The 72,089-nt window shown below is 47.5% G+C and overlaps 1 long non-coding RNA gene across 1 annotated transcript; it reads left to right on the top strand.

Moving 5' to 3' along the window:
• The first annotated feature begins 19,350 nt into the window (after positions 1-19,350).
• Positions 19,351-49,643, top strand: LOC147666112 (uncharacterized). Its single transcript, XR_015304881.1, has 2 exons — positions 19,351-19,418; positions 48,680-49,643. It is a non-coding gene; the product is annotated as an uncharacterized LOC147666112 (long non-coding RNA).
• The last annotated feature ends 22,446 nt before the right edge of the window (positions 49,644-72,089 follow it).

Here is a 72,089-nt window from a genome sequence, read left to right as displayed (position 1 = left end):
AGTGGGGCCCATTGAAGGGCTTTGCATCAAGGACCCAGAGGACACAGCACCCATCAGGGTGAGATTGCCGCACTACATGTCCCAGAATTCTAGAGTGGCATGTCAACCAATCACAATGGGGCTTATGAAGTGGCCTATCAGAAGGCAGTTTAAACAATAAATGTAGTGTGGGCTAAATTGCTGTTTCATCTGTGGGACTGAGCCTATGAGGAAGGAAGTTTTCGGAAACGCGTCAGGCTGCTCCTGCTGCGTGTGTGGTCTGCCGAGCACTGCTGCTGCCCGAGTGCTTCCTCAAGCTTGTGGGTAACTTTGGAGCTGAATATATATATATATATATATATATATATATATATATATATATATATATATATATATATATATATATATATATATATATATATATAATATTCTTGGTAAAAGATTAGTTTTTCAGTCTGCATGTAATGGCAATGCAGTTACTTAAGTGTTGTGTGATCCTGCCTCTTAAGTATGGAGGGGTTAACCATTACCCTTCCCAGCTTGTAACTCTTCCCTAAAAGCTATTGCCCACACTGTGATTGTATTGGCGTCCGTAAAGTTCCACCGTGTTTTATGGTCACTGAGCCACAGTATATGTGGATATTAATGAACATTTGCTGGTTATATGGGGCTATCTGGTGTGTTATGATGAACTGATCAGCATTGTTATGGGTTTTCCAGTCTGCAGGATGCAAAGAGTCTTGACATGTCCTCTCCCCACTAGGCTCCCTACTCATTCAATCTTGAGGAGGGGGCAGCTGTCTTTTCACTGGTTGAGCCGTTCATGGCGGCATCTCCTCATTCTGTCCGCTTTCCTTAAATGCTTGAACCAGCGCCTCCCAGTATTCAGCTTCAGAGTATTTGCGCAGGCCTATTACCTCTCCTCTACCCATCCCTCCCCCTCCCCCACGGTCCAGTGTTCTAAGTCCCTCTTCTATCAACCCAGTTAAAGAGGCAGTGGGCACTTCTGGTGTATAGTGATTACTCTCTTCGCTAGTAGGAGGGCTAGGTTAGTAAATTTAGTCGTAACTATGGCGGATTTTGAGAGTGTGGATACTTAGCAGGCAGGTCTCTAATGTGGTCAGCAGTGCTTAATTTGTAAAATATGAAGTCCAGGTACACACCTACTTACCCCCGGCTCCACCCACTTCCTCCACTTGCCCCATCCACTTACTCTATTGGCTCCACCCACATCCTCAACTGGCACTGTTAAAACTCAGATGTACTTTACACAGAAAGAAACATGCATAAAAAACATTCTTACTGACAGTCCAGTGAAAAAACAACTTGTGTCTGACAGTCTAGTACTAAAACAACGTTTACACAGGAAGGCCAGTGTAAAAACATTATTTGCACGGACAGTCCCATACAAAAACAACCTGAATATGATAGTCCAGTGCTAAAACAACATTTGCACTGACTGTACAGTGCAAAATCAACTGATGCGTTGACCGTCCACTACAAAAACGTTCAAACATGAAGACCAGAGTAAAAACATTGCACTTGTAGTCCATTGCAAAAACCACTTTAGTACTGACAGCCCGGTGTTAAAGCAACATTTTCAATTGCAGATCAGTTCTAAAACGACATTTACACAGAAATACCCGTGTAAAATCATTTATTTTCACTGCCAATCCAGTCCAAAAATAAAAGTTTGCATAGAAAGACCAGTGTAAAAACAACATTGTCACTGACAGTCCAGTGCAAAAGCAACATGTGCATTGACTGTACATTGCGGAAACAAACACCTGCAGTGGTCTAAGCGTGGCAGCGAAGGCATGATTGCTCAGGGCAGGTCTGGGACTCGTCAATCGGTGATTCACTCACTTCACAGTTCATGCGAATTAAGTGAACCGTGAAGTGAACAACAGAGTGACGAGTCCACGGCCTGCCCTCAGCAATAATGCCTCTGGCACAGGGCACCTGACCACTGCAATGCCACTGCCCAGCCCGGAGCACGACAGGAGAAGGCTGGAAGGAGGAGGCCAGGGGCCAGTGCCCTCAGGGCCGCGCGGCCCGCTTTAACTTACTTAACCACGGACTTCGTGTGGAACCGAAGCTACCACCTGATGATGGTGACAGTCATGTCACGCCACCCACAAGATCATGACCCTCCCCTCCCCCCCCCCCCCCCAACTCCCCCCCCCCCCCCCCCCACCAAAAAACAGCTTTGGTAATGTAATTTCTTATTATATTACTTAAGGCTGTTACTTACCGTTACTGCCCTGGTGGTGGAAGGCCGCGCATTGGCCTGCCTGCCTTTATATTCGATAGGCGGCCTAGGCCAGGCTGCTGCAGCTGCTGCCTGCACTACGATGTTGTTGGGGCAGGCGGGCTAACCACCTCAACCCCGAACTGCCTCAACCACTGATGACTCGTGGCGGGGACCGGTGCGTGTGAGGCATTTAAAAATAAATCTAGCACACTGCTGCCACACAACCTTACCTCCGCAGAACCAAATTCTGCCCCCTGTCTCTGCCCAATCAGTGTCCCGCCCACCAGAAAGGGCAGCCGCCGAACTAAAGAAAGCAATTTTAAAATGTGCATTGTGACCATCACTTCACTCACAATCTGATCTGCATATTTGATTCATTCATGCAGTAAGTAAATAATGAGTTGAACGGTCTGGGCCAGTATGTGAGTCACTGAGGTAATTTCATTTTATATACTGTCATTCACATTGCCATATGACTTGCAGAGTTGCAGATGCGTAGTGTTATGTAGACCCGTCCCTGATAAATAAGTGCTGGTGCTAAGCACCGGAAAGCACCTGCACAAATTAATCTCAGCTGTGTTCAAGTAGTCACCTTAGCTATCACCTCTGTGACCGCATCACAAAAGTCTTGTAGTTCACCACATGTCCAGAACATGTGTTGCAGTCATCCAGGTCCACTTGGCATCTAGAACAGTCAGGAGATGCCCCGGGAAGATCTGATGTAATTCACTTGGCGTACAGTTTGCTCTGTATTTAACTATATATATTTGAATTCTGCATTTATGGACACATCCAGAGGTACTCCAGGCCCATTCCGAGTCGTTGAATGATCCTATGGCAGTATTTTCCCATTGTTTCTGCAGGGGTTGAAAAGACACACCCGTATGTTCAAGGATAGCTTTGTATAGCCAAATGATCAGCATTTGTCCCTTGCACATGGTGTGTATGACCTGTATAACTGAGTGAGTGACAGGCTTACTGCGGGCTGCGTTCCATGGTCTTTTGTCTCGTGTATGATTTTTCAGTGCAACAAGAATTGGTTTAATTAATCAGCTAAGGTGGGAAAATCCATCAAGGCTTCTTCCGCAAATAAATCACCCATCTTGTGTATTCCCATCTGTAGAAAGCTGGCTCTTTATATGATATCACTAGGTGGTAATACTGTGCACGGAGTCCTGGGGTTCCCCAAAATTGTACAGGGCTGAAAGCAAAACCCAAAGTGGACTATTAGTAGTAGTGTAGGCGAGCGGCCTTAGGCCTAACACGGAGTGTAAGACCTTTATTGCACACACATGATCAATAAAGGGTGCACGACTCAAGAAGGAGATCCAGAACATTTTATAAAATTATACTTTGGTTGTAATTTATTTTAGCAAACCCAGGTCTTAGTAATATGGTAAGTAGGTTTTTAATTAGAAATACTTTTCACTTTCAAAAATCGACACTTGGAAACTTTTTCACAGTGTCTAGTGTTATCCTATTGGGAAAACAATATTGCAGTTAAACAGGTAAATATCGAACTTACAATTTCATTCTTTGGAGCCAAAAGTCAGCAAGGGCCAAAGGTCAGGTGGGTACTAAGGCTGCACCACCAGCGACACAGGGACGGCCAGGTGCGGAGGTCAAAATCAGAGTTCATCCCAATGCTTTCCAATTGAGACAGGGGGTGCCTAGAGTCACACTGCTTGCAGGTAAGTAAATCGGTTGCAGGGGGTTAGTTAAACCACAGGGGGGCCCACAAAGCATCGCCAAACATACACAACCAGCGGCATAGGGCCAGCAGGGTGCAACTTCGACATCGGCGCCCAATGCATTTCACTGAGTATCTTCTTGGTGGTAAGGAGGCTGCAGGCGTGGCACCAGAGGTAGCAGGAGGAAGACCAGCAACAGCAGTGTGAAGTTGGGGGTCATGGGGCACAGTCGGTTCAGCTCACCAAGGCCTAGGGGCTTCGGGTACAGGGCTGCCTATGGACGTCCGTCTTACCGGAGCCAGTCGAGGGAGCCTCTGGATTCACACTGTAGGTGCCGTTGTGGAGGGCAGGGGAGTTCAGCCAATGCTGGACATGTAGTCAGAATCGCCAGGGAGAATTCATTGCACAGGTGAGCCACTCAGACTCTGGTCGTGGGCTTCGGGTGCAGAGTGGTTTGGGTGACGGATACACCTGGATCCGGAGTCTTTTGAGTCTGTTTCTTCTGGACAGGTCCGCTGATTGGAGTCTTTATAGAAGGCAACAGTCCTCCCAGGGGTTTTGGAGGTTGTTTTTGCAAGACAGGTCGCAGGGACCTCGTAGCTCAAGACAGAACAGTAGGGCTGGGGCCAAGGCAGTTGTTGGCTTCTGCTGTAGGGTGTCTTCTTTCTTCTTAGGCTGCTGCAGATCTGCTGGTTGGGTCTGGGGGAGCCACCTAAATACCAAATTCAGGAGGCGTTTTAGGGGGGGCTAATGGGCACCTTACCTGGGGTGGCTACACCCTCTATTATGCCACCCTCCTATGAGAGGGGGCATAGACCTAGCCCTGATTGGAGGGGTCCACCCATCTAAAATATGATGCTTCACCTTGCTTGTCCTCCCCAAATTAGGGGTGGGATTGGCAGAGATGGGCACACCTCCTACATTTTCTAATTTCCCGTTGGTTATCCCACCCAAAGTGGGGTTGTAAACCGGGGCTGCCAACTGCTGCTAGCAGCAAAGGCTGGGGGTTGCATTACAAAGGCAACATTCCTTTGAAGCTTCTCTCTTCGAGCACTGGGGGAGGAGGCACGACCCCTCTGCCTAGGGTGTGCATTGTCTAGTCCCAGAGAGCAAGGGCTCCTCTACCCAGGGGTCCAGAAACATGTCTGGTGTTGGCTGACTGCCTACATCCGGACAGAGACAGAGACCACACCAGGGTTGATAGGAATTCGGGGGACACCTCTGAGGTTTCCTCTGGGTAAATGGTATAATAAATCCCATACAGGAATCAGTGTGGATTTATTGAAAGGACTAGTTTGGTACCAAACACTCCTATATTCAGTAAAGCCATCATGGAGCTGTAAAACTAGAGTTGTTAAGTTCCCAGTACATATAATCCGTATGGCTTCACTGGCACTTAAACAATATTGGGAAAATGGTGCCCAGTACTGTAAGGGCAGATCTGATCATGCAGATATGCCCCCACCTGGAATATAATGCACCTGCCTTAGGGCTGAGAGGCCTGCTCGAGGGAGTGACTTACCTATACTGTCAGGCAGTGCTAGCTGGATTGGCACCCAGGCAGGGTGTTCGGGGAGGGGAGGGCTACTCTGATCATGAGCCGCCAGGATACCATTCGGTGCAGGCCTGAGTTGCAGTTGCCCACTCAGAGGGCCGCTTGTACAGTACCGGCCGCGTGATAGAGACGGACCGTAAGCTGGGCCTACGTCATCGGGTGAGGCAGCCGTATGCCCCCAGTCGGTCTCCAAACTACGACTCCCAGCAGGAGTGGCTTCCTCAGTGGACTCCTGGCACAGCAGCTTTGACTGTTTCAGTCACTTGGCCTGTGGCTTTCGCTCTCGTCAAGCCGCCCGGCATAGCTTTAGCCATGCCACCTCTTTCTCCTACTGCTGCGCTGTTCAGTCTGCCCGCTCCAGTTCAGCTCTGGTCACAACAGTAGGGGCAGGCCGCTCCACTCACAGGCCCCAAGTGATCGCTGCTGTACCATCAAAGCACCATCTGTCCACCGTAGTTTTGTCCCTCGTCCCATGGAAATTTTGTTTTGTTTTATATTGTGGAAACATGACCATTTTGGGTATGTTGAAGGACCGGAGATTCGTGTGGAGGTGCAGGCCAAGGAGGTTAAAGTCCGGGACGGCTGCATCTTCAGTGGGGAAGGTATCTGTTTATTCGTTTATTTACTTTTCATTTGAGGGCAGTTGAGGTATTTGTTCTGGTCTCGGGAGGATTATAGTTCCAAATTGTGGGGGTACTTCCGTAGAAGGAATGCTTGTGGGTTTTCTTTTTTGTTTTTTAATTTCTAGGGCTTCAGTTGGAGGCAGGCAGTGCTTCTCAAAGTTCTGTTATTGCCTGATGGGATAAGTTTCTTGGCCAGGTAATTTGGAGTGTTGTGGTGAATAGTTTTGAGTCAAGCAGGCTATTTTTAGATGGATGTTTGCCTCATAGTGTAGCCAGTTTTGTGCTTTCAGGTCTGGGGTGATGTGATCGCTTTTCTTTTTAGAGCCTGTGATGTGTCGAGCCACTGCGTTATAGGTTGCCTTTGGAGTTGCCAGTTTTGCTTTAGGTAGTCCCCTGAGGGTGCTGTTCCTGTGACCAATTTTGGAGATGTATCCACAGTCTTCCTCCCCTGCTCCTTCTGCTCTTCAACTTGCAGGTGCAACAGAAGTTCTCTTGAAGGGGATTTTCATGTATATTCATAAGCACTTGAACAGTCCCGCCCAAGTGCGGGGACCCCGGAGCACTTCTTTTAGGTATATCTTCTTAAGTGGATAATATCAGCCATTCTTCAGGAAGGCCTGCAAAGACACTTAAGAGATAGAGACAATAATGCAGCCTAAATACATGGGCTACACTGGCCGCATTTTCATCTTGGTGTAAAAAGGGTGCCAGTACACTATATTTTGTGCATTTTTGTAGTGTTTAGCAGACAGAAGAATCCCCTTCACAAAGCTCCTCTTTTCATGAGAGATGAGGACATAATAGCCCCATAGGCTGCCATCATATGTCTTGAAAATAGAAGCTGTGCCTTTAAGAACCCAGAGACCTCCAGTATCCCATCATACACAGCCAGCGCCAGTTAGTTCAGAATTTTTGTTACGGCTCCTGCTAGCAGGACCCGAGAGCATTAAGCTCAACCAATTTTGTTTTTTTTCTTCAAAATTTTCCTCTGAATTTCCCAAATAACTACTTCACTCGATGTCTTTGGCCTTTCCCTACCCTTTTCTGTTTTTTTTCTGACCCGTATTTATACAGTTTGCACTTCAAAATGTCATCTCCTTTTGATAAGTGTCCAGACTGTGGTAGAAAGGACAAGACTGATCCTCACAGAGTGTGTATACTCGGTTTGCCTGAAAGTCATATTCCTGGCTCGTGTAAGATCTGTAACACTTTCTCAATGTGTATTCTGCATGACTGAGAGAATATTATCCTCCAAGGAGTAGATGAGAGGGAAAAACAGCAGGCACAGTCTTCAGGTGGGTCTTCAGGGCAAGAGAAGGTCAGTCCTCTACCAGGGCTCTGTCTTCAGCCTCTAAAGGGCTCTCCAGTAGAAAAAAAGCTGAAAAACGGCTCCGGTCCCGGACGAGGATGTCGAGAGGAGTTACAGTGCCAATCTGTTCGCCATTGACCCCGGGCTCGGTGTCGAAAAGACGTCTGCTCCACATCGAGAGGAAGAAATTTGACATTGATGACGAGGACACCCCGTTCAGTGTCAGGAAGCCCACTGCAGACTGTGACACCTCACAGGTGGCTATCAAGGTGTTTATCAGCATTAATGCATAACCGCCGATCAACGTTGACAACCCGTCAGTCGCTCGACATCGAGACACCAACGTCGATTGCTGACTCGCTGTCGGTCGACACCAAGACATCATCTATCATCATGATCGAGGTCTAGTAAATCAACTTTGAGGGGGACGGAAAGATCATCTTCAGTGACTATGCCAGCCTCTTCAAGGGTTCAGGAAGCATGCAAAAAAAAGAGTAGACTAATATATACATCGGATAATTCCCATACTTATTTTCCATCTTGGGATGTCCTCTCTTACACAAACGCTTCCTCCTCAGCATCCTTCCTCTCCTCTACCAGATGCAGAACCAAGACCACCTCAACCTTATCCTTGACCTTCTCCTCCTCCGCCGCCGCCACCAAGTTCTAGGTCTCATACTCTACATCGGTCACCCAGACGACGACGCTCTTCTACTCACTCAATACTCTCCCATCTTCGGCATCGAAGATAGATCTAATTCGAGACATACCAGGGATACCTCCTCAAGCACAAGGAGATACACTCCGACACTCTCGGACTCCCCTCACCCACGAATTTTACCAGTAGAGGACATCTTAACCTTTCAAGAGGTTATGGTGAGGGGTGCTTCGAAATTAGATATCTCGGTGTATTTCCCAATGCCGACAACTTCTGTAATATTTGAGACTTAACAGCAAAAATAAGCTTCACGCCTATTGTTGCCTCGTGTTCTGAGTCTCCTAAAGCCAGCTTTGTAGCATTTTCTGACAGCTTCTTCCATTAGGTCTGCTCCATCCAGGCTGCAAAAGCAGTACCGTCCTCCAGAGAGAGAACCCTCCTTTCCTGCGCACAGACCCGGGTCCGGATTCCATCATTGTGCCACCGAAGAAGCAACATGCCACAGCTCCAGCCTCGACTGTGCCACCTGACAAAGTGAGACAAAAAAAATCGACTTAGTAGGGAGGAAGGTTTGCAACACAGCAGAAACTACCATGAAAGCAGCTAATGCCACAGCCTTACAAGGCAGATATGACAGGGCACTGTGGGAAGCACTCCAACACTTTCTGGACTCCATCCCTAGAGACAAACGAGAGAACTTTAATAAAATCTTGACAGAAGGTTTTATAGTCTCTAATCAAATCATAAGTGCAGCAGTGGACACATCTCTTCTTGTTGCACATGAAAATTACCATGGCGTGGCTCTTCGGCGGCACTGCGCTGCGCCTAAACCTGATTCACAGCAGGGCATCCTGAATCTCCCGTTTTCGGGAACAACTCCTTTCAGCTCTCAAGCCGATGTAGAATGGCCAGGATGAAGGCAGAAATGAAGACGCTGAATGCTGTTGGCTTAGAAAGACCTAAGGAGTAGCGTAAATCTTTCAACGCTGCTATCCCACACAGAGGGTTCAAACCCTTCAGTGGTATCCGGGTTGACAGTCAGGTACACAACCATAGTACCAACGATCCTATCAGCCTTATCAGAAGAGGCAGGCCAGACAAAGATCAGGACAGCAACCTGCGCAAGGAGGAAAACTACCAGCAGAGTTGAAACCCTGAATCCTTTCTTCCCCCTCTTCCATTACCCGGTCTGATAGGGGGAAGCATTTAACATTACCTGGCTGAGCGGCAAAAAATCATGCAAGATAATTGTGTTCCGAATATTGTTCGCAATGGAGATGCTCTGATTCATCATTTCCCCACCGTCGATATCTCCGAAACAATCCAGGTTCCAACCGCACCAATTACCGTCAGAGGCCAACATTCTCTTACAGAAATGGGCACTGGAATCCGTGCCTCATCTGCAACGAGGCACAGGGCTATATTCTATATTTTTCATGTCAAAAAGAAAGATAAGAACAAGTTTAGACCCATTCTCAACCTCAGGACGGACAACAAGTGGATTCGCAGAGAAAGGTTCCAGATGCTGGCATTGCACCAAATTTACCCTCAGTTATACCAAGGAGATTGTCTATGCGCCATCGATCTCCAAGACACATACTTTCACATACCCATTACCAGAAAGCATCGCAAGTTCTTGAGGTTTGCAGTGGGACACAACCACTATTGTTACTGAGTACTTCCATTTGGCCTGAAGTCAGTGCATGGCGGTAGTTGCAGCCCATCTGAGAAAACAAAGTATTCATCTATCCCTATACAGAGGATTGTGTAATCAATGCATCCACGTCTCAGGAGGCTCAACTTTACTTCAAATGGACCTTTGATCTTCTTCTTCGGCTGCGCCTTCATGTCAACCATGCAATGTCAATCTCAATCCCAGTACAATTTCTACAATACTTGGGGGGCCTCCATCGATATTCTCAAGGCAAGTGTGTGTCCTTCGGAGGATAGACATTTATCGATCCTTCGAAAGGCTCAGGCTCTCATGGCAATCTTTCAGCCAACAGTAAGGAAGGTCTCCTCACTCCTGGGCTCGATGGCCTCCTGCATATTTCTCACAGAGATTACACGTCTCCAAATGAGGCCACTACAGGAATTAATAGAAGACCAATGGGACCAACAAACAGGAGATTTGGAAGACAGGATTTGATTGTCTCAACATGCCCTGCGGTTCATCAAATGGTGGTGCTATTCAACCAATCTCCTACGAGGGATCTCGTTTTACAAGGAGATAATTTCAGACCATAGTCACGGATGCCCTGCTCCAAAGATGGGGAGCCCACACAAGCCACCTTCAATTTCAAGGAAAATGGTCACGCAGAGAATCCATGTATCATATCCATCTACACGCGCTACGGGCAGTTCATCTGGCGCTGAAAGCCCTTCAGCCATCACTCCTTTCCAACTCCCTGCTTGATCCTCCTTGCTTATTGCTACCTCAATAAGCAAGGAGGATTGAAGTCCTGAGCTTATCTGTTTAAGCCCAGGCGATCTGTAAGTGGCTTCTGCCCAGAAATCTCATAATTACAGCAGCTCACCTCCCAGGTGCTAAGAGTGCTCAGGCCAACTCTCTCACCAGGCTACTCCAGGACCACAAGTGGGCCTTAAACGACAACGTGGGCCGTGATTTCCTCGGAAGATTGGGTACTGCGGAGGTGGACTTGTTTGCCACCACAGAAAACAGCAAATGGCAAAGCTTTGGATCAATTTACTACCAACTGGGAACCCAGGGGAATGCCCTATGGATCAACTGGTCCAGCAGATTTCTCTACTCCTTTCCACCAGTTCCCCTGATCCCAGCAGTCCTCATCAATTTGTCGCAATCACAGGCCAAGATGATCTTCATATCACCAGAGTGGCCATATCAATGGTGGTTCACAGACCTCCTTCCCCGGTCTATCCGTCCACATCTCAGGCTACCATGCAAGGCAGATCTGCTAATGAAGTTCGGTAGCCAGTTGGTGCACCCCAATCTCTCCTCTTTGAATTTGGCCACATAGCTCCTGAGCTAGTACAGTAGGGACACTTGAACTTACCTCAAGTCTGCCTACGTCCCTTAATTGAAGAGATTCTGTATTTGGTGCTCAGCGTAAAATGCGAATCCTACCTCTTGCCAGAATGAGGTCATCCTTCTATATTTACTCCATTTAGCGCAATCTGGCCTTTTTTTCTTCCATTAAGGTTCACCTGTAAATGCCCTTCACAAACTTCCTTTTTCAGAATTCCTGTCATCAGAGATTAACTGGAGGGTTTGAAGAAGGGTTTTCCTCCCATTAGACATCCGTCTCCTCCTTGGGATCTTAATGTGGTTCTCTCTCGCCTTATGCAAGAACCTTTTGAAACCATACATAAGGCGTCTCTTCAGTATCTGTCTTGGAAAACAGCTTTCCTTCTGGCTTTAACATCTTCCCACAGGGTTAGTGAAATCCAGGCACTTTGCTGTCAAGAGCTATACACAGTATGTCATGCATCCAAAGTAGTCATGAGAACTCATCCGACATTCCTCCCTAAGGGGTTTTGGATTTCCATGTTAACTTATCTCTTTACCTACTTTTTTTCAACACCCATCTACTCCAGCTGGGAGAGATCCCTTCATTCCCTGATGTTATACTGGTTCTTAAATTGTATTTGGATAAAACTAAGGATCTACAGAGAGCTGATCAAATATTTGTGGATTATGGCTCCTTCTGTACATGTCTAGCAACTTCTAAGCAGTCCATCTCCCACTGGATTGTTTCTTGCATCCTACTTTGTTATAAAAAAAGCTAACATCTCTAGCTGTAAGCCTAAAGCTCATTCTAGCAGAGGAAAGGCATCTACCGCAACTTTGCTCCTCAACATTCCCAGTCCAGAGATCTACAAAGCAGCAACCTAGAAAACAGTTCATATTTTCACTAAACATTACTGCCTGGACTTGGATGCCAAGGCAGATGCAAAAGTAGGACAGACTTCCCTTAGGAACCTATTTGCTGAAATATGTATATCATTATCCTCTGTCACTTCCACCGCATTCTGTAGAGATGGGCTTGCTAATCTGTTCAGGTGCTGATGACTATACATGGAAATCCCCTACGAGAGAAAGAACAGTTTCTTACCTATAACTCTTGTTCTCTCATAGGGGTATTTTCATGATAAGTGATAAGCAACCCTCCTGCGTTCCCAGTGGAATAGACTGAGGGATCCAGACATGAGGCAAATATTCACTTCTCATTGCCCTCCAAAAGAACTGACGTAACTGCCACTGGCTGTGCATGATGGGATACTGGCGGTCTCTGGGATCTTAAAGGCACAGCTTCTATTTTCAAGACTTATAATGACAGACTGTGGGGCTATTCTGTCCTCTCTTTTCTCTATCATGAAAAAAGGAGCTTTGTGAAGGGGATTCTTATGCGTGTTAAACACTACAAAATTGCACAAAATAGAGTGTACTGCAGGCGCGGATCGTCCATTGGGGCGTTGGGGCATAGCCCCCCCCGCCCGCAGCTCCCTCGGCGTCTCAGTTTACTTAGTTCAAAGTGTGTTGTGCTGCGGCCTGTTGCCAGTGGGGGGCAACAGGCAGCAGCACAACACAAGTGCGCATGAGTGGGGACGGAGGGCGAATTTTCATACCGTGCCCACTCATGCGCACTTGTGTTTTGACTTGTTTGCGCATGCCCATTAGGATCCCTTTGGGCTCCTAATGGGCATGTGGCGGGCGAAGAATAGCTGTGCCCTAAGACAGGCTGAGAGGGCCTGTAGGCGCCAACGGACTCGGGTGGCGCGGACCTCCTCAGGATCTCAGGTTGGATTTTAAAATGTTATTTTAAGAACCCCCCTCCCCCCGTGCGACCCCCTATTCCCGCCCACCCCCCCACCCCACCCCGAGCCGTGACTGAGGAATTGTGGTGCAGTTTCCGAAAAAAGTAATGGCGGAGGGTTGACACAAGGGACAGAGGGTGGGAGAGGGAGAAATGATTGTTAAAGGGAGGCGAATGATGAATGAAGAGGGGGATATCATGCGAAGGAAGGAAGAAGAAAGTCTGGCGAAGTGGAGAAGAAATTTAAAATACAGGAGAAGTAGGTAAAGAAAAACACGTCTGCTGAAACCCGGGCTCGAACCAGGGACCTTAGCCTTGGCGCTATCTGTGATACTTTTCAGGCCACAGTTTATAAAAACAGCAGTCAAAACATTTGGTCACGTTATGTACAGCTAGTGTGCTGGGTGACGTCACTGGTCATAGCCTGTCGCAACAGGGTCCGTCTGTGCAGTGACAGTCTATGAAATGACACAGCCTGTGGGGTGACAGCCTGAGACAAGACAGTCAATCACTGTAGCGGGGTGCTTATTTGCAGACATTACAGTGACTTGTCTGTGTGGTGACAGTCTGTGGCATTACAGCCAATGCAGTCAGCGTCCCTATTGGCTGACTTTTCCGTAACAGTGCGTGGGGTCATAGTCTGTGAAATGATTGTGTAGTGGCAGGCTCAGATGTCAGATAACAGCAGTGAGGAAGGCGTAGAGGTTACAGATCACAGCGAACTGTTCCTTTCAATCGAAGCTGAATTAAAGCAAACAGTAAAAGAAAGGAAGGAAATCGAGGGGTAGAGGTAGTTCGTGAGAGTGTTCATCCGGGAAAAAGGTCCCAGAGCGTGGAAAGGATCTGTCATGCTGTTGGCTCACAGGGCCCCTTTCGCCTGCCAGCACTGAAGTGTAAAGTAATCACTCTCAAAATGATGCTCATTTTCAATTTCTTAGTGCCACGTTCAGAAAGTGTCACCTTTCAACCTGTCAGCAGAATGACTCGCTTGCCTAGCCCTACTTTGTGGCAGGAGCCAAGAGAAGCATGCTGTGCGTGACACACAGTCTAAGTGAAATGCAGTGTATTGAACATGCAAAAATTTACTTACAGTGTTTCACACGACTATTGCTGATGCACGTGCTAATCAAGCACCCTACATTTAGCATCTCCCTTCTAGGAGCACTTTATTTGAGTGTATTTCGTGTGCTCATTCAGGATTTCAATGTGCTGGGCTGTATTTGTTTACTGCACAAGCTAAAGTCTGGTTGATGGAAAGTTACAAACTTCCAAATTGATATACAATGGACAACAGGGATATTGTACAATATAATATTTCCGTTTCTTTGAAGAAACTGTGTGTGCGCATGTGTTTGTGTATGTGTGTGTGTTCGTATGTGTGTGTTCGTATGTGTGAGTTGTGTATGTGTGTTTGTGTATGTGTGTGTTGTATGTGTGTGTGGGGTTGGCGGTGTATTAGAGGTGCATTAGATGGCTTTGCTGGCTTTGTCCGTGCTGTAGGTGTGATCGGTGAGTTTGGTAGGTGTTTTGACATTCAAGAGTAGGGGGTGAGGTTTGCCTTTCTGTGGATATGTGACCTGAAAACTTTCCTCAACAAAGCTGCCTTCTGATCTTCAAGGACAAAATGTCACTTGTGTAGGTAAGTAGGCCGTATCCTGTGCTCACTGTGGAAGCTCACACCATGTCTTTGTGGCTCACACCATGTCATTGTGGTGTGTCCCCTGGGTGATGGTGTTTGGGTCACAGAGTGTATGTGAGGGCTTAGTGAGTGAACTTCACAAGCACACCCGCCATTAGTGTATATTGCTCAGAGGTGCGTGGCACTGGCAGGGCCTTGCTTCAGAAACATTTCTATCTACATGTTTTTGTTATATGACATCCCTTTATTAATGTAATAACTGCACTTTCACAATTGCTTTAATAACCCTATTGCTTCTCGGATTTGCTTGAAAATGCACTATTTACCCACTCTTTTTTCAAAATGTTCTCGGTGAAAACCCCCCCGAACTCCCCTTAAGATGTTCAGACTCGCTTGCAGCACTCTCTCGCCACGGTGCAATCCAACAGAAAGTTTACGCCTCACCACTTTCAAATGTCACCAGCCACCACTGGTGTACTTGGCCCCCTTTTTCACTTCAAGATGAAGATGCAGCCAGTGTAACCTATTTATTTAGGCTGCATCATTGTCTCTCTATCTCTTAAGTATCTTCCTGTAGAATATATATCTAAAAGAAGTGGTCCGAGGTCCCCACACGTGGGCAGGACTATTCAAGTTCTTATGAACTGGTTAAATGATAGCTCTGGTCCTGATATTGCCATGGCTCTCCCCAATAATTACACCTTTGTTGGGCGAAACCGAGTACTCAAAGATGGTGGGGGAATTGCTATCATCTTCAAGAGAGATTTTTCCTGCACTTGGGAAGATCTTGACTTTCCCAATTGCGAAGCTGGTCTGTTTAAACTCACTCTCTCTCCTCAATTCACATTAACGGGCACCCTGATTTACCGTCCACCAGGCTCTGCTAGCAGCTGGGCTGCTTCATTTCCCGATCTTGTCGCACCGTTCTTAGTACAGTCTACCAATTTTACGATTCTTGGTGATTTAAATATTCATTTCAACTCGTCCTCTTGTGCTATTGCTAAACGTCTTCGACAGGATCTTGAAGCATTAGATTTACACCTTCACAACTCCGACCCTACCCATAAGGCCGGCAATCTTTTAGATCCCATTTTTTCTAATCTAACTGGCATCTCCTATCTTTCTTCTACTCCTGTGCTTTGGTCCGATCATTTTATTGTTAATTTTGCTGTCAAAACGTCTGTGGCTGGTTCCTTTAGGCCCGACCTTCCTCACAAAGCCAGTAGAAACTGGAAACGTCTTGATTTGAATAAATTAAACTCTCTTCTTGTCAGCTCCAAACCTACGGTCCCCAAGATTACTATCAAAGAGCTTCCCACTGTTACATCATGGCTAACCACCGCCCTGGATTCTTGTCTTCCGAATCAAAATAACAAAGCTCAAATTCATCATCCCCCTGCTCCCTGGTTTAACGATTCCCTCCGGGCTGAAAAATCCAACTGTAAAAAATTGGAGCGCATATGGCGTTCCAACTATCACCCTTCCCATAAAATTAAATACAAGTCCGCCCTCAAAACTTATCATGCGGCCTGTGATACTGCCAGAGCTGACTTTGCGAACAGCACCATTCTTACAGCACAAAATAGACCTAAAGCCCTGTTCAAAATAGTCAAGGAGCTCTCGGGTGCTTCCTCGGTTCCTAAGGATCCCTGTCTAGACACTGTTCAGTGTAATGCCTTAGCCAATTTTTTTCTTGCAAAAATTGACAAGATTTATGCCATTTTTAATTCTACTCCGGTCTCTCCCACCCACTCTGCTCAACACCCATGTAACTTTCCGCTTGATATCATCCCCGGTCCATTGCCCACCTTCTCCCCACTTCTTGTTTGGGATCCTATTTCCCCTGCGCTTCTTAATAAATATCTTCAAGACATCAAATCTGGCTCCCCCCTAGATCCCATGCCTCCGCAAGTTTTGCGCTCTCTGGACCCAGTATCCCTCCACATTATTTTAGATGTCTTGAACGCTTCCCTGACAGAAGCGGTGGTTCCAAACGAATGGAAACACGCAATGGTGGTCCCACTATTAAAAAAGGCAAATGCAGATCCAAACAACCCCTCCAATTTTCGCCCTATTTCTTTGCTCCCTTGCTTCTCCAAGATTTTGGAGAAACATGTTAATTCTTTGCTTAACTCTTTTGTTGAATCTTCCAATTTTCTTCATGGTTCTCAATCCGGGTTTCGTGCGGGTTTTTCCACGGAAACCACCCTCCTTGGCGTGTCAGAGACCATCAGACGCCAAGTGGATAATGGGGAGACGGTGGCACTCATTCTGCTTGATTTGATTTCCGCCTTCGACACCGTCTCCCATTCCATCTTATTGTCCACATTGGAGGAGGTTGGCGTTGGTGGTCCCGCCTTGGCCTGGATTGCTAATTTTCTTTCTGACCGCACGTTCCAAGTCTTTTCCTCTACTTCTGTCTCTTCTATTCTTCCCTCCACTCACGGTGTTCCCCAAGGGTCTATTCTTAGTCCTCTTTTCTTTAACCTGTATGTGAGGCCGCTTGCTTTTTTAGCGGAACAGGCGGGCCTCACAATCTACTCATATGCTGATGACACTCAAGTCATCTACTCCCTTTCCACCAACAAAAACCTCCCCTCGTCTTCTCTTCAATCAGGGCTGAAACTAATATCGGATTGGATGCTGAAGAACAAGCTAAAATTAAATGGGGACAAGACAGAGCTTCTCCTGTTTGGCCCAGATACTTCACTCTGGGGCCCACACCATTGGCCATCGGAGATGGGTCCTCTTCCCACTCCATCAGAGTCTGCCCGCAATCTTGGGGTTCTTTTTGATAACCAGCTAACCTTCAAGCAACACGTTGTTAAAGTCTCCGCCACCTGTACCACCATCATCAGGTGGCTGAGAAAAATCACGTGGATGCTGCCTGCGGACACCTTGAGGACCGTAGTCCAGGCTCTTGTCATCTCCCGCCTGGACTATGGGAACATCCTTCTCTTGGGCGCCACCAAGGAGGTTACCAGGAGGTACCAGGTGGTGCAGAATATGGCAGTTCGCCTTATCTGTCACCTTCCTGCTAGATCCTCGGTTACTCCCCATATGCGGAAATTGCACTGGTTGCGTATTGAGAACAGGGTTAAGTTTAAAGCACTCTGCTATATGCATAAAATCATGACTGGTAAGGCCCCTCACTATCTGTCCGCCCTAGTGCAGCAATATATTCCCTCTCGGACACTCAGGTCTTCCACGCAGAATAAGTTCATGATTCCGCGCACCAACAGAGCCAAAATGGGTGGACGCTCGTTCTCCCTGCTGGCCCCTTCCTTATGGAACGCCCTACCTCAACTGTTGCGCTCTGAATTTTGCTTTCTTACTTTCCGCAAGGGAATTAAAACCTGGCTTTTCAACACTTAACCCTATGGTTCATTACTTCTCTCACTTTTTCTGCCGTTTAGTTTGCCTTAGCGCCGGGAAACCTCCGGGTAGCTGCGCGCTTAATAAATGTAATTATAAATAAATAAATATGACTTATGGAAATACCCATACGAGAGAACTGGAGTTACAGGTAAGAAACTGTTCCTTTCCGTAAGTGAAAGGATTTCTCCCTGCCGCACATCGATGGGCAATATAACCTTTATTGTGAAAAGAGTATGCAAACGTTATGTATTTTTGTAAAGTGTACTCTTATCCGCAAGGGTATCCTGGTTCTGACGCCATTTGTTTCTCCTTGTTCAACCTTGTGTAGAAAAGTGTCACCTTCTAGACTTGCAGTGTGCGAACAATTGATCTGTTCTAGTGTTTTTGCCAATTTCTATTAACTATTCCCTGTTTTGGTGACAGCCTCTAGTGGGTGCAGCTGTTATAACCTTAAATCAATGGCTATTGACAACCCATTCATTCAGAAGGTAAAATTTGTGGCACATGGGAATAGGTTCTTGATTGTATACTTTCTCCTGAGAGGAGAAAGGACTGCCATTTTCCTTGAGACAGATATGGTATAGCCACCTTTCTCAAGGATGTAAAGATGTTGCTGGTGACCTCCTGGGAGAGAACCTGCAAATCTTCATCGGATGTGGCATGGCAGTTTCTGAGGTGAAAGCTCCCAGTGAAACGGCGGCTACTATACATTCCCAGCTTTCTGCCGATGTCCTTAGGGTTTCATTTGCCCCCTGCGACATAATATTATTGGTTCAGGGTCAAACAGGCCTTCTATAGGCACCTTGACAGTGTGACATGTATGAGATTGAGCAAAGTCAGCACGTCACCTGAATGCAAGTCTTCTGAACCATTCGGTGGGGAAGTTTGGGGAGGTCACATAGGCAACCACCCACACCCAATTGAGAGGGGATGAGAAGTGAAACTTATCACCGCCGGAATATAAGGTCGAATCAGCAGGTAATGAAAGATAGAACCGCGGTCGCAAACTGTGTCTGTCTTCTGCAGATGCGCTCCCCACAGCACCTGTGCGAACTGCAACAGCATATTTTTATCCCTGAATTGGGTGTTGTGTTTCGGTCTGCACACCCAACTAAAGGCACTCCACAGTACTTGCAAACTTCTAGCTTGTTTAAATGCCTTTGATGGCTACAAAATTATCAAAAGACTCACTAGGATTGGGAGTTTTTATATAAAAGGACCCATTCACCTGTAAACTCATCAAATAGATGCCTGACATTATGACTTATATATTATCCTATCCAAACATCAAAAGCTTAATGTAATCTAAGTTGAAGGAACAATCAATCAAGCTTAATGTGTACAGCTTTTTGAGAATAGGAAACCTGTGTAGTTTGGTGTCTGAGCCATACTTTTGGATGTTGATTGTCTCTTGATTCTTATTCTAAAAGCTTTTGTAAAGCTCCTTCTTTTTTGATTTGATTCCATAGATACAGGACCTTCTTTCCTCTCAAGAGCAAAAATCCACAGAGACCGACTGCAGCACAGCAGATACTGGTAAGCACAATTAGATGGCAGCTGCTTTCCAAATAACATATTATTTATTTTTTATTCTTGAGTCTAAAGTGCTTCACCCTTGTTTAAACTTTATTTGATGTCTGCATAGTTTGTGTTTTATCTTGTGCACTGCTACGCCATGCCTACCACAGAATGTTCTTCTCCGTCAAACTTCCATTCTTTCTATTGCTATTTGCCTTGTGTGCTTCCCATATGATGTGTGGTTAATCTAGTGTGCTCCCTGGCAGGTGCTTCACGCAATGTTCTCTGCTGGCATATCACTTGGCCAACATCCACCTAATTTCTGTGCTTGCGTAATGTCCGCTTTCCTGCTTGGCGTGTGCTTGAGCTAGTGAGTGTGATGTTCTGGAAAGAGTTTGGTCATCTTGACTGCTGTCAACTATGCCTTCAGCAGTATGAATTGACTTGTTATCAGTAAACCAGCGTTCAGCAAAATAAATAGTATGTGTGGTCAACCTTGAACTTTATACCTCCAGGAGCGCATTCCACGCGAAAAGTAGGAGCCTCTATGGCCTTTCTAGGTAAGATTACTACAGCTCACATCTGTAAGGCAGCAACATGGTCCACACCATGCATTTACCAAACACTATTGTGTGGATGTATTAGCACGTCAACAAGTCATTGTAGGCCAAGAAGTGCTATAAACACTTTTTCAAACAACTGCAACACCTACCGGTTAGCCACCGCTTTGGAACAATACTGCTATATAGTCTATGCAAAGCTTGTGTATCTACAGCACACATGCCTCGAACAGATATTACTTACCCAGTAAACATCTGTTCTTGGCATATAGAGCTGTAGATTAATTCATATGCGCCCTCCTACCTCCCTGGGCACCTGTAGTTGTTGCAGTTTTCATTCTTTACATTACATACACATGGACATCTATGTACTGCACTCACTCCATTCTCATCTTCTTGCGGGAAAACAATCTAACAATGGAGTCGATGCCCATGCGCACTATCACCGAAAGGAGGAGACACCTTACCTCATGACTTGGAAAGACTTCTTCAAAGAAAAACAACTTGCAAACATCCCAACCCAACACTAAATGGCAGGAGTATGCAAAGCATGCGAATCGACAGCTCTAGATGCCAAGGACAGATGCTTAAGGGGTAAGTAACATAATCCTTCTTAGTTGCGGTCACATCCTTTAGAAAAATTTGTGAAAAGCAAGCACTCAACAGTAAGGAGGACATACCCACTATCTATCTCAAATGTCACCTTACACACATGAAAAACAAAGTATAAATATAGAAAGCGGACTGCGTTTCGCTAAGTGAACAAGAATACATCGTTATTCGAAACGCGTCTGACCTGAAGCTGTAATCAAAATAAAAGACCTGCTTCACCACACAATTCTGGTGTCCGTTTCCAGTCTTTGAAGTGCTACCTGCTGGAGTGCATGAGAAGCTGTGGAAAATCTCTGTTGGATAGCTGATTGGCTGTCGGGTGTCTGTCAACATTCTAAGCAGTCCGGAGAGCCCGCCATCTTGTGTCTCAGTAGAATCGAGACACAAGAGGTGAAAATAAAAAGTGGGAAAAGTTTAAAAGGGCGCAGGGTAGACATCCCCTGACCCCCTAGGTTTTTTGAGGGGGGCCTACAAAAACCAATTTTTTGGGGGGGTTGGGGGGGGGGGGGGGGGAATTTTCGCGGGGTAAGCGCTGGGTACGTTCCCAGGTGCGCTCTCCGGTACGCGCACCATGAGCGCACCACAGGGTAAAACAGAGAAAGAAAATAGATAATACAGCTCTTTTTTGAGAATTGGAGGTAGTTCTAAAAACTGTTATTTTTTCTTCTTTTTTTATGTTTTTTCAGAACAAAAACAAAAACTGGGAATGCAAAACTGCTCAACAGGAGCAAAAAAAAGGGGAAAAATTAGGGCTGGGGAAGGCAGCGGTGTTCTTGCCTCTTGCGTGCAATGAGCTTGATGCTCTGCTCACCATAGCAAAGCATTTTATCGCATTACTTGCACTGTATAGTAATGTCACAAAAAACAGGTTGAATGTTCGGAATCATCTCCAATTCCGCTGCACGTCCTCTCCCTGATGTTGTGGCTCCTCCTGTAGATGTAGAGGCACCGTCCCTTGGCGATTACGTGCCAGAACTCGGACACTCTCCCGGGCATAGTTCTGGGGGTGCCTGCGTTGGACGTGGCGAATCATTGTTGAATTGCCAAAACTGTACTTCCTTCTTGGGTCTCCTCGGGAAAGCACAGTTTGGCAGATTTTGCATTCAACTTTGGGAGCATTCACCTTTTTTAATCCTTCAGGAATTGAAAAAAACTTCCACATAAAATGCTCCTTGACCTTGGGCTGAGGAGGCTCTTCCTTAATGAAGCCATCTGAGTCCTCACTACTGGTAGATTGTCTAGCTGCCATTCTTTGCACAAAATGGTAAGACAGAAAAAAACAGGTCTTGCTGTCTCCAAAGTGAAAGAAGAAATGAAGGAATTGGGTGGGGTTTTCATTAGTTGTAAAAAAAACTGTTACCAACCAATGAAAAGTTATTTTAAGGTCACATGACTTGATGCGCTTACGCTGCGCGTACCGGAGCGCTTCCGGGGGCGCTTACACGGCACGAACGTGAGCGCTTCCGGGGGCACTTACGCGGCACGAACGTAAGTGCTTCCGGGGGCGCTTACGCGGCACGAACGTAAGCGCTTCCGGGGGCGCTTATGCGGCACGAACGTAAGCGCTTCCGGGGGCGCTTATGCGGCACGTACGTAGGCGCTTCCGGGGGCGCTTACGCGGGCTTTGACGTGGTGCGTCTAAAAGACGTTTTGCTAACATTACGAAAATACGTTTAAAGTTGTAATACGGGTATTTACAATCAAAAATACTACTTTTATAAGTATGCTACTGAATGTCTTGCATTATTATTTAGTTAAATGCATACTTTTTTTTCCGCACGAAGAAATGGCGCTCACGCTGCGCTCTCGGGTGAGCTTACCGGTGCGCGCGCACCCAGAGGGCCCCAAGACAATATGATTAAAAAAAACTTAAACATACATTGAAAAAAATATTCTTGTGAAGAAAAAAAAATATTAGTTATATAAAACAGGTAATAAAAAAAAAATCAGTTAAAAAATCGTAGGTTACAAACTCGATATACAAAGGAATTAGCTTTTAAAAAACCTTTGAAATTCACTGAAAAAACCATAGGTTTAACACTCATTATAGTTAGGAATTGGCATTTAAAAAACCTTTGAAATTCACTGTTAAAACCAGAGGTTTAACACTCGTTATAGTTAGGAATAAGCATTTAAAAAACCTTCGAAATTCACTGAAAAAACCATAGGTTTAACACCAGTTATAGTTAGCTGGACATTTTACTCATACAAAACCATTGAAATTCCCAAGTTATAGTTAGTTGGACTCACTATAAATTGCGCGCCCGCAATCCACTGCTGATGATGTCACATATTACATCATTCATAACATGGTCAATGACATCACTAATGACATCACCGATGACATCGCAAATGACTTCACTGATGTAAATATGTATATCATGTGAACAAGGCTCCGTTGAGCCGAAACGTCTTTGACAGTACCTCTGCAATAAAAGGAAAAGCAAGAGCCCATTTGGTCCGTGTCCGAGTTTCTTTTGTCGGCTGGCGAGACTCGTTGCAGCGCAATTCGAAAGCGGCATTCCTGATATATATATATATATATATATATTAGTGTTTCCGGGGTCCCGCGCATGGGCGAGAATATTCTAATGCTTATGACTTTGATGAGGATACCCCTGGAAGAGAACTAGGATTACAGGTAAGTATCTAATCCTTATATGGCAGTAACATGGTCTTCCATACAGACATTCACAACACATTACTGCATGGATGTCCAACCAATCCGAGGCACAAGTGGGACACCTCAAACTCATGAACATCCCGGACAGGGGCCAGACTGCTATACAATCAATGCACAGCTTGTGAATCCAGAACAGGTGAATTCTGCAGAATGCATCTTGAAGAATTTTCTGGATTTACATGCTATCCTTCTACCTCTGCAGAAGTGAGGAGGCTGATAAATAGGAAGTTCAGACAGGAGTGAGTAATACGAGGAAGCCACAACAAGGATAAAGTCACCAAGCGAAAGGGGAAAAAAGAAACTAAAGATGGTAACCACACAAAGGAGCTTCCGTGGTGGGCTTCTGCTGTCACAGGAAGAGGTACCAAATGGCGACACTGCCCAAAGGGGGGTGGGGTGGAGGGGAGGAGGAGGAAAGAGACTAACTAGATAATTTCATACCCAGGCACTAGCTGATGTATAATGCGAGTCCAGAAAAGTCTTCACACTTAAAACGACTTTTAGGTAAGTAACCATTTTGGGCTACAACGGTCTTCAGCCGATGGAAAGATTAACTTTCTCAATGAAGTGCTTCAACTCTGACAATTCTCATCTGAACGTCTTCTGCCTTTTAACAACATACTAACGGTTAGTCTTATGAGCACTTAAACCAATCACTGCTTTTGTACACCAGTAAACTGACATTTGGCATATAGCCACAGACCCGCTCCTAGTGACCCTGCTTTTATCACACAACATACTACACCAGAGAAGAACCTGGAAGTACAGGCCTCCGCTAGCAGGGTTAACCCCAATTTATTTCCCCCAAGACCTGCTCCCTTTGATCCGAGTGTTTAAACCTCAGTCCTGAGTCTCAGTGAAGATGGCTCTGAGACTTCTTAGTCTACTGGTCACCAGCAACCTGTTTGCTGATCACAGAAGGTAGCATGTTTGGGTTGTGCAGCAAGATCTGAAGTCTGTGGGCCCAGCTCTAAGGGAACCTCTCGGATTACATCTAGGTTTTGAAGGACACTGGAAAAGATCCACAGTGGTGGCTGCTCTACATACATTGAACCAGCAGCAGACCCCTCTTCCTTCCCCACTCAGACATGACTTTGAGAGAAGTGGTGGTCAGAGGAATGTGTGTCCGGTGGAGACCCGCCTCAACATTAGTCTACTGGAGTTGCAGGCCATTCACTTGGTGTTGAAAGCTTCCTGCTGTCCATCAAGGGTAGGCTTGATCAGGTCCTTGCGGAAAACACCACCCTTGTGTGGTATTGAAACAATCTGGTTAGGATAGGGTCCTGGTTTCTGTGCCAGGAGGCCCTGCATCGTTGGACCTGTTTGAATAGTCCTGGCATTTCCTTCATAGTACACCTCCTGGTGGGATCTAAAACACCACCCTTGCGTGGTATTGAACAATCTAGTTAGGATAGGGTCCTGGTTTCTGTGCCAGGAGGCCCTGCATCGTTGGACCTGTTTGAATAGTCCTGGCATTTCCCTCATAGTACACCTCCTCCTGGTGGGATCTTTAAACTTCAGGGCAGACAAACTGAGGCGGCTTTGCTAGTTTGACTAGAAATAGTGTTACCGATGGTAAGTAACTTTTTCTCCAGTTGACAAATTGTGTGTACTGATGGTGGCATTGTGAATGATTACAAAGTAAACTGACTGCAGAAATATTTAAAGATGCAAATAGCAGTGATTTTGTGGAAAATAGCAAAACTGCTAGCTGGACATTTCACAGAAATGGTGTCATATGCTAGCTGTAAGAATTGTGATGCCTACTTTGGTAGCTAATTGTGCCATAATGAAAACATTTGGGTCGGTGGGAAGATTTCAGTAATATAGATTTGCTCTCTCCATTTATTTTTTCATTTTGTATCCCTGGAATTCTGATTTACTGTGGATGAAGGCCTGTTTGACAAGACTCTTGCACATGTTTCTTTATAATGTCCTATCTCAGTTCTCCAGGTGCACCTCATGCTGCTGTGGGATTACCCCATATGCCTATTGGGATCTCAGGTAGAGAATAGGAAATATTTTCTTATTAATAGTTGGCACATTAAGGGCAACAGTGGAACTGCAGTCCATCATGCCTCTTGTATTTGTATCATTCGTGGAATTGTCGAGCAGAATATTTTGTCCATAATTAAAATTGTATGCCATGCTACAGTTAAAGGTAATTGGGAAAGCTTACGGAGAAAAATTTACAAAATTATGCTTTTAGGAAACTTGCTAAGTGGGCTAACTGTGGCATCATGGACAAATTACAAGGTGTGCCAAGGCCCCAGCGTAACTTCGTTTTTGAGGCAAGTGTCGCTGTAGATACACCTGCAATCTGTTGTTGGGCCCATGTGTGTAAGTTGTTTTCTTCGAAAAAGTCTTTGGAGTCCCGAGGCACTGTGACTTCTCTTGCTGGTAATGCACACGGTTAGCAGCTCCATTCTTAAATTGTTTTCTTTTCGGCTGTTTGGTTCGGATGTATGCTACGGTTCAACACCGTTGTGCTCTTTTCGGTCCACACAGGTTGCTTCCTTCCGTAGGTTTTGTAATAGCTCGCATCTCCCATTCTTTCTCAGGTTGATGTTTGTGACTTTGCTCAAGCGGAGTTTGGGTCGACTGCCGTCCCTCCAGGTCCTCGCCCTTCGAGGCCCACTCCAGTCTCTCGGTTGCATCTCTCCACCATGCCTCGATGGTAATGGAATAGATACCATTCTGCTACTGCCAAGCAAAGTATCCTTGCACCGATCTCCACCAGGTCTGCAATTTGTGTCTTTTGCTTGAGATTAACAAGGCTGTTTGCGACACGTGCCGCTCCTTTGGCCCCAAAAAGACCCTAAGAGACCCCCAGGCTTGCCGTCTCAAGATGTTGCATAGGGGCAAACTCCTACCCCTGTTCTGACACAGGTGGTCATGAGGTGGGGGACACATTTGACAATCTTCCGCATAGGGACCTTTGGGACTTGTATGCAGACCCTGACTTATACCGTGCCTGCCCTACCGGAGATTCCACGTCCTATCAGGAAACGTTTGGTATGGCCCCCTTCTTCCATAAGGTGGATCTTCACACACAGCCTTTGGAGGAGGACTTTCAAACATTTTTCTCCACCCACCGCTCCACCCAATACCTTCTTATGCTCAAAGGCTGCTCCTCCATACAACGGACATATTTCAAGACCCCTTCTGCACTAGGGCCATAACTCCCTGGGTGGACAAAATTTACTCCCTACTGACCCCATTTACATTTGTGGAAATCTCCCACCTTACTTCCTGGTTGTCATCACAGCCTGTAAGACGTCCAACTCTCAGGCTGCTGGTGATGCCCCTCCACCAGACAAGGAGAGTAAACTTATAGACAATGTGGGAAGAGGGTAGTCCCGCAATCAAATCAAAGGAGCACTGGGAGAGAGGTTATGAAATTGTCTTAGAGGGGACCAGATCTCTAACACCACTATCCTGCACTGGCTGCCCGTTCATCAGAGGATCCGGTTCAAATCCCTGTGCACCGTCTTCAAGGCAGCGCATGGTTTGGGTCCTAAGCCCCTTCAGGCCAAATTCAAGTGGTATGAACCCACACGGACCCTCCGCTCCTCATCCACTAACCTCCTCAGTGTACCTAGGATTAGGAAAGCTACTCATGGTGGCAGAGCTTTTAGCATAGCTGCAGCTCATCTCTGGAATAGCCTTCCCTTGGCAATTAGGAAAACCAACGAACTGTTGCTTTTTCGCAAAAGGATAAAGACTTGGCTTTTCCCCAAAATCACACTTCCCTAGAGCTGTTCCACTCACTTGTCCCTTTGCTGTTCAGTTTTTTCTAGTTGCACTTTTTTCAGCGCCAGGATGCCCGTAGGGTTGCAGCGCGCTTTAGAAATGACATAAATAAATAAATAAATAAACTATGTGCATTAGATACCATGGACACAGCTGTTAGAAGAGTGAACTCAATTTCCTCCGGTGCAGGCACACCTGGCTCTGTATTTCAGTTTTCTAGCCACAGGTTCAGAAGAACTTGTTCCACATGACGTTTGATGGTCAGCATCTTTTCAGTACGCAAGTAGACCAAACGTAAGAAAAGATACAGAAACATCAAAGGCTATGGGCGCACTTCAAATACCGGCACCAAGCACATCCTTTAATTGCACACCCTACTGTGGAGACTCAAAAACAACCTCCCCTGATGCCTGCACGGTTTACTAACACCCAAAGGCCCATCAGCCCTCTTCCCAGAGGCTACTTCATGGGATCCTACAATTCTAAAGGTACAGGTAAAAGTGGCTCCTCCAAAGAAGTTGAGTGGCATCTTCAACTGTTCTTTCCTACTTGGCGGAATGTCACCTTCAACGAGTGGGTGTTGGACATTATCCAACATGGTTATTGAAGTAAGCTCATTTCTACCCCTCCCACCATTCCACCTCGCAAACTGTTCCTGTAACACGAAATGTTACTCAGGGAAGAGGTCCAAGCACTACTTTTCAAAGGGGCTACATGACCTGCCCTCGATCGTCTCCAGGGCATGGAGGTATACTCTCTGTACTTTGTAATTCCCAAAAAAGGACGGGTGCCTCGGGCCCATTCAAAAAATACATCCTCTCTGAGCACTTTCATATGGTCACTCTTCAGGGTGTTATTCCACTTCTGCAACAAGGCGACTTTATGACCGATTTTGATCTGAAGGATGCCTATTCCCATTGCATTGCTTAAGTACCCCATGCCAGACTACACATGCGTCCATTGCAAGCATGCCTAGCACCACAGTGGTCTAAAGTGGCGGGTCATTGAGACAATCTAGTGTTGATCGGCTGCCACACTTGTCGATCTCTGCAGTGGAACACCAACAACCTGTTACAGGGGCGGCCTTTACTCGAATCAGTTCTTCAGAGAACCATTAAAAGGGACTCCTCCCTTTCAGGCTGGGGTGCACACTTAAAGGATCTGACATCCAGGGCCAGTAGGAACCCAAATACCAGGGCCTCCACAATAACTACCTGAAACATCTAGCCATTGAAGGCTTTCGTACCTCACTTGATAGGCAAGGTTGTTCTTGTCTGGACGGACAACATGACAGCCATGTATTCTAAAAATTGGGGCACCCGCTCTCCGCAACTCTCGCAGTTAGCCCAGAGCATTTGCAGCAACAAGTCCAAAAGTGGAAACTCCAACCACAATTCCTCCATAAGTTCTTCCGACATTCAGGATTTACAGAAATAGAACTTGTCGCCACAGCAGAACATTTCAATGTCCAATCTTCACCTCCAGGTTCCCACACCCACAATCTAAAGGCACTGCACTATGGTTGAATTGGTCAAGGATATTTGCTTATCCTTTTTTTGCCTCTCCCACTACTTCCATTTGTGGTTTGGAGGCAAAAGCAGACATCTCTCACCCCTATGCTCGTGGCTTCCACATGGGTCCACCCGCCTTTGTGTACAACTATGCTCAAAGTCACTGGTTCCGCAAGTGAGCCTCCCCAACAGGCCAGACCTTCTCATGCAGAACCATAGAGATATCTGGCATCTGGGCCTCCGGTCTCTCAACCTTGAATTTTTGTTCCTGACGTCCTAGAATTTAGAAAGTTTAATCTTCCTCCTGAATGCATGAGCATTCTTAGATAAGCATGTAGACCTACTACCCGGGCATGCTATGCAGACAAGTGAAAAAAGTTTGTCTAATATTTTCACTCGAAACATATTGATTCTCTAAAGGCCACAGTGTAGGACATGGTCTGCTATCAGCTTAATTTGCAGATTTCCGGCCTCGCCTTCTCCTCCATATGGATACACCTAGTTGCTGTGGCTGTCTACCTTCAGAATAGACAAAAAGTCTCTCTCTTAAGAATTCCACCCATTAAAGCTTTAATGTAGGAGCTCAAGAGTCATCCTCCCTTAGGTTCCAAAAGCCCCGGCATGGAATCTCAGCATTGTACTGACTAGACTTATGAGTCCACTCCTGCCACCTTCAGTTCTTTCTTGGACGGTGGCATTGTTAGTTGCTATCACTTTCCTCAAGTATGTCAGTGAGCTATAGGCATTAATCATAGAAGAACCTTTCTTCCAAGTTCATAGGGATAGGGTTGTCCTTTGCACCAACCCCAAATTTCTCCCTACGGTAGTCTTGCAGATCCGCTTTACTCTTTTGAAATCCCATCACATCCCACCCCCCTCCCACAAAAGAACCTAGTTGCAGAATGGGCTCTCCATGCTTTGAATATGAGCCAAGCCCTCATGTACTACAATGATAGAAGTAAAGCATTTAGGAAAACACAACAACTCTTTGTTGCTTTCTCCAGCACCCATAAAGAGAAGGCTCTGTCTGAATTAGGCGTTGAAAGATGAATTGTGTGATGCTTCCAGACATGCTATACTAAAGCTAAGAGAACTCTGCCCATTCCTCCCAGAGCCATCTCCACTCAAAACAAGCATTTGCATTGCAATAAGTCTCTTATTTAAGCAAGTTTAAGCTATTGGCATTGTAAATGACAATGCTTATAGCTCCAACTCGCCTAAATGCAAGATCTATTTGTAAAAAAGTAGCTCTGTTTATACTGGACCAAAGTAAGGTACAGTGTGCACAGAGTCCACAGTCCCCAGAGGTATGGCAGAGGCTAAAGTTAGATATAACCTTACTCTCTGAAGTGTTAGCTTGGTCGAGCAATAAGGCAGTATCCGAGGACAGTGTAAAGCATTTGTTGTACACACTCAGTCAGCAAATGGTCTCACACACTCCAGAACTTAACTCTAGGCCAATTGTTTTGTATATAAAAATATATAGTTACTTTATTTTAGAACCACAGTAGGTATCGTAAATACTTTCTCAGAATGAGATGTTGCAATTGAATACTTTCAAATAGCAGTTGACTTTTAAATGCAATGGTTACAGTTGCAATATGCAACACAAGTTTAAACACAATTTATCATTGAGCTCAATGGACGTTTTTAAGTAAATACAATAAAATTACTTTACAGTACTTTTTCTTACTCGGGGCTGGATCCTGGATTCAGCCCTGTTGCATTTCCTGTAAGCAGTTGAAAGAAATCGTTTTTGTTATATAGGCGATTTTTAAGGAATATTTGTAAGTTTGAAAAATGGCACTTAGAAGATTTTCTGGTAAAAACCAGACAATGGATTGCTATGGAGGAAAATTGAGTTAACAGTAAACCACAGTTATAATTACTTTACAGGTTCAGTGCTGGGCTAAAAGATACAACACTGGGATCTCTCCCTAATAACAGGTGAGTAATTCGGAGTTCGTTGTTCGGCTGATTTTTAGTGAATATTTTAAAGTTGCAAAACTCCACACTTAGAAGAAATTCTGAGTGAAACCCAGACAATGTTACCCTATGGAGAAAATTAAGTTATCGGTCTTTGGGTAAGTACTCGGCTGGCAGAGTTAATGTTCTGGGGGTAGACTCTGGGATCTCCCAGGGTCAGGTAAGTACAATTGTTACACCCTCAGCGGCACAGGGGCAGCCTGGTGCAGAGTGAGTAGGCCCAATGTTATCCTATGGAGGATAGGGGACCTTCGGTTGGTGGCTGCTAGCAGGCAGACCACGTGGCTGTGGGAGCGGAGTTCCTGGTCACTTACACAGGGCAAGTGGGGAAGTAGAGTAGGGTAGTTGCTGCACTTCCAGCGGCACTCGGGCGGCTGGGTGCAGGGTGCTTTTGAGCCTTCGTGCGCCCAATGTTGTTCAATAGGAAACTTGGAAGTTGAACGAAGGCTGCAGGCTCGGGGACGGAGCTTCAGGTGCGAACACAACTTCGAGAGGTAAGTTGGGATCTTGGAGGATAGGTAGACACCCAGGAGTTGGGCACAGGGGGCCGTTGGGGCACCAGGTGCAGGGGTGTCTTTGGACGTTGGGAAATCTTACCCTCAGCTGGTCGTGGTTGGAGGGTTCCCTTGTTGTGAGGCTGCAGGCGTCAGGATCGTCGAGGAGGGTCTTTGGGCACTGGATTCCAGGTCGCAGTCGTGGGGAACGTCCTCTGGGTCTTTGTCCACTCAGGCACGGGCCGGGCTCGGCGGGTGCAGAGTGTGCTGGATTCACGTTCCTGGCTCGCACCAGGGGTTGTTGCTGTTTAAGCAGAACCACTGCTCATTGGAATCCCAGTCTTTAGATGAGCAAGGCAGGCAGGTCCTCCGGGGTTTTCGAGGTTGCTGTCTGCAGGAGACGCCAGGGTTTTAGCAGGAGCAGGTTCAAGGATGAACAGGCCGGTAGGGCTGGGGCCAAGTCAGTTGGTGTCGTCCTCTTGTTAGCAGCTGCACGGCAGGTCTTCTTGTTTCTTGTTCTTCGTCTTGTTTCAAAATCGGTATCTCAGGAAGGAAGGTTCAGGGTGCCCCTAAATACTAAATGTAGGGGCGTTACAGATAGGGCAAGGGCAGGGACCAATGGGTCTCTGTCCTGGGGTGAGTACACCCCCTATCCTGCCACTCTCTTGTGGGAGGGGGGCAGGAGCCTATCTCTGATTGGGCAGGGCTCCCCATCCTCAAGATGGCGGTAGCCTGGAGTTGTGCTTAACCTCGCCTCTCCCACCTGAGGGGTGGGGTTGGCAGAGGCTGGCACACCCCTTTCCTTGCTTTGTTTTTCCCGCCTGTCTTCCCGCCAGAGTTGGGGTCAGAACCGGTGGGGGCCAGTTGCTGAGTACAGCAAGTGCCTTGGAGAAGCTCACAAAGGCGGCATGCCTTTGAAGCTTCCCCTGCCCATCCTGGGGGAGGAGGTTTGACATCTCGTCGTATATATAATTTTTGTTACTTTTCTTCGAACCCATTGACCAAGTGTTAATAAAATATTATTCACAGAACTGGAAGCCCTCTGGGTTGGGAGGTATCGAATCAGGTTGTTAATTGTTATCTGTGCCCCTTTTTCATGCTGTGAAGATATTTTTAGATATGCATCCTATTCATGGAGAGGACAAAGATACCCACGACTTGTCATTCAAAATAAAAGTGCTTGAGGACTCGTGTGGTACGCAAGATCCATACTATTGTGGAAATTCTGAAATGAGATCGTCATGGACACGTTCTTTCACCGGTTTGGCATAGTGAACTGATAATTTAAAAAAAGTAAAACCATATGGGTATAAAATATCTACCTCAAACGTATGTTCTGCAGTCCACCCTTTCTGCAAACCGTAGTGTACATACAAAAGCAAAAAAATATAATATAAAAAATGCAATTGTTTTAATTAACAACGTTATGCTACAGGCAAAACCTCAGCTTAGCTACTGTGTTATAGGTCTATCTGAACAAAACCGGTTAGTATTAGATTCCTTACCTTAGAATATCCCCAGGCGTCAGACTGGATCCGGAAACTTTTGCGTAGCAGTACCCTTTCGCGTCGGTAGGCGTGGTCTGCGGCTCCGCGTCCGGCGTCGTTGGCGCCGGGATGATGTTGCCGGAGTACTTAGACACAGCCCTCGCGCGCTGACATCAGTTCTTCTTTTTTCCGCGCCAGCAAGCGCAGATCCGGGGAAAAAGTTGTACCCTTAGTCCATTTTTGACGAACTTTTTCGATCCTTTTGATCATCTTTCGAAGTCGCTGGACTCCGACGGTGCCGGTAGGGATGCCCGGGTTCAAACCCTGCGTCGACTGCAACCGACCGATGTCGGTTTTGCAGCGTGAATCTTTCTGGATTCACTATGCTGTGCATTATTCCGCGGTCTTGTGGTTGGGTCCGGAATCGTAGTCTTTTTTCTTTTGTAGCCCAGATTAGCGTCGACCTCCCACGCTTCCTGCAGAAGCTCCCACTCTTGGGCGCCATCTTCAGATTCTTTTTACCGCGGTTGGGTCTGGATCGCTCCCGAAAGGGCTCCATACATTTTGGAAAAATTAAAATACGCATTTTTGGACGAAAAGATATTGGGAAAGACTACAGGAGACTATATCATCGAAGAGGACGACGAAGGAAAAGAAGAACTTCAAGAACTTCGACGTCCATCGGGGAATGCACGCTCAGGGGGCCCCCTGAACGCATGAGATGGACAACACTCCTTTCAAATTCTGCCGTAACTGCCACCACAAGTACGCGCAGAAGGACCAGCACCCGGTTTGCAACCTTTGCCTAACGGTCGGCCACGAGAGCGAGGACTGCAACGCCTGCTCCGCCTTCACGCCAAAGACTCTTCGAGCTAGAGCGAGACACAGGGTAGCCATTGCCAACATGCAGGGCAAGGGCCAGCCACTGTCCCTTCGAGGCCTGGGGCTATCATCAGACGAAGAGGACAACGCCGCCGCCGAAGTCGACGGCTACACGGTCGTAGAGACCGATAATACGAAGACTCTGAAGAAGGTAGGAGACTCTACCGCACCTAGACCCCCGAGAGACCCTGAGTCTCGAAAAAACGAGGGCAAACCCGCGAATGCGCGGACGCCGAAGACTTCGGCGTCCGCGGCTACTCCCAGGCCCAGCGGATCCTCTGAGAAGGACTCCCTGGCGCCGAGAGCTGGAGAAGAGCAAAAGATGTCGAAAAACATCCCAGAAAAGGAGCATTCTACACCGAGGGAAAAAGACCCGAAGAGCACTTCAGAGCCGGCAAAGGACCCGAACGTCAGCTCGGCACCGAAACGTTCGGCGCCGACCTGTCCGCCGAAAAGACCGGCTGAACCATTCGGCGCAGACCACGCTGCCGAAATGGAGAAAAAGAAGAGACGGCTCGAGGCTGAGATGGAGAACATCCTGCAGCGAAAGAAAGAATTTGACGCCAGGATGAAAGACTTTATGATCCCGACAAAACCTAAGCCACAGGTGGTCGAGATAACGGAGGAGGAGGACTACGACGCCGAAGGACAGTCGGAGAGCGTTGAGGCCTTCGACGAACCAGAAGAAGAGGAGGCCTCCTACTACGACTATGAAGGGGATGACGACCGCAGGACGCTCCTCGGGTCTGCATCCCCGGAGACTCAGGAAATAGATTGGGAAGACGTCGACACCGAGAGCCTGGAAGAAAGCATCGACACGTATCCATCGAGGCCCTCGCCGCCTCATGACATTGGGATTTACAACACAGTCATCAGAAATGCAGATGCAGTTTTCAAGGTAAAACTCGACAAAGAGAAGCAGGCAGACTTCCTTCTAGAGACACTGCTCCCCACACAGACCAGGAGCCAGTACCTGCCCATGCTCGAAAGCTTCATGGCACAGGGGAAAGAGGCTTTCAAGGAGCCTGCAACCTGCAAAGCCGTCACTCCCAGGACGGAGAAAAAGTATAAACATTCCTCCAAGGACCCACCCTACATTCAGGGCTCGGTCTCGGCAGACTCCATCATCGCAGCCACGGCAATGAAGAGGTCCAATGTGCCTACTACTTCAGGGCCACCTCCAGACAAAGAAAGCAGGAGAATGGACCTCGAGGGGAGAAGAATTGAACGGAATGCCGCAATGCACTGGCGCATGGCAAATTCCAACACGCTGCTCAACAGGCACCAGTACCAGATCCTGGAAGAACTGGGCCAGTTAATAAAGAACATACCTCAGGAATTCAGGCAAAGAGCTGAAAACCTTGCCGAAGAGGGGAAGAATGTGGCAAATTCGTGCCTCAAAACTGCCCTGGACGGAGCAGACACCTCCAGCAGACTCATGATGATGGGCATCACGGAAAGGAGACAAGCCTGGCTCAAGATTTCAGGCTTCAAGCCAGAAGTGCAACACACCATCCTGAACACCCCATTCAACGGAGAGACGTTGTTCGGGCCCCAGTAGATGAGAAGCTCGGCCAACTGAAGAAGGATAACGAGACGGCAAGATCCATAGGAGCATTGCAGTTCAGAGGTACTAAGAGAGGCACCCCGTCACAAAGACCTAACGGGAGGGGAGGAAACCAGCCAGGAACATCGCACCAGGTGTTCCAACAAGCCCACCAGGCAGACACCCAGACACAGCAAGGGCAACAAAAGCAGTCCTGGCAGTACCAGCAAAGAGGCCAGTCCTTTCGCGGTAGAGGGAATGGATGTGGACAGAATAGGAGAGGGGGACAACAGCCCCCCTCTAAGTGACTTAATCAAGCTCCATGTGCCCACCCAAACAAAAACTCCCAGGGTGGAGCACAAGCACAACAGACAGGTGTTACGCGAATTAAACACCTGCGAGCATGTAAGACCAGTGGGAGGAAGACTAAAGCACTTCTTCCAGGAGTGGAAGAGAATAACTTCAGACAAATGGGCAATCAACATCATACAGTTCGGGTACTGCATAGAGTTGGAAGGGAAACCAACAAGAAGAAAGCCGAAAAGAAGGGCGCTAGCAAGGAAAGAGCTAGAGCTCCTTCAAGAGGAAGCAAAAGAGCTCCTGAAAAAGCAGACCATAGAACCGGTGCCTTACAGAGAAAGGAACAATCTTCCTGGGAGCACAGATCACACAGAAGCAAGGGGTCCCCGAGCGAGAAGAGAACGGTAGCACTGGTGAAGGAGACGCAGCTCTACCAGAAGGGGCAAGCTCGGACAGTGAGGAAAATCATGGGCATGATGGCATCATGCTTACACCTAGTGCCAAATGTGCGGCTACACATGAGACCCTTACAGGAATGGCTACAGGAGCAATGGTCACAAGCTACAGGTCGTTGGGAGGATCTAGTGGTTGTAACACACTCAGTGCAGAAAGAGATGGCTTGGTGGAACATGGGGAACATAACAAGGGGGAAGCCTCTGACGCCACCAACGCCAACAGTGACCATCACCACAGACGCATCCCAGAAAGGATGGGGAGCTCACATGGAGAAACTCAGTGTGAGGGGTCTGTGGACACCAGCAGATGCCGTCAGACACATCAATTACCTAGAGTTGTAGACAGTTTTCCTCGCTATAAAAGCCTTCCAGACAAATCTGTACAACCAGAGAGTGTTGATCCAGACAGACTACACAACAGCGATGTTCTACTTCAACAAGCAGGGTGTGACATAATCAGCCCCGGTTTCGTAGCTAGCGCAGGCGATATGGAGATAGGCCATCCCACTCAAGATAGACCTACTAGCCATACATCTACCAGGGAAGGACAATGTAGAAGCAGATTGGCTCAGCAGACAGACATCGGCATCCCACGAGTCGGAGCTCAATGCACAAGAAACAAGGAGGCTGTTCAACAGGTGGGGGACACCGTCGGTGGACCTATTTGCAACACGCCAAAATGCAAAATGCCGAAACTTCGCATCCAGGCTGCCAGAGGAGGGGCCCCTGGGGAATGCCCTATGGATAGACTGGTCGAGGACATTTGCTTACGCTTTTCCCCCCCGATACCGCTGATGCACAGGGTACTCAGCAAGTGCAGAACGAGCAACATGGCCCTGATACTGGTCGCACCGCACTGGGCCAGGCAGACATGGTACTCACAGATCATGGAGATGGCACCGAGTGCACCCCCACAGATTCGGGAGAAGAAAAGACCTACTCTCCATGCAAAACGGAGAGGTGCTGCACCCAGAGCCAGAGAGCCTGAGCCTAGTATCGTGGCTCCTGAGGACATAGAGTTTGCGCATCTGAAACTGCGAGAAAGCACCCTGAGGGTACTTTGGGAGGCACGAAGGGCCAGCACACGAAAGTGATACGTATCAAAATGGAAGAGATTTACACTGTGGTGCAGGAGGAAAAAGCTACACAATAAGATGCAGAAGGACTTAACGGTGCTAAAATACCTCACGCACCTGCTCGACAAAAACCTAAGCTCATCCTCATTAAGAGTTCACTTGGCAGCGATAGTCGCTTACACAAGAGGAGAAACATGCAAGAGTTTCTTCACATCACAGGTGGTTAATCGATTCCTGGAGGGAGCAAAGAGGATCGCGCCACCAAAGAGGGTGCCTCACCTGCATGGAACCTTAACCTAGTCCTAACGGAACTCCTGAAAGAACCTTTCGAGCCAATGCACAAGGCCTCTCTAGAAATGCTGACCATGAAAACAGCCTTTCTGGTAGCAATCACCTCACTGCGCAGGGTGAGCGAGCTACAGGCGCTAACGCATACAAGAACCCTACATTCAGATGCACAACGATAGGGTGGTGATGAGAAGGAACCCACACTTCATGCCAAAGGTGGTGTCAAGGTTCCACATGAACCAGACTATACAAATACCAAGTTTCTTCCAGAAACCGGCCACAAGCGCTGAACGGGCTCTACACACCCTAGACGCCAGAAGGGCAGTCATGCACTACATTGAGAGAACGAAGGAACACAGGAAAACAAAGCAGTTCTTTGTGTCCTTCGCTAACAGTTTCATGGGGAAACCAGTAACTAAAGGAACAAATGTGCGATGGATCGCCCAAACAATACAGTTCTGCCACAAGCGGGCAGGACAGGAACTAGCAGTGGGGACACGTGCCTACTCTACCAGGAGAAAGGGAGCTAACACACCCATTCAGGACATATGCCTGGCGGCAACATGGGCTTTGGTGCACACGTTCAAGAAGCACTACTGTGTGGATAAGCAGATGAACAAGGAAGCAGAAGTCGGACAGAAGGTGCTTCAACACATATTCAATGAACAACGCTCATCTTCCACCCAGCCGCCACAAACATGAGAAACCGCTGCAAAGTCTATGCCCAGCATAGTGAATCCAGAAAGATTCACGCTGCAAAACTAATAGTTTCGAGAAGCGTGGCTCAGTGGTTAGAGGCGGCAGACCCGGAAGCTGAGATCGACCGTGGACCAGGGTTCGATTCCCCGCCTCGGCGGGTCTCGGTCTCAAAATTCCACGGACTCGACAATTCTCGCTCTGGTGCCTACTCAACTCACGGGGTCACACTCTGCGACTCTGGGCAATAGCTTGCTTAATCTCCACTACGGCCCCTCGCGGCGGGATGCCTGGCTTTCACCTTGTGGACACCCTGCCGTGGTTTCTCACAGGGGAATACCAGGACGGGTTCCCTAAGCAAGCGCCGGGACGCTTACGGGCAGCTGTGCGCTTTACAAGTCCAGTCCAGTCCAATACCTGTCGGTGTAGTTTTGTAGCTTGAAGATCTTTCTGGATTCACTAGCGAACCCACCCACCTCCGCCAGACAGATGAGGCTGGAGAGAAAAGGGGGGTTGAAACAGAGACAATACTTGAAAAAGAAACCTTAGAGGTTAAAGCGGTGAATGACTTAGTTCAACATTGCCATAACTTCGGTAACAGAACAAACCCGAGAAAAAAGAATCTGAAGATGGCGCCCAAGAGTGGGGGCTTCCACAGGAAGCGTGCCGACGTCACCGGAATTGCACCAAAAGGTGGGACGTCGACGCCCACCTGAGCTACGAAAAAAAAAAAGACTACGATTCCGGACCCAACCACAAGACCGCAGAATAATGCACAGCATAGTGAATCCAGAAAGATCTTCAAGCTGCAAAACTACACCGACAAGTAAGAAACTTTTCGTTACTGACCCCCATCGCTGGTACCTTCACTTCTGGCCCCGATCAGGACGACAAGTCCTGCTCCGACTGCTGGGCCCTGACGTCCAAAGCTAGACAGGAGCGGTCCCAGAAGCGACTCGAGCTCCGGCAGTCGGCCCGCGCCGCTCGAGGTCCCGGTCCGCGAGGAGGTTGAGGGAACGGTCGTGGGGTCGGAGTCCTCATAGCTCCGAGAGTCGTCACCAGTCTTCGGGCTAGAAGTCAAAGAGGCGTCATCGCTCTTCCTACTCCCCCCAACGCTCGCGCGACCGGGGGTTCGGGCGACACCGCCCCCGCGGCTCCGCCAGAGCGGCCTGCTCCATACCCACCGGTCCCTGGGCAGAAAACGACTCCGGAGGAGATCTAGACATTCCTCACGGCCATGAGGCACTCACTCCTCTGTCGGGTTCCGCGGCGCCTTCGGGCCAAGCGGCCCCGACTGGGCCCCGACGCGGGCTGGAAGCTTCGGCCCCGGCGCCATCGGGTGTCCTCGGCCCCGGCGCCGTCGGCGACTTCGGTCCCGACGCCGCAGGGCTCCGCCGGATCCGGGTCGTCGCCGGTTGACCTCACGACCTCGTCGGCACCGGCCCCCAGGGTGTCGCCTCCGGGGCCGTTCCAGGACGACGTCGTCCCTGGTCCTACCCTCGATTCGGGTCCAGCGTCGGAGCGGCGCCGATAGGAGATTTCTATTTCTATGACCCGGCCCCATCCTTTGACCCAGAGTATCAGGAGATGGGTGGCGAGGAGGATTGGGAGGGGTCAGAGGACCCTCTGGCACGTGTGTAACAAGTCTTCTCAGGACTGGACAGGTGAGCTTGGGGAGGCCAGTGGTCTGGACACTTCGCCCGACACTGGTTTTGTCTCCCCTCCCACCCTGGCTACGGAGGAGGGGTCTGCCTATAGTGTGGTGCTGACGCGGGCTGCCAAGGCCTTGGGCCTTGAGCTCCCCGTCGCAGCCGTGAGGACTAACCTCCTCACTGAGGTCCTTAAACTGCAGGCAAGCTCGGCTGAGCTTCTGCTGCCGTTTAATGAGGCCTTGTCAGACGTTCTACTGGGCACTTGGTCCAAGCCCGCTACTGGTCCGCCTGTAGATGGGAACGTGGCCAGGCGCCGCCGCCCGGCTCCGAGCGACCCTTGCTTCCTTTCCACCCACCCCCGAGAGCCTGGTCATCCAGGCTTTTAAGTCCCAGACCGAATTCCCGACAGCTCCCCCCGATCGGGAATCCAAGAGGTATGAGCAATACGGGGAAAAAGGTATTCTCCTCCCTGAATTTGAGGTTGCGGTCAGTCAACACCGCGTGCCTCTTGGGCCGTTACACCCACTCTCTGTGGGACACGGTCGCGAACATGCTGCACAATGTCCGGAGGGGGTCCGGACTAAACTCGCCCAAGCCCTTGCGGAGGGTCGAGATGCGTCATGGTATTCCATCCGATGTGGGCTGGATCTCACTGGGAAGAGCGATGGCAACGACGGTGGCGATTCGTCGCCACGCTTGGTTGAGGTCCGCCAACTTTTCGGCTGATGTCCAAAATACCCTTATGGACATGCCGTTTAATGGCCGTCGCTTCTTTGGCGACAAGGCAGACTATGCGCTTGAGCGCTTTAAGGACTCCAGGGCTACGGCCAAATCCTTGGGCCTCTCAGCCCTGCACCAGCAAACGGTTGCCTTTCGCTCCTTTCGTAGCCAAGGAAGGGGCGCCCCCACACGTCCTGCCAGCCCCGGGCTGCAGACTACCATCCATCGCGGTGGTGGACGTGGGAACCGCTGTGTCGGCGGTCGGGGACAACAGCGAGGCCAGTCCACACCTGCCCCTGCAGCATCCGCCTCAAAACCCTCCTAGTCCGAGCTTTCAGGCCCATGTGACGCCAGTGGGGGGCAGGGCTCGCCATCACCACCTCCACTGGCGCACTGTCACATCGGACAGGTGGGTGCTGCAAATCGTCCGAAGGGGCTACTCCCTCCCCTTCGAGGCGTCCCCACCAGCCTTGCCACCGCAGTACCACCGCGTGTCGGGGGATCACTTGAAACTTCTACAAGAGGAAGTTACGGCCCTCTTGGCCAAGGGGGCCATCGAGCACGTTCCTGGGCCAGAAGTAGGGTGTGGTTCTTACTCCCACTACTTTCTGGTACCCAAGAAGGGCAAAGGGGGCCTACGCCCTATCTTGGACTGAGGAACGTCAACGGCTTCCTCCGGAAGGAGAAGTTCAAGATGCTGACACTGGCTCAGGTCTTAGCTGCCCTGGATCTGGGAGACTGGATGGTAGCGTTGGACTTGCAGGACGCTTATTTTCATATCCCCGTCCTGCAGGCCCACCGGCGGTACTTGCGGTTCACGGTAGGCCACGAGCACTTTCAGTTTATCGTGCTTCCCTTAGGCCATACCAGCGCCCCACGGTGTTCAGGAAAGTGATGGCAGTGGTCGCAGCTCATCTGCGCAGGTTAGGGGTTTCAGTCTTCCCCTACCTCGACGACTGGTTGTTGAAGGCGGGCTCTCCCCAAACAGTCGTCAGCCACCTCCAGACTACGGCCGACCTCCTGCACCTGCTGGGGTTCTCCATCAATGTCCCGAAGTCACACCTGTGTCCCTCTCAGAAGCTCCTCTTCATCGGAGCGGTTCTAGACTCTGCGCAGTTCCGGGTTTATCCTCCCGAACAGCGTGTTCGGGATATTCAGGCTCTGATTCCGATCTTTCAGCCGTTATCCCGAGTCTCGGTCAGGTTGACGCTGCAGCTACTGGGGCTGATGTCCTCCTGCATCCTTCTGGTGCATCACGCCAGGTGACGGATGCGGGCTCTGCAGTGGGACCTGAAGTTTCAGTGGGCCCAGCATCAGGGCAACTTGTCCGACCATGTCTTGACCTCGGAGGGCACTGCAAGACAGTTGCAGTGGTGGCACACGGACCGCGATTGGGTCAGCGGCAGATTCCTCTCCCTACCCCAACCGGAGCACGTAGTTGTGACGGACACGTCCCTCAAGGGCTGGGGGGGGCCACATGGGCGAGGCGGAGATCAGAGGCCTCTGGTCTCCGGATGAGTCCCGGCTCCACATCAACCTTCTGGAGCTGCGGGCGATTCGTCTTGCACTAAAGGCATTCCTCCCCTCTGTCCGGGGGAGCCTAGTGCAGGTGTTCACGGACAACACCACCGCCATACGGTACTCCAACAGACAGGGCGGGGTGGGGTCGTGGACCCTCTGTCAGGAGGCTCTGCGCCTCTGGCAGTGGCTGGAACATCAGGGCGGGACCCTGGTGGTTCACCACCTGGCAGGTTCCCTAAACGACAGGGCGGACGAACTCGGCCGTCGGTGCATGATGGATCACGAATGGCGTCTGAACTCTGACGTGGCGCAAGGCCTCTTTCAGCAGTGGGGAGAGCCTTGGTTAGATCTATTCGCCACAGAAGAGAACGCACAATGTCATCAGTTCTGCACGTTGGAATTTCCAAGGCGGCACTTGCTCGGAGACGCTTTTCGTCACGAGTGGAGCTGCGGTCTGTTGTACGCCTTTCCGCCTATACCACTTCTGCCCAGAGTGCTGAAGAAGATCGGGTGCGACCGAGCCCAAGTCATCCTTGTGGCTCCGGACTGGGCACGAAGATACTGGTATCTCGAGCTACTCTGCATGTCTGTCGATCCCCCGATTAGTCTGCCTCTTCAGGAGGACCTTCTGTCACAGCAGCAGGGGACGGTCCTCCACCTGAACTTGTCCAGTCTCCACCTCCATGCTTGGAGATTGAGCGGCGACAGTTGAGGCCATTTGACTCGCCTCCTGAAGTTTGTAATGTGATTCTGGCAGCCAGGCGTCCCTCCACAAAGTCAGAATACGCCTGCAGGTGGAACAGATTTGTGGCCTGGTGCACAGCAAAGGCTGTGGATCGACTCTCTGCCCCCCTTTCTGAGGTTCTCCTCTTCCTTCTTTCTCTTGCCCAGCAGGGCTCTGCTCTGGGCACTATCAAGGGCTACCTTTCTGCCCTTTCCGCATTCTTAAGGCTACCTGATCAGCCTTCTTTGTTCAAGTCCCCGATTGTAAATAGGTTCTTGAAGGGCATCACTCATATGTTTCCCCCTGTTTCTTTCGTGATGCCCCAGTGGGACTTGAACCTGGTTCTGACTTACCTGATGTGTGCTCCTTTTGAGCCGTTTCATAACTGTCCTCTCTGTCTTCTTACTCTTAAGACTGCTTTCTCGGTTGCCATCACCTCTGCCAGGAGAGTGAGTGAGCTCCAGGCTCTTTCCTCCAAACCTCCTTTCCTTTCTGTCCATTCGGACAAGGTTGTGTTGCGGACAAGACCCTCTTTCCTGCCCAAGGTAGTCACAGCCTTCCACATCGGGCAGTCCATCACTTTGCCCACCTTCATTCCGCCTCCGCATCCCTCTAAAGAGGAAGAGCGGCTCCACCGTCTGGACCCAAAACGTGCGCTCTCCTTCTATCTGGATTGCACACGCCAGTTCCGGGTGGATGAACAACTCTTTGTTGGTTACGTGGGTGCTAAGAAGGGACGGGCGGTGCACAAACGGACCATCTCACGGTGGGTCATGTTGTGTATCAAGGCAGGCTACTCTTTGGCTAAGAAGGAGCCTCCTGTTGGGCTGAGGGCCCATTCCACTTGGGCCACGGCGGCTACTACTGCCCTGGGCCGGGGAGTCCCCTTACAGGACATCTTTCATGCAGCTACCTGGGCCTCGCTGCACACGTTCGCAAGACACTACTGCCTGGACAGCCAAGTCTGGAGGGATGGCTTCTTTGGTCGTTCCATCCTCCAGGACTTTCTGGTGTGATTATTGGTTTGCAGACCCACCACCGGGGTTCGTATTGCTGGGGTATCTATTCTAAGGTAAGGAATCTAATACTAACCTGTTTCTTTCAGATGCACAAGTTACTTACCTTCGGTAACGATATATCTGTAAGAAACAGTAGTTAGTATTAGATTCCTTTCAGCCCCACCTATCCTCCCCGTTCTGCGAACCGATATCTAGGGTTAAGGTCATCCCCTTTCAGGGCCCTAGTTTCATGGCACCAGTGTTGGTTTTTATCATGGCTCTGCGTTTCTGGCGCGGGAAAGCTGTGTATAAGAACTGACGTCCGCGCATGAGGGCGGAGTCTATGTACTCGGGCGACGTCATCCCGGCGCCGACAGACGCAGAGCCGCGGACGACGCCTAACGACGCGCAAGGGTACTGCTACGCAAACGTTTCCGGATCCAGTCTGACGCCTGGGGATATTCTAAGGTAAGGAATCTAATACTGACTACTGTTTCTTACAGATATATCGTTACCGAAGGTAAGTAACTTGTGCGTCGGTGCACATCATAAATCAATTTAATAAACAGTGCTGTTTTTCCAGTATGGGGTAAAGGACATTTGGTTTGTATAAGTGCATTGTTTTATTTCAGTTTCCATCCATCATTACTACCAGACATTTCAACTACTCAGAGCTTCAACTCCACCCCATCTTACATTTCAGAAAGTGAGCTCCCATTGTACGTCGAACTATCCGCTTGAGCGTTCATCAATGTGTGTTGTTCAGTCAGGACATCAACTAACCCATTATTCATCTTGTGTTAGAGCTCCAAATATCGGTCTGCATGCTCATTCACCTCGCACAGTTGAAGTTCCACTGCCAAAGCCCATTCATGCTGGTTCGCCCTTCACGATTGGCATCTGAGGGAGCTGGGGAGAACCAATATATGGCTATTCGTCTCTTGCCAGGAGTAACCCCAGAGATGCAAACCCGTTTCAGAACATGGCCTTTTTTGGGCAAAGGTATCAATCCCAGCAAGCATTGTTTAACTGTCACCGTTCTCTGCGGTAACATCACCCCTTATAGATGCACTACCACCCCAGTCCAGTAATACATCAACTTAATACAAGTCCATGTCATGTGCAGAGAGGTCACAGATCTCATTCCACACCTTAAAGAAGTTGCGTATTTGGTAGGGAAAATTCTATGCATTCTATAGGGCACAAAATAGGTAGGATGTATAAGATAAAAATGGGCCAGTTTGAATATGGCGCTACTGGTCACAAGCTGTGTCCGTAAGTGGGTCCTGGAGGTAAGGTGCACAGTCAGTGGAAGGCTCAAGTGTCATGCTCTTGCTATCCTTTAACACGGTGTATAATCATGTCTCTACTTGATCCTGCATCGAGGACCAATTCCAACATGCAACTCCCTTTGCTCAGTTGGGAATAACGGTCCAAATCTCCCGCACAGTTCTAGACATTTTTGAAAGTTGAAGAAACTGCCCTGACTCTGGCTTAAAAATCTGCTGTGCCGCTTTGAGTTATGAATGTACCATCTGTGTACAAGTCCCCCAATGTCCGACATCACCCCTCAAACTACTGCCTTACACTCATGGCATTTTTAATCTGTCGGAAGGGAGTACACACACCTTGAGAGAGACAGATCCTACCATCACTGCCTCTAAAACCGACTTTACCCGAAAGAGAAACTTTGTCTTCCACCGGTTACGCAACCCCATAAAAGAATGTTAAAACTCTGATCTTATCGTGTACCCCAGTCAAGCAACTACTCTTTTGAAACAAGTCACGTAACCTGCCTCATCCAACCTCCCTCACAGACTCTACCTCCACAGTTCCGGTCATTCATACCCATATACTTTTGAGCATTACACACACTAAGCATTATCACCCCGTTCACACAGCCCTCACCTGTTCATTTAACTGGTGAGTTCTCATTCACCCAATTCTAATTCGCACTCGCCCAAGTTTAACACATTTTTTTCCACTGTATACCCACCACCTCACAAAACACTTTGGGCACAGTTTCTACGACTCACTATCCACTCAACTTGCTTCCCATTCAGTCATATAGCAGCCATTCCTTCCTTTCCAACTTACCCAGAGGCTAATGGCTCCCATTCACTAATGCAGCTTCTAGACCTCCATTCATCTAACTTCCTCTTCTGTCACTGATACAAACTTGTGCCCCTTCTCCCAGTCCACTCTGTTCCTACTCATCTAGTCTGTACACCACCCCCTAGCCTAATGCTGTCATCTACCCACTCCACAGAGCACCCATAATTTCTATATCTTGCATGGAACCTGCCATTATGCAGTCTAGTCTTTTTGTAATGCCACACATCCTGTTTTCACCGTCACCTTTTCGAGCATATTCACTTCAAGCTGAAATGTGCAAACCTGCCCCAACACTCTACCTTGCAAAATTGCCACTCAACAACACTTGTGCACCCTTGCCATTACCAAAAAGACATGGTTACTTTTTATGTAGGCCTGACCCACACCTTCTCATCCAGATTTTGCAACCAATTACTCAGCATGCCCCCTGCTCTTGTTTATTCAGTTCACACACACAACCTCCACACGACCCACACTGCACACATACGCCATACATATACACACACACACACACACACACACATATAACCACCAACCCTACAGATTCTAACTGCCTGCCAAAATAAAAGAGGGTGGGAATAAACTATTGTATGAAAAAATCCTACAATAATGGAGCAGTAAAAGCTTCTGAAAACATTAGGATGGGCAAGGGCTTTGGACACTAGTCTGAAGTAAATGAGGACCAGATATTCATCTACCCATGGATGAAGATAAAGTGGAGGCAACACACATTGCGGCAAGTCTGTCATAGAATACAAGGCCAGTAAAGCAGACTTGCTTATGGGTTCAGCAAGACTTTCGAAACTGCACAACACTTCTCAACGTGTCCATAAGGAGCACTGGTGACAATATTGCGAGGGAAAAAAAAGCCAGAGTTAAATAGTATAATGGAGCGCGAGGCGATAGACCTAAGGCCCAAGCACACTCTATAGTATTAAAATAGAAAGGGTGGTTGAGCCTAGGTGGGATTAGGTGTCTTAATCTGTTTCTTTGAGATGTCCTTGTGAAACATTTCTCCACTCTGAGCATATACCATTATTGCAGACAGCACAGCCCCCTTATTCAGCTACATAGTGTTCAGAACTTGCACTCAGCTATGCATCTGCGATCTCCCCTCGCTCAACCAGCCCAAGTGATCCGTTCACAGGACATGAAATATTAAACAAGCTTTTGAAATGCAATAGGATGCACATTTACACAAGACCTGTTGCATTGCACATTGGACAAGAGGGGGGGAGCACGGACAACTAGCGGGGGCAGGGGGAAAAGGGGGCAAGAAGGCACAGACAAAGTAACTAGTGCCCACAGTCTAAATAACACGTACTCTACCATGTAACACTCAAAGTAAAGGGGCCAGTAGCCATGGGAGGGTGCAACTGACTACATGGTCATAATAAGGAGGGATTAATAAGCCCCATAATCAATCAGAAGGCAGCATTTACGAAAGACAATGGCACGAGCCAATTAAAAACATGGGGCGTAGCTTCCACTGCATACTCCATTACTGCATGACTCGCTTGACCTAAAAAGGAGCCACTATGGCATTCCTGGGGAACATTCCAACAGTTGACATATTCAAGGCATCTACCTCGTCCACACCGCACAATTTTAAAAAACATTACTGTGTGGACGTCCAAGCACTCCCACAAGCCAATGTTGGCCAGGCAGTAATCTGTATACTTTTTCAATATACTGCAACATTCATAGGCTAGCCACTGTTTTGAGAGGATTACTTTGCAGTCTGTGCACATCATGTGTGGCTACTGACTCACATGCCTGTTACTTACCTGTAAGCATCTGTTTGTGGCATTTAGTGCTGTAGAGTTGCATGTGCCCACCCTCCTCCCTGGATCCCTATGTCAGGTGCAGTGTCTCTTACTATCTGTTTCCCCTCTTTTGTATGAGCATCCCTCTATACTACGCTTTGCTTCACATGCCATCCTCACCCGCTGTGCAGGAAAAGGTTCTTAATAATGGAATCTGTGACCATGCACATTACCAGCAATATGAGTCCCAGTACCTCATGACTCGAACAATTTCTTAGAAGAAAAACCTATTGCACACATCCTTGCCCAACACTGGATGGCAGGAGCATGCACAGCATGTGCGTCTGCAGCACTACATGCCAAGAACAGATTCTTACAGGGTAACCTACTCCTTTACAACCTACTAAGTTTTCAAAAAGTTACTAAACTGTTAGGGTACAAAACTACATTATTTGCCAAGCTACCTCCAAAACATCCTTGTGTAAAACATAATTCCCCCTCCCTGTAAAGTGGTCTTTATATCTTACCAGGTTTTGACTAGTGTTGCTGGCATAAATTTGCTTTTAATGTATTATTTGTCTCCAAGGCTTTGAATTAGCGCCTTGAGACCCTTGCGGGTGAGTAGTGTGCTATACAAGTATCAATTTACAATTTACAATACTAGTGCCTATCATTCTGGAAGCAATATTTTTCTCACTTTATAAAATCCAACACTGCTGTCTTTGGAATTTTATTGAGTGCGATAATTCTTGCCCGGGCAAAGGTGTGCCATCAAAAAATAGGAAATAATATTTAGCTCTTCAGAATTGGATCTTTCATTTGACCCATTAAAATTCATGTGGGTGATGCAGATTCTATTGCACTTAGAAATTACAGGGTACAATATTGCCAATCAAATCATAGTTCACGATATGTGCACTAATAGGAGTAATTTCTCATAGTAGAATTTACAGAGGCACTCCTATTTGAGACTTCATTGTTTAAAAAGGTCATAGTAGTCAGTTATCCCCTACTTCCTTGTTAAAAATATTTACATCTAAAAAATGCATAGGGAAGACCAGCTAGCGAGGCACTACGTGTGAACCACATTGGGAGCTGCTAAACAGGGGCTTAAAAGCTTCATGGGGAGTTTTAAACCCCTTCTGTCTTCCAGTACAATGTTAAAATTAGATTGTCCTTGTCCATCCTTCATCGGGCGAAATGTTCTAATAGCCTTGAAGGCAAAATGTTCTAATAGCCAGTATCTCCCACTAAAGCGAGCATGGGGCTATTGCATTCCTGCTTCATTGGTATAGGCTCTCATCTGTATCTCAGGCTTATGCTGCTGGGGCAGGTCTTTAGTGCCAGGCATAGACTGCTATGACACACTTTAAGGTTTTATTGGCATCCCTTTTAGAGTCTGTGTGGTTGCTGAAGCCCTACTTGATATCATCTTTCTGGGTTTCTCCCTCCAGGAAAGCAGTTGGTCCATTACACAGCCCAGCCCCTGTTTCTGGTGGACTCCAGCGTGGACGTGGGTAGCTCAGACTTACCCATCTTCTTTGAACTTGGAGAAGGGTCCTATTTTGCAGATGGAGAGGAGTATTCAGACGACCCAACTGTAGCTATGTTGTCTGCTGTTGACCAGCCAAAAGCCAAAGACCCTGCAGTCTCGTAAGATGCAGCTGAGCCAAGGGGACGGACAGAACAAAAAAAGGATCTAGCTGCAAAGGGAAATCGGAACATTTATTTATGCTCTGCAACAAACTGAAATCTAAATCGCCATTCGACTCATGCTGCCTGCTTCTTTCTGGACCAGGCCTCCTATTTATGTGTGTTTTTATGAGGTGTTTTGAAATTCGCTTTTTTAATTCTTATTTGCACTTTGTGCCCAGTTCAGCACAGGTCCTAGTGGCCAAGAGAGGATGTCTCAAATGTTTGTAATGTTTTACTGTTTGACAGAGAGTCTTGCTGTTATAGCTTGTTGTTTCGCCGCCACAGTTTTGACAGCCTAGAATTGGGAGGTCTGCCTGCACTGATCCTTGAACAGTCGAGCTGGTGATGGCCGGTACTTCCCATCACAGAACGCACTGGGAACTCAACCATTGGCTACACTTGGCAAAGTGGACAAACTTTGGATTAGACTGTTTTAGACTTGAGTGGTAACCACTGTTAATGCTGAGAGAGAGTTACAGAATTCATGTTTTAATGAAGGACTTTGGGAACATAAGAGGAGGAAGACTGTACAACATCCTAGGTGCCGATGGAATAAAATCTGTTGATTTAAGGTGGTACAGGTATGGTAATCCATGGTCCTGGCCGTCACTGTCTTGTTCCTGTCGTCGGCTCCTGGAGGATCTCCGCTGCTTTGAAGAGCTTCTCTGCAGTAAGACTTTTACCCTTCCAGTTATTCCTCTTTAAATGCAATGAGACACTAAACCAATGACGTCTTTGGTTGTTATTTTGCTTTGTGTGTTTCCTGTTCCTGCTTAGCAGTAAAGATTTGTACATTTACACTAAAATGGTTAATAGTGACAACTGTATTTTGAATTTTTACATATAAGACGCCCATCCACTTCTCAAGATCTGTATCAATTCCTCTCTAAAATATAAATATATATATATATACGTGTGTATATAAATATACAGAATAGTTTATAAAGTTATGATTTTCATTCCTGGAAACTTACTGTTTTTGTGCAGTGCATTGATAAAGTAAAAATGTTGGGATGCTGATGGGTTGAGAAGCTCCAGCGTGGGCTCATCCTACTTTCACTAATTCTCTGTCACTGTGAAGGGTAGCTGGATGAGTTGAAGTCTTTTGTGTGCATTTAGTTAAAAACATTCATTCACAATGTATCCCGTCACTTAGGAACAAACACCGATGATTTTCGTTATTCGCTCTACTTTCATCTGTTTGTGTGGGGAATTCAAACTTTCACTTTTTTTCTGACTGGAATTTCTTCCATTACTCCCTCTTCCCCCCCCCCCCCCCCCCTCCCCCAACACCCCTTCTCTAAATTCTCTGGGTGCTCTTGCTGCACTGTTCTTTTTGCAGGAAACGCTACTTTTGGAGACTGAATCTGTTATAGAATCCTATACTTTGTGGTATCAAGGCATTCCGCGTTTATCAATAATTGTACGTTTTTCCAATGGTTCTTTGCACCAGAACGAGCCGAGGAAACATTTGTTTCTTTAACCATGCAGCAGGGACGGAAAGGCACGCCGTCTCTTCTGGAAGTGACTTGTTTTGCTCTAAATAGGCAGGACCTATGCTTGTAACATGTTTCTTTTTCCAAGTCCCAGTAACATTTGAGGTCCGCTAAGTTTTTTCAGTTTCCCACCCATCCCTTTTAACGTTTTCTTGTGAGGTTCCATGCTGCCGTCTCTAAATACAAGAGGCAGATGTCTGAACCAGATGATGCCTCTGGCTATTTTATGTGGTGTATTAGTTTTGACCATGATTCAGGACGAAGATTTGTGCATCCAAGGGCTGTACCGGTATATTTTAGGACAAACGAGAGCTACCAATATGCCAGTAAGAAACTGGGTCTATGAATATCTAGAAAAACAGTGATTCACCCGGAACCAGTTTTGAATAATACCGTTTTTGACAGTAGAAATTAGTGAAAATCACTGCGTACAACACATGTGAAAAAATTCCAATATTTTGATTTATGCTTCTACCTGCAGATCCCACTCCAATAGAATAATCTCAAGTACCAGTCTGGATCTGGAAACTTCAAAGCTCTCATGTCACCGGCTTCATATTTATGCTAGAAGTGGCTTTAGAATATATCACAAATGTCACATAGCACCCACCCTGGCTCAACAAAGCCTTATTCTCATACCTTTGATGCAGATCCAGAGCTCGCTCTCCTATAGAGCTGTGGGCTTTTCCTCGTAGACATTCCTGTAGTCTCCTCCCACACAGTCAGGCTTAGTACCCTGTAGGGATTGTACGTGATAAATGTCCATCACGGACTGTCACTGTTTCTCTTGGTTTTCTTTGGTCCAACTACTATTCCCGCTTCAGTGAGTCATGCCTGAGCATGCACCTGCAGGCCAACATGGAAAGCAAGGACAAACTGTTCACGGCCTGGGATTGCAAATGCAGACAGCGCTGCTTAATGCTGTGCTCCGGATCATCATCATCCTCTCCTTCCTCAGATAAGCTGCAGAAACATAAAAAGCACAGTCGTTGTGGAGCTGGTTCAACCTTCTCTGAGCTCCACCTCTTTTGCCCTTCCCGGGCTTAACAGAGACGAGTACTTCATTTCGGGAACACCCGATGCCTTCATACCTGCACTTTCCGAAACCAGGCTCGGACATATCTGCGTTTTTATGTGCCATAATCAGCATCTTCCCCAGAGCCACAAAATCACCCTGTGCTCCTTCTGGCCCATCGCTCCACAGGAGCTTCCATTGTTTATGCCCTTGGGCCCAACTGCGGTGCCCTTTGGATTTGCCCCTCCAGGACAGATGCTGGCAGTCCATCACTCTCTCTGGTGCTCTGATACATTATGTCAAATCTGCCTGCATTGTCACTGGCTTTACTACCACTGATGCCACCACTTGTGGCACCAGACTGCTCCACTGGGACCACTACCACAAACTGCGGTGCAAAACAGAGAGCACAGAGAAACACAAGAGGGGGCTTACCTACCCAGAATTTACGGCCTGTTTGGATGTTAGTCTGATCTCTTAAACTTGTATGCCCAGAGTGATGATAGTGATGATGATCAGGCCTATCTTCGGCCAGTGAGTTGGGATACCTCCCTGGAAATGAAGATGAAGTGCACCTACCGCGGAAGTTGCTTTGTGTTCCTTTACTTGCGTTCACCTCACCTACCCCTCCTTCTCCATAAAAATACCCTTGATTCCCCGAGTTCTGAGGAAGATTCGTCAAGACTGCGCCCTGGTCATTCTGATTGGCCAAAGAGGCAGTGATATGCATTCCTTCAGCTCTTTTCCCTATGTCCTTTGCTCAAGCTGCCATTTAGACTGGACCCGTTCTTCCAGTAGGATGGAAGGGTGCTGCATACGTTGAACCTATGATTGGCTGTCCAGCTCTTCGTAGGGCACTTTGGTGCCAAAAAAGGAAACTGAATCTGTCCATATGGATCATTGTCTGCATCAATACCTGCTACACGTTTGAAAGAAAGAACCCCTGGAAGGTATTGGGGCTCGTTCCACCAGGGCCCAATCAAGGTCCTCTGCCTTTGCCATAGAGGTTCAGATTGCAAGTATCTACAAAGCAGCTATATGGGTGTGCCTCCACACTTTTGCAAAGAATTACAAATTCAGCAGATCCGACCTGCAGGATTACCTCGTCTAACCATCCAACAGCCCTCCTCATGGAAAGGTTCTTCTCTAGAATCTATTCTACTGGTGAGGGATCTGCAGGTAGAAGTATCAATCAGAAGAAAACGTTACCTGCGATAATCTTTCTAGTGGATGCTCTACCTGCAGATTCCTCACTGACACTCCTGCCTCCCCATTTGATGGATGTCTTTAGGGAAAGTTAATAAATTCCCCCGATATTTAATTTTTGTAACTCACTACTCAATGACCGTCCATCCACTTGCCTTGAAGGCTTGTAAAAAAAATGGATGGAGACTTGACGTTACACCAGGGTGAGCAATATGTGACTTTGGTTAAATCTTTGGATACCACTTCCTGTGTCAATACAAAGTCAGGGCCCCCTGCAAGTTAACTGAGAAATTTCCGGATACAGCCTGGTGTGTGGGATTATTCTATCGATTCGGAATTTTCTAGTAGATGAGAGCATTCAACAGACCGATTGTTATTGCAGGTTTGTATCTTTTTCTTTTTGCAGTGAAAATCAGTCTATGCATCAAATGTGGCCATTATAGACACCTTTGATGGTAACTTGATCCTCTATTTTTTTTCAGGAGGTTAGCTTAGCAATAAATATAATGTTCACATTTCTGAACAGAAAAGGATACATAGTGTCCCTAGTGAAAAGAAACCACGAGTGAGATGAATAAGTGATCAAAGAACTGTGTGCTCATAAAAAACACATAAATATAATCTAAATTGGAAGATTGTCTAACACTAAATATCAATGTTCTGCAAAGTGTATGTGCTGTTAATGAATGATGACTTTTCAGTCCCTTTTAAAATGTCGAGGTCTCACCAGGACAGCGAAATTTAAGGAACACCTGAGTTTGAAGCTATAATAACCAGATTTAATGAAAGTGCTATAAAATCTGCTGCTAGGCTGTACAAAAAGGTAGGGCATAAATACTTTTAGTTGTTTGATCGCCACTGGTTCAAGTCCTGTCCAGAGTTTTATTCTATAAAATGTATGGACACTATTGAGTAATTACCTAAATATCCCAAAATATCTCTGGTATTGGTAAATAAGTGACAAAAAGGTTAGTAGATTAAAACGTACATCTGCTAGATAATTTTAGCTGTGGATTCCTTACCTTAGAATATCCCCCAGGTGTTAGATCGGAAAAATCTTGAGCAGTTACCCCTATGGCTCCATGCCAGAGGTGACCTGTGCGGTGCCTATATTTATGCACTACCCCAGTTTGACATCAGTTCCTCTCATTCTCCGCCAACAACGTGGATCCGGACCAGCTACCCTAGTAAGTTTTTGACAATATGTTTGACATTCTTGTGAAAGCCAGTGGTTTTTAAACCCTGTTGGGCCTGTCACAAGCAAATGTCTGTGATGAACCCCCATCTGACTTGTCTGTAGTGCTTGAAGTTGAACACTGCCTCAAGGAAATGTCCTGAATGCCGTACCATGAATCTGATGTCAATTTTGGAGCAGGAAATGAAGCTCTTGGGAGCCCGACATTGGAAGACTCCAAACCTCCAGGTCTTGGGCCATGTGGATGGTTCCATGCCCCCTCTCTGATTCATTCCAATTGGTCATTGCTGCGGTTGAAGTAATCAGGTAAGTCCCACAAGCACAAAAAAATTAAGTTGTCGAAGTGCTCTTCCAACATACTGCACGGGTCCAAGTCATTGGTTGTGGTGCCGGAATGAGATCACAACAACTTTCAACAGCACCAGTACGTAGTAATTCCTGACTCCGACGCGGAGCCGACTGGTGTCATTCGACGTAGACACCGGGGAATGTCTAGGTCGAAGACATTGCCTCCTTTCCTTGGCAGACCTTGTTGGGATTTTGGCTGGAGTGGATCTGAGGATTCTTGCAGCTACACTGAATCCCATCAAGACTCTTTCGCACAATTGGATGACACCTGGTATGAGGAGCTCACCAGACACTGGCCTGATGTCTACTCCTAGTGTGGCTACAGCAGAAAGGGCCTCCGTTGCTATGACGAGTAAGGGCGACTGAGTTCCTTGACCTACATTTGTCCTCTGGAACTCAAGAGCAATGTTTTGAAGAAGTTTCTTCAGCCAGGGGTATCCCACAAAGAACCCCTTCAGTGAAGGCCTAAAGTGGCCTGCTCAGGGCCTGGGCGAAGCCCTGCACAGGAACTGACATGAACAGGACAATTGCATATCACCCGTCCCATTTTTTGTCATTACACAACAATCCACCCCTGAAAGCCTGGTGATGCAGGCCTCAATGTCTGAGGTTGATTATCTTCAAGAAGAGGATTTTATTTTCTGCCAGCCTTGCACTCAGGTTGGTTAATTCTGTGTGCCTTTTGAGCCAATGTAGCCACACTGTGCAGGACCTGGTAGCGCATGTACTTCCTATTGTGTCGGAGGAGGCCAGGGCCATCCTGTCTCCGGCCTCCTTCGACATCACTGATGGCAGGGAAGCAGCAAAGTACCCTCCGAGGCACTCTCGCCTTCAGACCATCAGGGCCATGCCCCAGCTACTGCAAAGTGACCCCTACCTAATCGCCTAATCAATATCAACTCCGAGCACTACATCTTTCTAGGAGATGTTAACTTCCACCTTGACGAACCCGGCTTCACCAACACAACCGACCACCTGGAAAACCTAATCGACTTCGGCCTCAAGAAAATCGTCACCGACACAACCCACATCGCAGGACACATGCTCGACCTCCATCTTCACATCCAGCAACAGAGTCCAGTGCAACCGCATTTCACAGTCTCAGTACCTACCTGACCTACCAACACAGGCACCATGTCCCCTAGCTCCACGCGTAGAAACTCCAAAAAGATACAGAAGACAAGTGGAACAATGTTCTTAACTCCCACCTCCCTGATGCAACGAGAACAGCCTGGGAAGAACTTGTCGACACAATCAGCCAGCTAAATCCAAAGAACCTGCCAGAAGAGCCAGCTGGTTCACTGCAAAACAGAAATGTACGAAACACAACTGCCAGCAACTAGAAATGAATTGGCGCACCAGGAAAGAGAGAGGGGGGGCCATACTGTTATCCTCTCAGTCCTCTGGATCAACGTGACGTTAAAATAGGCCACCTCCTGATCTAACCAAACCCAGAATGCCGTAATAGCCTTGGGTTAAGGAAGGATCCAGTGAGGGCAGAGAAAAAAGGCGGGGAAGGAAGGGAACAGCAGGGAGGGAGATCTGAAAGACAAATAACAATAGTGTTGGTACCAGTTACTATAATACCTGTCTCAAATAAACATAACAACAAAAAGCGGGCCCCTCTACCTGTGAAGAAAACTAAGATAACTGTAATGTAGAAGATACAACTCTTCACCTGCATCAGAGCCCTGGAAGGATACGAGGTGTGCCACTTCCCTCCTGTAGCACACAAAGAATAACAACCCTCATCAATAGTTCTACACTAGTCTAGCAGAAGGGTGAGATACCTATGAGATTGTCCCATGAGGATTAATCATGATGGGAAATACAAAAGAGTCTTGAGTAGTATCCTCTGGAGCCCCGTGTTCATAGTATATGTTACAAATAATATATTAAAAAATGGGTTACTTCACCCCGTAGAAATATAAGAAGTACAGTACCTGTGCCACCAAACAGTAAGTTTCGCTTGGTAACGTACTCTGAACTTAGCCCACCAAGTATTGATCGCCGTTGAATAAACGGGCCTGATGAGCAATGCTGTTATGTCGTAGTACCTCCAAGTATCTTCTGCACGAGCCGCAAGACGCTTGCTCTGCCAACTGAAAACCAACTTACCAAGCCTGGTAAGAGTTAGTGGTTTGCGACAAGATTTCGTCCTCCGCACAAGCCGAAGCAAATGGGCTCACCGACGGAGTGCAAATGTAGCAATAGTAAACATATGAGGAGAACGACTATTCACAAGCCAAAATTCTTCCTCCGCACGAGCCGTGGAAAATAGGCTCACCAACGGAGGGCAAAGTAATACTTGATAGCTCGCTCCTCTCTTTATGGGTGAATCAGTATTCCTCCGCATGAGCCGTGACAAGAGGCTCTCCAACAGAGAAACTAACGCGGCTCCACAATAATCGTCCGAAATGCCGATTCTTCAATCTTCGCGTATCCCACGGGATCCAAACAAATGCTTTCCTTCGGTTTTGGAATGGACATGGAATGCTCACTAAGGAAACCAAGAGCGCTGTCACCAGGTCGATAGATCCGAAATATCCGACAAGAGAAACAGGATGTTTCCTCCTATATAGAACCGCCCATCATTGTGCTCAAAGCATTCTGGGATATGTAGTTCCACATAGATGATGCCACACATAAATTGACGAATTCCAGAGGCGCTCATAGAATCATAACACATACCACCTTCAATACAGCACTCAACCAATACCACCACCTCCTGAAAGAAATAAAAAGGAATGCCCTAGCAGACTGAATAAAAGTCTGTGCAAACCGCAGCAAGGTGCTCTTCACCATTGTGAAGGAGTACTCCAAACCCACAGCTGCCAAGAACCACATCACCTTTTCCCAAGAACAGTGTGACACTCTGGCAGACCTCTTCCATGACAAGCCATCTACGAAAACTTCTAACCCAGTGCCACCAACAGCATCAACCTGCTGACTCTCATGAACACAAACCCTGAACACTTGCTTACCCACTAGGAGCTTCTCACTACTCCTTGCACTCGGGAGCACCCACGATTGGCGACGAGCTCAAGAAAGTCCTGAACATCCCCATCACCTCTGCCTTCTTCCCTGAGGACCGGAAACACAGGGAAGTGAGGGCCATCCTGAAGAAGCAATCCACCGACCCAGCAGAACTGAAGAATTAACGACCCATCTCCCTGCTCTCTTTTCCTGAGAAGGTTCTAGAGTAAGCAATCAACCAGCAACTGACCGAACACCTGGAAAACCACAACAACCTCCTGGTACCCTCTCAGTCCGGATTCTGAGCCTACCACAGCACCGAAACAGTCCTGATCGCAGCCACCGAAGACATCAGGGCCATCCTGGACTGCAGCATAACGGCAGCCCTCTTCCCTCTGGGCCATTCACCCATCACATCTTAATCAATAGACTCCATCACATCGGTATCCAGGGAGATACCCTCAAATGGATCGCCTCCTAACTCACTGGAAGAACCCAGAGAATCGGTCTCTTTGCATTCACCACAAAACCCAGGAAATCCCTCCTGGCGCACTGGAATACAAACTCCAAACCCAACTTCGTCTCACCCCTCCCTCTGCAAATGAACTCACTGAGCACTTTAATAAAACTGTCTTGGAGGTTTTAGAGCAACGTGCCCCTCTCAAAATTAAAACGCTAAAAAATGTCCCCTCAAAATCATGGTTTACTTTAGCCCTAAACAACGATAGATGCTCACTTAGACTTGCTGAAAGAACACGGAGACAACACCCTTCCCCCTCCCATCTCCCTCTCCTTAGAACCGCTAGTTCTTCCTACAAAAACATAGAGAACTGTTCAACATTATTAGAAACAAAAATTGCCCTGCACCCCCAACATGTTTGCCTCTACAAACAAATGTGAAGAAATTGCTAACTTTTTCTCCGAATAAATTGCCAAAATTGATCGATCCTTCCTTGGAACTCAACTCTCACTCACCCCTCAATAGCCTCTGGATACTACCTCCTCACCACCCCTCACCCTGATTCCACCCCTTACCTTCTCACTACTCCTTCCTTCATCTACCCCTCCTGAACCCTATATCACTAGCCCACTGCTTAAAAACAATGCCTCATGGTAGAATTTCCACTTCGTTTCTGAACTGGAAGTCTTCAACATCTTATCCAAACTTAAACCGTCCTCTCACACAAAAGACCCCCTCCCATCTACCCGAAGATCTAAAGCACGTCATTGTCCCTTATTGGACCAATATCATTAACGCCTCCCTCTCTACGGGATGCGTTCCAGTGACAGTTGAGGGTCTTCAACCTTTTCCTGTCTGTCGCATCATCTTGGAAGGCAGGCATCGTTCAACATAAACTGTATACACCTGCCATTGGGACAAGTTTGTGGGTTGGTGCACCAAGAAACACATTGACCAACTTTCTGCACCCCTGTCTACAGTGGTGGTGTTTGATTTGTCCTTAGCACGGCAAGGCCTTGTTCTCGGCACAGTTAAGGGCTATCTTTCAGCCATATCTGCATTTTTGTGGATACTGGACCAGCCCTCCCTGTGTAAGTCACCCAATGTGACAGATTTTCTGAAAAGATTTCAGCATATGTTGCCTCCCAAACCTTTTGTGATACCCCAATGGCATCTTAATTTGGTTTTAACCAATTTGATGTGTTCTCCCTTTAAATCCATGCATAGCTGTCCTCTCAGACTTTTGACAGTCAAGACAGTCTTCTTGACGGCTATCACATCAACCAGAAAGTTAGTGTTTAAGGCTATTTCTGTTCAACCTCCATGCTCCAGCTTCCTCTGAGGAAAACAGTTTTTCCAGTTTCCTCAGTCAAACCTACAAGGGGAAAGATATTCCATTGCCTCGATCCTAAGAGGGCACGGTCAGTCTATAGCAAACTTACTGAAGGACATTTTAAGAGAGTTTACCACTTTGAGTAACCCCACATCAACTCCTAATACTCAAGAATGGACAGATGCTCTCTCAGTATTCTTTTAGGAAAAAATAAATGCTATTCATTTTTCATTCCCTCCCCATCAAACTATAACGCAGCCTGAAGTGCTGGCACATCCGCCATGCGATCCTCCTCATATCCTGAGTGAATTTGAAACATTCCACAGTGATACGACCATGTCAGTTGAGCTGAAAATAAAGTCTGGGTCCCCTACCGACTAGGTCTCCCTAAACTATTCTCCATACTTGCCCCGGCCTTGGTGGAATGTTTGACCGGTCTCCTCAATAAATCTCTCTCTGAGGCTGACTTCCCCATAATATGGAAAGCAGCAAGAATTAGGCCAATACTGAAGAAACCATCGGCCGACCCTAACACCCTCTTAAATTATCGACCAATCTCATTGCTCCCGTACTTCGGGAAAATACTTGAATTTTTTGTCAACCAACAGCTTGTGAGCCATTTGGAAAACCAAGAGCTTTTAGACCCTTCTCAATCGGGTTTTCGCGCATCTCACAGCACAGAGACAGCGCTGGTTGAGGCTGTGGACAATATCAGGCTGGCCTTAGACCAACATCAATCAACTATTCTGGTCCTGTGGGGCGTGGCCAAGAGCATGACCGGGTAAGACGTGCCTGGTATCGGTTCCGGCGAGCATCTATAATCCTACCGATATCCTGGGTCTAATCAGGCCCAATTGACTCACAACGCTGCACAAGAGGTCTGAGACCCCCTTGACCGCACTGGACCTGAGAGGAAGGTGCCGTGACATATCCTGGGGCGGAAAGCGGTGACAGTGCGAGAGACCGTGGAGTCTCCCAAAATAGCGGCCTCCGTCTCCAGTTGAGGTCCGGAGCGGAGTGTTCTTTCGGGGTCTCAGGAGGCGACCGAGCTGTGGTGACGGTAGAGACATACCGCCACGCACGAAAACTGGCACAGTGCAGAGCCTCGGAATCGACCGGGTGAGCAGAGCCTCCCCGGCCGCATCGGCGACCTACCCGGGCTGCTCCGGGCGGAACGTGCAGGGGAAAATCCGTATTGGAGCTCCGGGAAGAGACAGCCATATGCGGAGGCCGAGGGACTGATACGGCCTGGATCGGGACGAAGGGGAAGACCCTGAAACGCACCTCCCCAGGAGTCGCGAAGGATTCATCGGCCATGGGCCCAGGCCTCTCGCCCTGGCGGTGAGTGGGGAGCTCAGAGTGAGATCGGGAGACCCGGGTGGCGCCGATGGCCGCGCACAGGTCCGCGCTTTGACGAGGACCCATTGCTGCGAGGGGGAGGCAGTAGTCCACCTAGCGGCTATCGAAGCCAGCCGCACAGGGCCGGAACGCCTGATTCGCCCTTACCTCTCCCCCCCTGCGGGGACGTGGCAGGTGAACGAGACTTGAGGTTTTGGCCACATCCTGGGCCTGAGTGTCCGCCGCGGTGGCCGACTTCCCCCTTTGACGTTGCAGCCAACAGGACTGACTATGGCTGAGCGCTGGGACCATGGAAGGGGTGGAGGACCCGGCTGCGCCGCGGAGGACACCCTATCTGTTAGACAGCACGCGGGGAGGCGTCCACTCGCCCCTCAGGCTGCCCACCCAGTTCCCGGGTACGTCTGACCGCCTGCGTGGGGGAGGAGTGCACCTGCAGCCGACGGACTGCCGCCTACTCACCATCCATCTTGCCATTGAGCATGGGGTCTCACTGGTAGACCCCTCGTGAGCGCTGCGCTCCGCCTGGCACTAGGTTACGGTGCCCTGGAATTGGTGGACGGACCGGCCTGGTCCCGGACACTTGCTGGAAGTACCACAGGCTCTGCCCCAGGGACATCTGGGTGAACCGTGGGTGGGCGATACTGCCTCTGAAGACCCGTGAGACCAAATATGATAAGAGATAGAGCGCCCAGGCCACCCAGTCAGAGTAAAATGGATTAATTTACCACACAACACCAACCACCGGCCCAGGATGTACCGCAGCGGAGTGTAGATACCAAGACCCTCCTGCACGCTATGAGACTCGAGACAGGCCCTGGAGGGGAAAATAGGTGAGGTCACTACGGAGGTCTCGCTCCTGCGGCAGGACATGAGAAACATGGCCGCTAGAGTGACGGAAGCAGAGACCCGAATAGGGGAGGCTGAGAATGGACTACGGAACTTACGAGGAGGCCTCTCGACACTCCAGGCCACCACCAAAGACTTACAATGGAGGGTGGATGACACCGAAAACAGGGCACAACGGACCAATCTCCGCTTCATGGGCTTTAGAGAGGGAATTGAAGGGACGAACATTGCGGCATTCCTATACAAATGGCTACGGGACACCTTCCCCGCGGATAAGTTCTCCACCTGTTTCGTGATTGAACGGGCACACAGGGCCCTACAGGCAAAACCCACCCAGGTGCGTCGCCCCGAACCATCATAGCCCGCTTCCTCAACTTCCTCGACAGAGACATGATCCTCCAAGAATCTAGGAAACTGGGAGATATTAAAATAGACTATGCACGTATTATGATCTTTCCGGATTACAGCCATGAAGTGCAAGCCAGTAGGAGATCATTCATATCCGTCAAAGATAAACTTCGTGAAAAGGGCATACAATACATGCTACTCTTCTCAGCGAAGCTAAAGGGGTGTTCAGAGAGAAAACTCACTTCTTCCAAACCCCGGAGGCGGCATGGGAATGGCTCGAGGAAAGGCCGATCCTCAAACGGACGGAAGACCAAGGACGGCGGAAGACCCCCCTGGGTACGCTCTTAGGACAACCAGAAGCGGAACGGAGCAGGGCGCTCTGACCCAGAGACTCCTCTGGGCAGTGGAGGAACCCACCCACTCTTTATCCGTCACAGCCTGCTGGCCGCCCAGCACTGACCAAGGACCAACCGCTGAACTCACAACCCCGATTGCGCTCCCGCGCTCTGCCGCTCCCACCAGACACTGATGATACTGCTGAATCGGACTCTCAATGAAGCACATCAGAGGACAAAAGAATTGCAGATGACGAGGGCCAAAGCACGACATCAACACATCCTTTGGTAGCGGAGATCGTAGCGATGGAGCAGGAGACCAACACGGAACATTCGCAAGAAGAACCACGGGACTCTCACTCGTGACTAAGTAACCATGCCCGATTGACACTGTTATCGACTTGCCCGTCGGGCCGACAAAAGATGGCTACACACCCCTCTTTTCTTTCTTTCTTTCTTTTCAAAGTCCACACTTCCTGTTACCTCCCTTCTCTTTCCTACCCTTCTCTTCTTCTACACTCTGCGGTCGTCTCTCCGACTGATACTGAACTGTTCCCCCACCTCGCGGGAGTTAGACGAAAGTTGGGGGACGCACTGCAGGGTGTTTCGTTGAACCTGTAGTGCGGAGGGTTATAACTATGGGTCGGCGACAGGCCACACCTGCCACTGCAAGGGACCGACACTGAATGGCGACAGAGTCTCAGCGGGGGAGGGATGGGGCCGGGATGGACCCGGCGTGGGTTATGGTCAGTTTGTTTCCACAAGTTGATATGTTATATGGGTTTACACAATGTAAGGTCACACTAGTAGCTGATGATACATGGATTGCTGTAGATGGGTTCACGATAGACTGCCAATACGCGAATGGCCCCGCGGGTATCACTTAACCGCTTCAGCGCGGCGCAAATTTTTGCGCTGTGCTGAAGATTCTAAAACAGGCGTGGTCGTGACGGAACGGTTCCATCACCAGCACAGCCCAACTGACGCTCGTGACAGAACCGTTCCGTCACGAGCATCGAAGGGGTTAATGGGCAACACTCTGAGACCCCTTACTCTGTCTACACGTGGAATGTAAATGGCCTAGGGGACAGGATTAAAAGAAGTTTAGTGCAGGCTCATATCAAACGTGCTCACCCCGACATAGTACTTCTCCAGGAGACTCACCTCCGAGGGAGCAAATGCAGTTTTTTGGGAAGGAAACCATACACAGTCTTAGCGCATGCGGGGTACACGACAGGGTCCCGAGGGGTGGCTATTCTAATAAAAAGAACCCCCCCTTTAAGATCCAATGCACATGGGTAGACGAACAGTGCACTTATGTGGGCGTAAACGGGAGATGGGGCAGGACCGAATTCACGATTATATCTGTATATGCCCCCCCCCCCCCCAATTGCAGGCCAGAACCCTAGCAGGAGTCAGGACATACTGCTTGACACACCAAACGCCCTACTGGTGAACGGGGGAGATTTTAGCGATGTAATGCACCCTGCCGTAGACAGGACCGGGAACCCCACAAGGTCAGAGTCAGACGCATTTAGTTCACTTCACCAAATCCTTGGGTCTTATAGATGTCTGGAGAACAATCCACCCATGAGACTCGTGCTTCTCATACTACTCAGGGGCACATAGAGTATACTCTAGACTGGATTACATCCTCGTAACGCAAGGCATGAAGGGACAGATCAGGGGGGCTGAATACCGAGCTCGTGGTCTATCGGGCCACTCGCCGCTGGAGGCCACCATCAGTACAGGCACGTTTAGACCCAGTGGGGAGTGGCGCCTCTCAGCGTGGGAGCTACAGAATAAAGAACTGCTACATGGACTTCGGGCAGACACAAAAGTCTATTTTGCGGAGAATGTAGGCACGGTCCAGTCAGGGGTGATGGTCTGGGAGGCTTACAAGACGGTTTTTAGAGATCGGGCGCAGAACAGGGTAACGTGGGCACAGAAGAAGGAGAGGGAGGACTAGCGTGGGCACAGAAGAAGGAGAGGGAGGACTGCAAAGACTGCGAAGCTCAGATCCTACTCCTGGAAAGGGTGTGCCTGTCCCAGAACGATGACCTGTATGGGCGTCGCCTGAAAGACGCACAACTTAACTATAGGGCCCTTGCGAATCAAGAAGCGAAGACACAAAGGTTAGCTACGCTCCACAGGCTCTATGATGTCAGTGATAAGTCTGGAAAGCTACTGGCATGGCTGAGCCGCAGGGAAATGGAAACGCACTGGGTCGGGGAAATCCTAGACGAGGTGGGCATGCGGATACATTAGGACGAGGGGATAGCGGAGGCGTTCGCCACTTACTATGGCAAATTCTACAAGGCCCGGGACCTGCGGGAGACCCCAGCCATAATGGATTACTTATAGGCGATCGACCTGCCTCCTCTGTCGGAGGGGGATATGGATAACCTGGACACAGACCTCACACTAGAAGAAATCCGTCAGGCCATTGCCAGGCTTCGACCCGGCAAAACGCCGGGACCGAATGTACTGCTGGTGGATTTTTTAAAAAAGGGATCAGATCTACTGGCCCCTCACCTCCTGTCTCTTTTCAAAAGCGCGCTAGAGGAGGGAACCCTCCCACCGGATTTGCGCAAAGCCGTCATTGTCCCTATACATAAAGCAGGGAAGTCGAAGGTGGATTGTGCCTCATACCGTCCCATCTCACTTCTGAATATGGAGGCTAAGATTCTGGCAACCGTACTGGCACTGCGCCTGAGGTCGGTCATTACCGACCTGGTGGACAAGGATCAAACGGGCTTCATGCCCGGAAGGGTGACTCGGATGAACCTGCGAAGAACCCACAACTGGATGATGGAGGCACTATCCCACACACCACCCCACCTCCTCCTCTCCCTAGACGCAGAGAAGGCGTTTGATGCAGTCCACTGGCCCTATCTTGAAGTGACTCTAGCTAGATTTGGCTTTGGACCACGGCACCGAAGCTGGGTACGACTGCTGTACACAGCACCGCTGGCGAGAGTGAGGGTCAACCGCCGGCTGTCCCGAGAATTCCCTATCCGGAGGGGCACCCGACAGGGATGTCCCCTCTCCCCGTTCCTCTTTGCTCTCACAATAAAAGTGGTAGCATGCGTTGTGAGACAACACCCAGATATCAGAGGGTTTCGATTGTCTGCAGCACTTGCGGCAGGGGAAAAAATCTTCCTGTACGCGGACGACATTCTGCTGCATGTCACCGACCCTGAGACTACCCTCCCCATTCTTTTTGAGACGCTCAAAACCTACGGTATGTATTCAGGCTACACCATCAACTGGCATAAATCAGTTATATTTAGTCCCAAGGTGGGGTACGACTGGCCATCCCTACCACACACGCTGCTAGTAGCTACTCATGGCTTCACGTACTTGGGGATTTATCTCACGCCAGACAAACAGAGGTCCTATAAGGAAAATATACACCGCATCTTCCTTGCTTTCAAAGAGGATGCCCAAAGATGGAAGGCACTTCCCCTTACCATACTAGGCCGAGCGGCCATGTTTAAAATGATCACGCTCCCTAAGTTTTTATATGCCCTCCAACATGAGTACTTCCCCCTTTCGCATCAGGTGTTTCAAATGATCAACACGGAGCTACGGTCTCTGCTGTGGCTGGGGAAACAACCCAGAATCGCCCTCACCACGCTATGCCGTAATCAATACAATGGAGGAATATCGCTCCCAGACATAAAGGCTTACTACAGGGCGGCTCATCTCACCCTGATATCAGACTGGCTTCACGCAGAAGCAACCCACCCCACTTACAGATTAGAACGCTATAAAATGGGTAAGAATTCCCCTCTTCATTATTTATATGGCGGGAAAAAACAGGCGGGATTGCCGCAGGCCATCCAGACAACAATCACACTGTGGCACAATGCAAACAAAACGATAGGTTGGCACCGCAAACCCACGAGACAAACTCCACTCTGGCACTGCGTGTGGTTACCTGAAATCCACAAGCTGCGTGGATTCCGAGCCTGGGACAATCTAGGCATCTCCACTCTGGGGTACATAATGATGGATACCTCCGTTAAATCTTTCCAGAAACTCCGAGCAGACTTTGGACTCAGCACCACGCAACACTATAGATATCTACAACTGAAACACGCATGGCAGGCGCAAGGTCCCTTCCCCTCCCCACTGCAGGAGTACGCGCCACTGGAGGGGCGACTACTGCAAGAGCACCTACAGGAAAAAACAGTGTCTTACACCTACAGAACCCTGATTAATAACGCCCCAGATCACCTGCCGAAATTGAGAGAGACTTGGGAAAGCAATGTAGGGCCCTTTGACACTACGGACTGGGAATCGGCCCTTATGCATCCCTGGGAAGCGGCAATCAAATCCAGATTACGACTCATACAATATAAGCTGCTACACAGGATCTATTACGACAGAGCCCGGTTACACAGAATGGGTAGAGCGAGCGAACCTTGTTGCTTGCGGTGTGGCCAGGAACGAGGGGACTTTTATCACACATTGTGGGTCTGTCCTATTATTCAGAAGTACTGGAAAATGGTAACGATGGAACTGGGTAAGGTATTGAATGAGACCCTACCACTAGACCCAAAATTTATCCTCCTGGGCATACCAGGTGATGTGGATCTGAGCCGTCCCCACTTTATTTTTGCCGCCCTGGCGGTCGCCAAGCGAGATGTCGCTAGGAAATGGGGATCAGCACAGGAACCCCAACTGGGGGAGTGGAAGTCAGGGATGGACCTATACATGGCAGCGGAGAGGGTCACATATAAAGCTAGAGGATGCCCCAAAAAATGTAAAAAGTATGTGGAAAATGGAGGAAGTATTATGATATGAATGGAGGGATAGGTCAACAATCCCAGTCAGACGGACAGGCACTACGGGGGTGAGTCAGCGAAGAGGGGCAGTCTCCGCTAAGGAACGAGAGGATCAGAGGGGCTGAGACATAACTCACACACGGAGGCAGGATCAGGCTTTGCTAGGCATACGTACCATGTCACTATCTATGTGCAAGAGGGGCTCGATGGCGATGTAATGTATCTAGCTCAACTAACTGAATTTATTGAATACCTTGATATGGTTTGATTTACAATGTACGCAGAAAATTAATACAAATATTTAAAAAAAATACATCAACTATTCTGGTCCTGCTTGATCTGTCGGCGGCATTTGACACCATCTCCCATCGCATTTTAATCCGACGGCTGTGGGAGATTGGTGTCAGAGAAACTGCCCTAAAATGTTTCACCAACTATCCTTCTGATCGTACAACAGCTGTCCAAATCGGCAAAAATATAGCAAGTGAAAGGCCTGTTAAGATGGGTGTTCCGCAGGGCTCTATTTTAAGCCCCACGCTTTTTAATGTCTATATGACACCTCTTGCCAGGGTGATTGGAGCCTTCGGTTTCGAAGTTCTTTCCTACGCCAATGATACCCAGATTTTGATTATTCTGGGCTCTGATCCAAATGAGACAAGACAGCGTTTTAAAAATTGCATGACTGAGGTTGACGCCAAATCGGGAATGAACGCCACTGCCATGGATCACTTTGACACCACCTACCGGTGCTCAGGGGTACTACTCAAAATTTTCCGGATCCAGTCTGGGACTTGGAGAATATTCTAGGGCAAGGAATCTGCAGCTAGATAGTTCCCTACTAGTTAAGGCATTACTGAAGGTAAGTAACTTGTTTTACTCCTTGGTCTGTATGGATGACCTGGTGTTTGAAAGTTATAGCGTGAGTATAAAGGTCCAGTGTTTATGTACAGTAGTACAACATGCTCATTTATGGAGACTTACCAGGAGTTGTGTCCTGAATAACATTCTACAGTGGTATTTGAAGATGGAAGTAGCATTGCCAAAGATCTGAAGCAAGTGTTTATGCATGGATTGGTAAAGTAGTTGGCGGTGGGTGTGCATTTACAACAAGCCCACCGTTGAGATTCTGCAGAACGTGTCAGCCCACTAGCTGTCCAAGTACAGCTTCAAACTACTCTTGAACATCTGAGTCGAACAGCAGGTGCCTCCATCGAGAATGCATTGAAGTGTTTGAAACAAGGGACCAGTGGACGATCACTGTCTCCTCTAGAAGAATCCCTTGTGCGTTGGGTGTGAATCTAGCCTCAAAACTGACCACTTGGCCAAAACACATAGGTGCATAACAAGTGTCTCATACAAGGGAGGTGTTTCTTCTTTGTGTGGATATCAGGTTTGGGCACATATCAAATTAATGCGTGGTATATGTTGGTTATGAAAAACAAGGGAAACCCAAGAGAGCAGTAGGTCAGGGACCTTGGGTAGTTACGTATATTACAAAAACAACGGCCCCCAAACAGTAGGGGATATGTTGACAATAATAAATATAGACTAGATAGTTGCTATATTCTTTGTCCAGCCGGACAGTGTTTAATATTGTATGTTTCACAAAAAAGACACAGGTGGTAGTGTTCCCAAAAGGGAAACGTCCGCACACACTCTACAAAACAGTTTTAGTATCTCCAGATTCAGTACACATCAAAGTATATGTTTTATAGAAAAAGTAATGAAAAAAAGGGTGCTAAAGAAACTCAGGGCACCTACCACCTCGAGGTGCCGTTAGTGCACACAGAAGTGATACACATACAATCAAGCAAAGTTTTGAGAAACTATTGACAGCACTCCTATAGACAAATAATGCTAACAGTTAGGGCAAAAGTTATAGGCCCTGCTTATTTCCAATATATCAAGCTCTACTCGTTATAGAGTTTTACAAGAAGGGACACTGATGACAGAGTAATATTCAAATAGGTGTTATCAACACAAGGGGTTCCAAAATATAGTCCACTTATTTCGTTTTCTTCAATCTTTATTCTTTCAATTTTCATAAAAACTGATATTCCCAGCAATAAATAAAGATCACCAACACGTGTTTCGTCCTACACAAGGACTTTTTCAAGGCTGGAAAAATATATAAACAATATACAATGTGATATCAATTATAAAATTGTTTTACATATATATATATGCTGTGAGAACAAGTTAAAGTTAAAAAAAACCTATATACATAAATACATTAGCACATGCTAATATTGCCTACAATATATGTTACACAGAATCACTTATGATGTTTTTTAGAGTAGTGATGTATTTTCTCCCATAATAACATGTGACATATTGCAGGCCATGGAATTTAAAACACAGATATCCCGGATGGCAGGGGGATATCACCATGTAACAAAACAATCTCTAAGGGGTTTACATATAAGGCGTGAAATACATATCATCCATATATACAGTTTAAAAACATATGTATATACATAAGCACACCCACCATAAGTAAGGCAACCTGGGATGAGTGCACGGCATCAAATTAGAGCAGAACCAACCGTAGTTTTTTAGTGAAGCTTAGTATCTGAGGAGATAGAATAGATAGAGAAAAGAATAAGGATCAAAATTGAGAACTTCAGCTCACTGTTACCTGTGTCGATGTAAACGTCTAATATTTCTAAGGCTGCACGGAAACTATGTGGAAAACCTATGTATATGGTAGAGCATGATAACTAAATAAGGACTTGGCCTAAAGTCGTATACTGCCTAAAAGAGAGGTAGCAAGTACGTATACGGTATAGGAAACGGTAAGGGAACTCACCCAGGATGGAAGTGTATAACAGGGTGAGAAGTGCGTCACGTAGTGGAAATGGGGAAAGTCTTCCGGTTTGTAGCACCTGTCCCAGAAATAAGAAGGCGTCCCAGCAAAGTAAGCTATTCGCGGACAAGTGGAAGAACAAAATAAAATAAATTAAAATGTATCACGTAGAACTCAAAGTAGGAATGCGACTCATGTATGTTAATACACCACAAAACAGGAAAAGAACCCGGATGATGGGAAGCAATTACTAGGTGGGGACCAGTCTAACATATAGAGAGGGCCTGAGTACAGTTTTGGTATAGAACATAGTAGAATCAAATAATACCATAAAACTAAATTCACGAGTTATGTGATAAATAGACAACAATGTTGGCAAAAGTTCTAAACAGCGGTACACGTCATGTATATATGCGCACCCAGATATATCCCGAATCTGCCTGCTAATAAAAGAAGACCCAAATGTGAGTAACTCACCTAGTTATATATTATGTTATTCGGCGGGTAGTGATGTGTAAGTTACAGTCGGGTTCAAAATGCGAACACTCGGAAATGGGCCAGTATAAGACGCGAAGTCAAATTTACAACCATGATAAGTTGAACAGCTGAAACGACATGGATAACAAAATAAGGAAGTTAGTTCAAAGGTATCCCCACTGACCAACTAGTGCCGTGCATGTTAGGAAACTCGTCGACGCTTACCATGATAGCTGCTATCACATCTCTTCACCCAAATCGTCTCTATGTCGCGAAACGAAGCGAGGCAATCCGCGGCATTATATGGGCTAGCCAACTATTCGAAAACGCCGTCACCCACGTGGGTCAAAATTCCCGGCAGGTAGAGGAAGGACTAGCTCGTAAGGTGCCAGACAATCCAAAAGAAAACGGCATCCATGTTGGAATGTCAAAAAGGCACAGAGGCTTGTATATGAAAGGTTATAAGTATTATCTTTATCAGGAATGTTAAAGTTTTAAGAAGTGAGAATGAAGAGAAAATTAAGTGCATTCTCTATGCCTAAGAATTGGATTTCAGAGACTATTGTTGATTATTTCTCCTTCGACACTGGCAACAGCTACATCAAGTTCTCAAAGTTTGCCTTAATACGCAAACAAACCGTGATGGGTATGACAGAGTAAAATCAGAACAAATTATCAACTTATTGTATATTAACCCATGAGGCTGAGAAGAGATCAAGAAAACATATTATAATTACTGCAGTAATCACTTTAGAGTAGGTATAACATACAATTCATCAGGATGTAACAATTGTCCAGGTGCATAATTATTACAAAGAAGTACACATATATATATATATATATAGCGGTGGAAAACTCTATTATAGTAGCATCTCTATATGTGTATGCATAGTAGAAGATACTGATATAAATGTGACTGATGAGCTAGTCTTTAAGAAAGACATAAAGCTCGCGGTCAGAGTTAAGTCCCATATCAACCGCTCGTAATTTAATGAGCCATTGAGATTCACATTTTCGAAGTGCACTGGTTCTGTCTCCTCCTCTGGGGTTGGCTTTTACCTCGGTAATGCCATGAAATTTTATCGCAATTATTTCAGAACCGGCATGAGCTGTATTATAGTGAACTGCCAAAGGATAACTTTGGTTACAGTTACGAATGGCTCGTATGTGTTCTTGAATTCTTTCCTTGAGTGGTCTGGTGGAGCTACCAACATAAATCAATCCACACTGACATACTATGCAATACACAGTGAACTTCGTGTTACAATTCATGAATTGATCAATTTTATGAGTTTGTTGGGAGTTGTATTTGAAACTTTTCTTTTTGTCATCAGCAAATTGGCAAACACAACATTGGGTACATTTAAAGAAACCCTTTGGTTTGTCTGGAAACCAAGAGTTAGTATTTCTTGTTAGCACTGGTTCCTTGATTATAGAAGGAATTATCTGGTTTCTAAGAGTTTGTCCTCGCCTGTATACGATTCTAGGTTTGTTGGTAAGGTAGGGTCCAAGATCCGGATCCATCCTAAGAATATTCCAATGTTTGTTAATGGTCTTATACACCTGATTGCTGTGAGAATTGAACTGGGTAATGAAAGCTACTTTCTCTGTGGTTCTTTTCTTGTTCTTTTTCTTAGGTTTCTGTTTAAGAGTTTCAGATCTCGCAACTTTGTTAATACGATCATGTGCTTTGTCTAGTATTGCCCTGTCATATCCTCTTACTATGAAACGTTCTTTTAGGTTACTAATCTCACTTTGAAAATCAGTTTCACGACTGCAGTTACGGCGCAATCTGGTCATTTCACCAAATGGGATTGCAGTAATCTGGGAAGAGGGGTGGGCGCTGTTTGCATGCAAAACTGCATTGCAAGCAGTGCTTTTTCGAAATAGTTTACTTTCTAATTTATCATTGTTCACAAATAGGGTAATGTCTAGAAAATCTACACTGCTTTTACTGTGATGAGATGTAAAACTTAAATTATAAGTATTGTCATTAATGTACATGACAAACTTGTTAAGAGATGTTTCATCACCTCCCCAGATTAAAAAAATATTGTCTATAAATCGACACCAAAAAATGATGTGATTTGACAAGTCCGGGGGACCATTTTTCCAAATATGGAATTCTTCAAAGAAACCCATATACTTATTTCCTTGCCAAACGGGATGCCACTTT

Source organism: Lissotriton vulgaris, unplaced genomic scaffold (assembly GCF_964263255.1).
Source record: "Lissotriton vulgaris unplaced genomic scaffold, aLisVul1.2 SCAFFOLD_2575, whole genome shotgun sequence".
Classification (NCBI taxonomy): Eukaryota; Metazoa; Chordata; class Amphibia; order Caudata; family Salamandridae; genus Lissotriton; species Lissotriton vulgaris.
This window is presented reverse-complemented; position numbering and strand designations above follow the sequence as displayed.